The 72,089-nt window shown below is 40.8% G+C and overlaps 1 protein-coding gene and 1 pseudogene across 1 annotated transcript; one reads left to right on the forward strand and one right to left on the reverse strand.

Moving 5' to 3' along the window:
* Positions 1 to 12,441: 12,441 nt before the first annotated feature.
* Positions 12,442 to 41,623, forward strand: LOC109027583 (zinc finger protein 479). Its single transcript, XM_031013443.2, has 6 exons — positions 12,442 to 12,532; positions 12,749 to 12,951; positions 26,913 to 27,041; positions 32,588 to 32,714; positions 33,192 to 33,287; positions 38,152 to 41,623. The coding sequence occupies exons 1-6, from the start codon at positions 12,442 to 12,444 to the stop codon at positions 39,462 to 39,464; spliced, it is 1,959 nt and encodes a 652-aa protein (XP_030869303.2). The 3' UTR covers positions 39,465 to 41,623.
* A 25,752-nt stretch (positions 41,624 to 67,375) lies between these two features.
* LOC101147725 (gem-associated protein 7-like) lies at positions 67,376 to 67,773 on the reverse strand (annotated as a pseudogene).
* Positions 67,774 to 72,089: the final 4,316 nt, after the last annotated feature.

Genomic DNA, 72,089 nt, shown 5'->3' on the forward strand with positions numbered 1-72,089 from the left:
AGAATTTACCAGTGAAGCTATCTGAGCCTTTTTTCTGGGAAGGAATCTTGTCAATATCTTTACCTGTTATAAGTATATTAATATATTCTCTTTCTTCTTGGATTAATTTTGACAATTTGTGCTTTTCTGCAAATTTGTTTCTAATTTCTAGTACTTCATGCCTCTAGATTTTCATGGAGGTTAAGATGTAAGAATAAAAAGAATTGTTGAGAGAATACAGCTTTGGGTAATTCGTGAATGATCCAATGTCTGATGATCTTCTTTTGTAAGATGGGGAAGATTATTCTTCATGCAGTACTTAAAATTCATATTTATATTATAAAACAAATATAATATTCTATCTAAAGTGAGCTAAGAAGATATGTTAGTTAACTTTGTGTTTAATCCGGATGGAAGTCTGAGTCTACCTTCTCTCCCATGAATATGTAGTCAGGGCACAAACATAATTTGAATAAGGACAAACACAAAATGACGGTAAATGAAGAAGGGTATGACAGATTAAAATGTGATGAAACAGCCCTGAACACGTACATAGAATTCACGATGTGTTATGCACTATTCCAAGGCATTTGCACAGACAGTTTAAATAATACCTGTAAGACTAAAATAAACAACACAAACATTCATGTAAATGAGAAATTGAAACATTAAAAATAATATTAGGTGACATTAAACTGTCAAAAAATAAACTGTTTTTTATATACAACAAATAAAGACCAAGTTGAATAACTATTAACTGTATAATAACTACATAACATTTTCAGAGGGCTCTTCTTTCACCGCCTCAAGAAAACCCTTTACGTGCTCAAATTTCCTGCTTGACTTTGCTGCAGGATTTACAACACATACTTTAACCTTTCCCAGGCCTTTCTCAGTCCCTCAAAGATGTAAACCTTACCATGTATTTGAAATGTTAACATCCAGGTAATTAGCAAAACAGCATTGCAGCTGAAATCAAATTGAAAAAAAAATTGAAGGTTTTTAGACTCACCCTCAAAATTTTATTTCTCGGTTAGTACCTCTAGCTTAGGCAAGAAACATTTATAATGATGAATTTATTTGTTTTCTATCATTTGTATGACTCTCGGACTTTTGGAGTACACATTTGGAACCTTTTCTACCCCACAGAAATTTTTTGTTCTTCTGTTTTACCGACCATTGCTTTCCATCTTCTGACTGGCCTTCGTGGGTTGATGGTAAACTGAGAAGTTGAGACACTAGAATATGTGGCCTGAAAATGTAGATTGCACCCCATTTGCAGGAAGCTGTTTTTAATAGGTGTTTTAATCATGGAAAAGCTACACTTTTTGTGCTCTCTTTGGAGCTTTAGTTAAAGCCATGCATGACTTCTTGGATTTGGTCTCACACATGTTCATTTGTGTTGGTTTTGAGTCACTAGTTCAGGTACGCCTTTAATTTAAAATTTTGGTTCATATTTAGAGTGTGACAGAAATGTTTTGTTTTGTTTTTTTCATTTAACCTTCTCTCCTGACATAAATGAAACCACATACTGTGGTTTGGAAGATAGAAAACATTTACTAAAAATTTCCGAAGACAAACAGCTTTAAATAGTAATTACCCTAGACCTCCAGTAAACAGAAATGTCCCACCTCCAGAATTTCATCTTGATGTAAACTTTAGAAAGAAAAAAACAAGTAATGTTTGCTATTTACTTGGCTAAAATTTAATTTTAAAAAATTTAAGAGCTCTACAGTCAAAAGTCCACTTATAACTGATATTCAGGCTATTTATGTGTATATTAATTTGAGGCCTGTGGGTTTTTTTTATATAAGCTTCTCAGTCAACTCAATTCCTCTTTCCCTAAACTCATGCTAACTATGTGTGCTCCCTCTGTCTCTTCTCTTGCTGACGTGATTTTTGCCAAGGATAATGTAAAACTTTACTGGCTTTTTGGAAACCTAAATCTTCTCAAACGGCCTTTTCTAGAATTAACTCTTCTGTTTACTTCTATCTATCTCATCTTCCTTTTGCGACCTTTTGGTACCATGTGAGAGAACCTAAAGGAAACTTCTAGCAGCCTTGGACCCCTTGAAGAACACAGATAAAGCACCACAGGCTTCTCCATCTTTGGCAGGGTACCTCTATTTTTCCTCATGGAGCCCCAAGAGTTGTGGGTGGACAGGTTGCTCTCAGGTCTGAAGCTCTACTCTTTTACAATGAACTCCTGCATCTCTAGGGCTTTTAGATACATACATGTGTAAGCTATATTTTGTGTCTACATGTATGTATGTGTCTATCTACGTGTTTGTATATTATCTACATGATATCAAATTAACTTAAATGAGGCCGAGGTGGGTGGATCACCTGAGGTCAGGAGTTCGAGAGCAGCCTAGCCAACATCGTGAAACCCCGTCTCTACTGAAAATACAAAAATTGCCCAGGTGTGGTGGTGGGAACCTGTAATCCCAGCTGCTCAGGAGGCTGAGGCAGGCAAGTCGCTTGAACCCGGGAGGTGGAGGTTGCAGTGAGCAGAGATAGTGCCACTGCACTCCATCCTGGGTGACAGAGTGAGACTCCATCTCAAATTTATATATATAATCCGGGAGACGGAGGTTGCAGTGAGCCGAGATGGCGCACTGCACTCCATTCTGGGCGACAGAGTGAGAGTCTGTCTCTAAAAATAAAAAAAATAAAGTAAAAAAGAGAGATAAACTGAGTGGATATAAAAATTTGGAGAAAGAGAAGAGCAAAAGAGTTATAAAAGGTTTATAGAAATCTTATCTTGTATGGTCAAAGTTGATTGAGATTAGATACACCTATTTATAAAGTTTTCTTAAAGGTTTATTTCACAAAAACAAAAGATATTTAGATCTGTAAGTAAATACATCCTGTTCCACGTTAAAAGATGTTTCCTGCTGGGCGCAGTGGCTCACGGCTATAATCCCAGCACTTTGAGAGGCCAAAGCAGGCAGATCACTTAAGGTCAGGAGTTCAAAACTAGCCTGGCAAACATGGTGAAACCCCATCTCTACTAAAAATACGAAAAATTAGTTGGGCATGGTGGCACTCGCCTGTAATCCCAGCTACTCGGGAGGCTGAGGTAGGAGAATCACTTCAGCCCAAGAGGTGGAGGTTGCAGTGAGCCGAGATTTGCACCACTGCACTCGAGCCTGGGCAACAGAGCAAGACTCCATCTCAAAAAAAAAAAAAAAAAAAAAAAGATGTTTCCATTTAAAATCCTACGTTTCTAAAAACCATAAAATACGGACTCATAAATTGTTAGTATATGACTAATAGTTAAAATTGCTTACTTCTTAGAATTTCACTATGAGTTAAAATTACTAAGAATTAAAATTCTGGTTAAGATATAACTAAAACTATTGTTAAGAAGAGAAACAATTCTACATAGAGTGTACAAAGAAAATAAGATGTGTTTCTTGGTGAAAAAATTTATTTTAAAAAGGAGACATGAGGATGTGATTTTTTCTTAAAAGGCAATTTTGGTGAGTTTAGAGTTTATTTAAAGGTTTCATAAAATTGAAAGAATAAAAGCCAAAGAAAATGAGATAAACTCGACAGGGCACAGTGGCTCATGCCTGTAATCCTAGCATTTTGGGAGGCAGAGGCAGGTGGATCATGAGGCCAGGAGTTTGAGACCAGCTTGGCCACTATGGTAAAACCCCTTTTCTACTAAAAAAAAAATAATAATTAGCCGGGCGTGGTGGCACACGCCTGTAGTCCCAGCTACTCAGGAGGCTGAAGCAGAAGAATCGCTTGAATCCGGGAAGCAGAGGTTGCAGTGAGCTGAGATGGTGCACTGCACTCCATTCTGGACGACAGAGTGAGACTCTGTCTCAAAAAATAAAAAAGAGAGATAAACTAAATGGATATAAAAGTTGGAGAAAGAGAATGAAAAAAGAGAAAAGAGTTAAAAAGAGTTATAAAAGGTTTATAGAAGTCTTATCTTGTATTGTCAAAGTTGATTGAGATTAGATACACCTATTTATAAGGTTTTTCTTAAAATTAGTTTTAATACTAATCATACAAAAATACAATCATAAAATTTGAGTTTTTCTTTTAAACGAGATTTCTGTGAAGAAACAGATACCCTGCAAACCTGTTGGAAGGAACCATATTAGGTTTTCTTGGCCACTACCTGTGCTGCTAAGTTGAAGGGCAATGTCTTTTAGGATATTTGGTCACCCCTCTATTTATACACAGCTCTGAAGAAACCCAGCACTGGACAAATTCTCTCAAACTTTTCCCCAAGCTTGGCCACCAATCTGTTTTAGATGAAGACTCCATTTGGAGGAAATCTGCTAATTATCTGCCTGGCTTTCAGGAAAACAGCTTTATGCATTTTATTGGAAAAATGCTTTTGCCTTGGTGAGTTGTTCCCATGAACACATGACTTAAAATATTTTTATAACCTTGGAAAAAATTACAGATGAAACTGTTTTATTCATTGTAGCTCAACAAAAAAGCTACTGATTCACTGGCTAAGCTTGTACTAGACAATCATATTGCTTTAGGTTATATGCTAGCTGAGCAAAGAGGTGTATGCATAGTGGCAAATACTTCTTTATCATATATAGATAAATATTCCCTATGAAGTAGAAATTCATCTAGAAAAAAATGAGTTACCAACTGTCACAAGTTCTCCACCCTGCACAAGAGTGTAACTGGCGTTTTCATGAATGTTTGTAATTCACGTGTTAATCTGTAACACTTTCTTGTAGAAATGTATTTATTTTTATGCAGGCATAAAGACAGAGACATTTCCTCTATTTCTTTTCCAAGGTAGCATTCCCAAAACCAAGTCCTGCGACTCTGTCTGAAATCATGCTAAAACAGAACAGACCTCAGAATCTTACTACGCTCACTCTGCAAAACAAACGCAGTACATGAGAATTTTTAACCAATGGAATATGATTTTTTCTGAAATCTACCTATTTTTCTCTTAGAAAACATTTGTGTTTTTTATCTTTCAAGCTCTAATGATGAAATACAGTATATGGTTAATGAAAGGCGGAAGTTGAAATAAGTGAACAAATATATTCAAGGTGATGAACACCTGGAGAGGTGGTGCTGACTGGAACACAGACATTTTTTTTTTCATTATTATACTTTAAGTTCTAGGGTACATGTGCACAACATGAAGGTTTGTTACGTAGGTATATATGTGCCATGTTGGTTTGCTGCACCCATCGACTCATCATTTACATTAGGTATTTCTCCTAATGCTATCCCTCCCCCAGCCCCCCACCCCCTGACAGGCCCCAGTGTGTGATGTTCCCTGCCCTGTGTCCCAGTGTTCTCATTGTTCAACTCCCACCTGTCAGTGAGAACATGTGGTGTTTGGTTTTCTGTCCTTGTGATGGTTTGCTGAGAATGATGGTTTCCAGCTTCATCCATGTCCCTGCAAAGGACATGAACTCACCCTTTTTTATGGCTGCCTAGTACTCCGTGGTGTATATGTGCCACATTTTCTTTATCCAGTCTATCGTTGATGGACATTTGGTCCGGTTTCAAGTCTTTGCTGTTGTGAATAGTGCCACAATAAACATACATGTGCATGTGTCTTTAGAGTAGCATGATTTATAATCCTTTGTGTGTATATCCAGTAATGGGATTGTTGGGTCAAATGGTATTTCTAGTTCTAGATCCTTGAGGAATCACCACACTGGAACACAGACATATTGGATTCATGTATCAATCACTTGAGAGAATCTCCTCCCCACATCCTGCTCACTAAAGAACTTGATCACCACCCTCTCAGAAGACAATGCACTTGTCCCGTGTGTGTCTGATGTGTATTTGGCTTTGCAAGTTCATACACTACCTCACTAGGGTGGGTTTTACTTCTACTTTGGGATATTCTCCTTTCACAAGCGTGAGAGAAAAAAGAGGGAAAGATGCATTTGCGCCTTTTCCCCTCAATACCAGCACCTGATTGGCTGACCACCAATATGTCTGCGAGGAATAAAAGCTGGGTCTGAGGGAAAATTTTTTTTAATGTTTAAGCAGTTAGCTTTTTAGAGGAATGGTATATCAGGAAACTGCTCTCAGCATGAGGACATCCAGCTGCTTCTCTGAGAGGCTCCACCCAGCATCTCAGACTCTCCTCTGGAAGATGACAGAAGGACTGATATTTACTAGACACTCCAAAAGACATGGCTCTTGTGGGTATCTTGGGTCATCCCCAGACGGTTGTAATATTCAGAACCAGGAAAAGACAGGACAGTGGCTGAGGACACATCACCCTGCAAAGGTTCCAAAAAGAAACCTTGACCCAGAGATATTCTGGTAAGGTGTGTGTGCCTAGGGAAAATTAGACGCGCGAAGACTTGTCACAGCAGAGTGTCAGGTGATTACCCTTTGCTTCCCTGTCATGTGAAATGTTCACAAACAGACACATATTTTTAGAAGAGCCATCCACCATGCCGTGAAACAAAAATAAACAATTAAAATGCTGTGTCTGTTTTAAAACTAAATAAAAGACTAATAGTTGGTAATGTTGTGATTTGGAGAAGAACGGTTGGCATTTGGGAATGTGGGAAAGGAATTGGAAAGTTAGAATTTTCCACAGGGCCTAGAACAGTTAGGCTGGGAGAACAGTCATGGATTTGAGACCCTGCTTGCCATACATCTGAAAAATGCGAGGAAAACCAGGCCCTCTGTGGAGGGTTAAAATAATTGAATAGCTGGCACTTACACTGAAGTGGCCATGCTGCCCTGGGATTCTTCCCAAGGAAACCTAACTACATCAAAGGAATTTATTGTAAATTACTAACTTTGAGAAAAAAAAATTAGGCTTAACCAACCACAAGCTGCCAATAAAGCTCTCATTACACGACCAAGACATTTCCACCTGATGGGTGCAAATGCATTATATAACTGTAACCAATCAGATATTGAATTTGGTTTTCTTTCTGATGCCCTTTACAAAAACCTTTTTTACAAGACCCTCCTTGGAGCCTCCAAAGAAACCATAACTTGGTGCTCTCTGATTCATAAATTGCTGTTTGTGCAAATAAACTCTATTAATCCGTTCCTGAATTGCTATGAAGAAACACCTCAAACTCGGTAATTGATTAGAAAAGATGTTTAATTGGCTCACGGTTCTACAGGCTGTGCAGAAAGCAAAACACCAGCATCTACTTCTGGGGAGGCCTCAGGAAGCTTAAAATCATGGTGGAAGGGTAAGCAGGAGCTTGTAAAGCAGGCAACGGGGGTGCTATACACTTTTAAATGACAAGATCTCCTGAGAGCTCACTCACTATTGGGAGGACAGTACCAGGAGGGATGGTGCTAAACTATTCAGAAGAAATCCGCACCCACAATCCGATCACCTCCCCCCAGGCTCCACCACCAACATTGGGGATTACATTTCGATGTGAGATTTGGGCGGGGAAACTCATCCAAACTCTCATCCAAACTCTATCACTGCTTAACATTCTAAAGCTGTCTCAATTTAGGCCGGGTCGGTGGCTCAAACCTATAATCCCAGCACTTTGGGAGGCCGAGGTGGGTGGATAACTTGAGGTCAGGAGTTTGAGACCAGCCTGGCCAACATGGTGAAACCCCGTCTCTACTGAAAATACAAATATTAGTCTGGCGTGGTGGTGCACACCTGTAATCCCAGCTACTCAGGAGGCTGAGGCAGGAGAATCGCTTGAACCCGGGAGGCAGAGGTTGCAGTGAGCCGAGATCATGCCACCGCACTCCAGCCTGGGTGACAGAGCGAGACCCTGTCTCAAAAAAAAAAAAAAGAAAGAAAGAAAGAAAAGAAAAGAAAAAGAAACTTATATTTCCCAAGTCCCCATCTCATCTCTGTCACATTTGTTCACGTGATGACACCACTTGTAGCTAGCTATCCTAAGACCTCAGAGTGATTACAGAGAGCTCACTTCAATTTCTACCCCAAATTTCAAATGTGTCTGCTATATGTGTGTGTGTGTGTGTGTATATATATATATGTACACACACATATATTTGGAATAGGCCTCATCTACCTCTCTAAGAAGGACACCATCATCATGTTTAATCTGTCTCCACATCTGCCACAGTGCTGACTGCCTTATCTGATGCTCTGGACTATTGCATTATTTTTCTCTCACCTCAATTAAGTGATCAGAATGTGGTACTTAAAACCTATAATTGGATCCTGTTTGTCAATTTTGGCTTTTATTGCCATTGCTTTTGGTGTTTTAGACATGAAGGCTTTGCCAATGCCTATGTCCTGAATGGTAGCCAACCCAAATGTCCATCAGTGATAGACTGGATAAAGAAAATGTGGCACATACACACCATGAAATACCATGCAGCCATAAAAAAGGATGAGTTCATGTTCTTTGCAGGGACATGGATGAAGAACGTGCAGGTTTGTTGCATAGGTATACCCGTGCCATGGTGGTTTGCTGCACCCATCAACCCGTCATCTACATTAGGTATTTCTCCTAATGCTATCCCTCCCCTAGCCCCCCACCCACCTGACAGGCCCCAGTGTGTGATGTTCCCCTCCCTATGTCCATGTGTTCTTATTGTTCAGCTCCCACTTATGAGTGAGAACATGCAATGTTTCGTTTTCTGTTCTTGTGTTAGTTTACTGAGAATGATGGTTTCCAGCTTCATCCACGTTCCTGCAAAGGACATGAACTCATTCTTTTCTATGGCTGCATAGTATTCCATTGTGTATATATGCCACATTTTCTTCATCCAGTCTATCATTGATGGGCATTTGGGTTGGTTCCAAGTCTTTGCTATTGTGAACAGTGCCTCAATAAACATACATGTGCATGTGTCTTTATAGTAGAATGATTTATAATCCTTTGGGTTTACACCCAGTAATGGGATTGCTGGGTCAAATGGTATTTCTAGTTCTAGATCCTTGAGGAATTGCCACATTGCCTTCCACAATGGTTGAACTAATTTACACTCCCACCAACAGTGTAAAAGCATTCCTATTTCTCCACATCCTCTCCAGCATCTGCTGTTTCCTCACTTTTTAATGATCACCAGTCTAACTGGCATGAGATGGTATCTGATTGTGGTTTTGATTGCATTTATCTAATGGCCAGTAATGATGAGAAATTTTTCATATTTGTTGGCTGCATATATGACTTCTTTCAAGAAGTGTCTGTTCATATCCTTTGCCCACTTTTTGATGATAATTTTTTTTTTTTTTTTTTGGAGACAGAGTCGTGCTCTCTCACCCAGGCTGGAGTGCAGTGGTGTGATCTCGGCTCACTGCAAACTCTGCTGCGCGGGTTTAAGTGATTCTCCTTCCTCAGCCACCCAAGCAGCTGGGATTACAAGCACACCACCAGGCCCAGCTAATATTTTTTATCTTTAGTAGAGACAGGGTTTCACCATCTTGGCCAGGATGGTCTTGAGCTCCTGACCTCGTGATCCACCCACCTCGGCCTCCCAAAGTGCTGGGATTACAGGCATGAGCCACTGAGCCCAGCCAACATTCAGTAAATTTTTATAAATAATAATTTAAAATTCAGAAATTATGGCTTCCAATCACATTCCTATATCTTTTTTTGTTTGTTTGTTTGTTTGTTTGTTTTTGAGACAGAGTCTCACTTTGTCACCCAGGCTGGAGTGCAGTGGCATTATCTTGGCTCACTATAACCTCCGTCTCCCGGGTTGAAGTGATTCTTCTGCCTCAGCATCCCAAGTAGCTGGGACTACAGGTGTGCACCACCATGCCTGGCTAATTTTTGTATTTTTAGTACAGACAGGGTTTCACCATATTGGCCAGGCAGGTCTCGAACTCCTGACCTCTTGATCCACCTGCTTCGGCCTCCCAAAGTGCTGGGATTACAGGTGTGAGCCACTGCACCTGGCCAACCACATTCCTATATGATCTTTATCATAACTGGCATAATCTTCCTGTAGTTACCAAAAGGTTAAAAAAAATGAAATAAAACTTTTGACAACAATAGTCACCAAATTATTTAAGTTCTCTGAACAAATGATTACTAAATAAGTCATTTCACTGTGTTACTCAATAGTATATTGTTATCTTGATTAAAGAAAATAGTTTAACATTGGTGGCAGGATAACATTTCATTTATTGCACATCAGTGTCAAAACATTGAAAACCATTTAGTTTATTAATTAAAACTAAGTTCACACATAGTCTAAGTAAGGCATTCCAAAATCCACTATATTCTTCTTGGTGAAAATACAAACACTGAATAAGCATTATTTTTTCTCTGATGTAATTATCTTAGGTACTTCCTTTCTCCATTTTTAAAGACTAAGGTTAATTATTTAGGAAGCATTGATTTAAAACACATTAAAAACCTCTCATGGAGGTGTTGTCTTTACTTTTCTCTGGTATCTGTAATTTTTTAAAAAATTATCACACTGAATGATATTCAAGACTTTAAACTTTTACTATAATACACTGGTATTTTAATAGACTGGCCAGCTTTTTTATCCTTCAAGGAGAGATGATTGGTAAAATTATTTATTTCAGAAATTCAGGATTTTTCACTCTTGCTTTAATAGAGAAGAATAACTTCCAGAACACCTCCCTCATGCAGACTTTAAGTAAACCACAAAGAGGATCTCTCCTTAAATTTGTTTTTTCTTTTTTTTTTGAGACAGAGTTTCACTCCTGTTGCCCAGGCTGGAGTGCAATGATGCAATCTCTGCTCACTGTAACTTCCGCCTCCTGGGTTCAAGCGATTCTCCTGACTCAGCCTCCCAAGTAGCTGGGATTACAGGTGCCTGCCACCACGTCTGGCTAATTTTTTGTATTTTTAGTAGAGATGAGGTTTCACTATGTTGGCCAGGCTAATCTTGAACTCCTGGCCTCAGGTGATCCACCTGACTTGGCCTTCCAAAGTTCTGGGATTACAGGCATGAGCCACAGTGCCTGGCAGTTTTATTTTTATTTTTATTTCTTAATTTTACGTTTGCCATGAAGGTTCCATGGAGAAATTCATGTAGAATGGCCTCTCCCAGCTCTGATGCAGCAACAGTAGGTCACATGTTTTCATATAAACACTAGGAATGTAGGGACAGGGTCAACTGAATTGAAAATTGAATTACATCAATAATAGTTGTTTCTAAAAAAAAAAAAAGCAAATAATGACAATACAAAACGAGTATCCATTGATATATAATTATACCTGTCCACATACAAAGCCCTTGCTTCATTGAAACATACAAATAAATTATCTAATTGTTTTGACTTTAGATTAGTCTCTATATTAGATATTCTTGTTTAATGTAAAGTTTTAAAATTTTAGTGCCTTTGTACTTTCTCCTGGAAATTCTCCGATGTTTATTTAGACTTGATTTTTGAATACTTCCTCACATTTATTGCATCTGAAAAGTTTCCCTATGGAAGAATTCCATATGAATTCTGGTTATTTCTAAGGTTTATATTTTAAATCAAACTCTTTCTACATCCATTACGTGTATAGTGTTTCTCTAGCATGAATTATCGGATGTTGAGTAAAGTGTGAACAATAAAGGCTTTGCCACGTTTTTTACACTGTATTTAAAATAGCACATAGAAAGCAAATCTGCTTTATTCATCAAGATAAATTAATAATCTGTTTTCCATTTTAAAGAAAGTGTGACGGTCTTTTTTCCAGCTAGTCGCCATCAGTTATAGAGACAGATCAGGGTCCCTGAGTGCTGGAAAAGGGGTCCTGTGCCCACTCAGATATCTAAGAAGGTTCTGGTTGGGATTCATTCATTTAACACAGAAATATTAAGCACTTCATTTTGTGTGGTTACTTTTCTAGAACCTTGGCATAATTCAATGACTACAGCATACAGATCTCTGGGCCGCAATTCTGTTCAAGGAGTTAGACACTCCTTGGGGGGAATACAAAGACCATGGTTGGGAAGAGGCAGAAAGAACCCTGGGCCTCATGCGTCTTATGATTCCCATGAGAAGGCTGGAGTCTGGGTGTTCTGCAGAATAAAAGGAGTCAAAGAGAGCTGCGGATGGGCCTCAGGCCCCCTACCAAGGAGAGAGGAGGCTGGAGCTCCCAGCCAGCCCTTGACAGACCCATCTCCATTACAGTCACATCCCAGCTCTGCCTGTCCCCCTCTATCCCACGTCTAAGGGGCCCAGAACTGGAGTTATAATGAGCAGCCTGCTTCTCATAACCCTCCTTCTGCGGGTGCCATAGACGGGCCTGGGGGGCAGCATGCCTTCCGGTAGTGGAGGGCACCAGTTAAAGATGCTAAGATCCCCTCTCCGCCTTGGGCGTCTCAGCCTGCACCATTGTGCTCTGCCTGGCTGTGACCCCTGTGGCCAGCGCCTCCTCAAAGCTCCTGGAGAGCAGCAGGTGAAGAAAGACTCAGCCAGCACAAGGCAAAGGCCTGGGTTCAGCGGGTTGAGGCTTTGAGGAGGCGGAACGGGCGCCTGGGTGGAAAGTGGTTGCCAGGTGTGAGTGGCACTGTGGGGCCATTGCCCGGTTTTGCTGCCCCCGCTTCCTGAAGATGGCGGCTGGAGCCACCTGGGTGCAGCAGTTGATGTGGCACCTGCAGGGGCAGAACCGACACCCAACCGTGGGGACACTGCAGGAAGCCGGCACGGAGACGTCTATCTCCTCTGTCCCCAGGCCCTAGTTTCTGGCCAGCTTTGGCCAAAGCAAGAGGTTGGACTTTGGAGGGTGAGTGTGAGTGTGTGAGCTCATGTCCAGCCCCCCCCCCCCCAGTGCTCGGCACAACAAGGTGACACCCTCTAGTGTCACCACTGCCCCCACCCTGCTTTCCTACCTGGCGAGCTAATGGGTCTCCCCCCCAGGGGTGCTGAACGCAAGGAGGAGGGTAGCGGGCCAATGTCCCAGGGCTGTGGGGCCCCTGGCTGTCAAGGTCAGGTGGAATGTGGTGGGTCTTCGAGAAGGGTTTGTGGGGTCAGCCGGGGAAGGGTATGCCAACCCCAACCTGCAGGGGTACCATGGTACCCATAATGCAGTGCCTACAGTACGCGGCCGGGCTAAGCGCTCCGTGAGCCACCTGCTCCTCACATGCGCTCCAGGCTCCAGGCAGTAAACAGAGAGAAGTGGCCTGGTGGGCAGCTGCCGGGCACCTGCACCCTGGGGACAGCCAATTCCTAGGGGGACCGAGGCATCCTCATCCCTAGCCTGGCAGCTTTGCAGGAAGGCTGTTGCCTGATAAGTGAAAGGGGAGGGTCTGGGGAGGGGCAGTGGCCCAGTCAACTTGAGTGATTTCCAAGTGAATGAACTGGGGTCCCGCTGCCTCTGGCTCAGGCTTGTGGCGGAATCTGCCTGGACCTCAGGGGCTCCAGGCTGCCAGCTGCCTGTCCAGGCTCTAGGCGCCTCCTCCAGACCTCAGATTCCTCAGCTGTCTGAGAGGACTCATAGGGCATCATATGGCAGGGGTGTTTCAGGATTGGGCCAGATGATTCCCTGTAATCTCTTATTACCCCCTCCCTCCCCTCCACTTTCCTTCACCCCGCCTCCTTTTTTTTTTTTTTTGTTTGCCTATTCTGAGTTTGTCATGAGACTTTGTGGAATGTCTCTGGTGGGGAGGTAGGAAAGGTGAAACCCTTACCCTTGGCTTCAGGATTCCTCCCAGGCACCCCCTCCTCTTAGGCTTTTTTAAAGCACAGACCTAGCACCATGTCCTGTACCTCAGAGAGCTGCAGAGAACTTCATGTGTTTCCAAAACCAGAACACTTTGATGCTGACTCCAGAACCTTATCTCACCCCAAAACCCAAATGCCTTGGGGCAGCCAGCTTCAGACAGGAGTGAATTTGATGCTCATTCTCTGGGATTGACCCAAGGCTTATATAATGGAGCACATCTGCCCCCGTGTTTTGGGGGAGTCAACGGTAGTGACCCAGAACTGTGAACACCATTCCCCACACAGAGCACAGGGAACGCAGCCCTCTCCAGCAGGCTGGCCTGGCTGTGGCCTGATGCACATCAGTCCTGAGGCAAGAGACCCAAGGCAGGAAATGTCTCTTGTGCACCCCCTTTCACAATGCAGCCATTTAACTGGGGGTGGTGCCTCTGTGGGTCCTCCAGCCTTCAGAGTGGTATTGTTACCCTGGGCCACCAAGGGAAGCGGAAGCACAGGGCCAGTGGGTGGCAAAGTTAGAGACTCTGTGATTGGGAAATATCACCTTAGACCCAGCACGGCCCGTTCAGGACATAGCGCCTCTTGGGCTCCATCCATGGGCTGTTCTTTCCATGGGGCGCTTTGGTTGCAGTCAGCACCCTGTGGGGTGGGGGTGGAGCACCAGGAGGAGCAAGTGTTATGGGATCCATAGGGGGAAGGAGGGGATATTCCCCCTTTGCCCCACCCTGGGCACAAAAGCTTTGTTCTCTGATGTGTGTGGGCATCAGGGCCTGTGTGGGTATGGGTGGGGTTGCCTCTTTTCTTGACCAAGAAAGAACCATTTCTGGGTCTCCTGGGAGGCTTATGGGCACTACATGTACCTGGGAGCTGAGTGGAGTGTGTGAGAGCTCTGCAGGACTCTCCCCTGCTGCCTCCTCTCCAGTGGGAGCCAGGCCACGTGCTCTTAGTGCCGACTCACGCCCAGGCCCACGCTGCCCTTCACTCAGCAGGCCCCTCCCTGACTCCCCCAGCTCAGCTCCTTTTGGGTCTCCTGAGGACCTTGTGGGCCCTGGGATAGAGTTACGGAAGTTGACAGCTCTGCTGCCTGCCTCTGCCTGAAGTCAGAGTCCCTCGTGGGCAGGGTGGGTGGGCAGGTCAGGGCTCAGCTTTTGGCTGAGTACAGGGTCCTTTTTTCATGCCACACTGATGGAAACACTGGGCAGGGCTGGCCTGGGGGCTGCTCTGTGGCTCCCCTAGTCTGTCACTGGACCAGGTTGAAGGCAGTATTTGTGCAGATGGCTTCACCTGTTGTCACCATCCAGACACTAGAACCAACTGGCTGTTGCTCTTGGGCCAGGGTCTTCGGCTGAGGCTGTCATGACCAGCATGTTCTCTGCCATGTGGGGGCCTCGGGCAGCTCCCAGTGCTGAGTGGTCCCCCAAAGACATGATAGCCAGTACTGGAAGGCTGGAAGTCAGGACAGGAGTACATCTGACTCTGGGGCTTCCAGAAAGCTGGCCCTGAGCTGTGGCCCCTGCAAAAGACAGGCTCCTCTGAGATCATACCACTGCACTCCAGTGTGGGTGACAGAGCAAGACTCCGTCTCGATAAATAGATAAATAAAAAAGACAGGCTCTTGTGGATATTTCAGGGGAAAAAAGTGAGTCCTTCTGGCTGGCAGGATTCTTGTGATCACTGGGCAGGTAGGGCTGGCTTAGGTAGGTCAGGCACAATTGGGCCTGGCAGAGGAGCCAGGGAATGGTGTGGCCAGAATGGACAGCTGGACCTTTGAATCTAGGCCATACATAGGCAGAATAACAAGAGATGATGCAACCAGCTCAGGCAGGTCTAGGTCAGGGCACCTGCCAGGTAGGAACATGCACCCCTGCCCCAGACTCCAATCCCAGACCACCTGCCTGCACTGGGCATCGTCTGGTCTTGGCAGAAAGGCCTGGGGGTGATGATCAGGTGGTGTGTCCCTGGGTCTCAGGCCTCAGTGGCTCCCTAGGAACTGGGCAGTCACTGGGCACCGGCAGGGGCCCAGGGACCACTTGTGTGCATCTGCCCATGGGTTGTGTTCCCACCCCAGCTTCTCAGCCCTCACTGGGAGAGGCCAGGGCTCCCTGCCTGCTCTGTTTCCAGCTCTGACCCCTCACCTGCTGACTCTGATGACTTCCTCACTCCAGCCTGGGTCCTCCTCTGTTAGACACGGGTCCCAGGCTTCCCGCAGACAGAAACCAACCACCAGCCACACCTTGTGGGCCCACCTGGACCTCGTTACCCCACTGACCAGTGAGACCCAACTGGCCAGTACTGGTGTCCTATTTGTATACTGCCCTTTTACCCGGTGTGTTTTCTGTAATGACTGCTGTGTGGAGCATCCATATAAGTGCGGAATACAGCATGTCCTCTATCCCACAGAGCCCCCACCATGGTCCCCCTGGGGATGGTCATGCCTTGCTCAACTTGGTGTAAATGGCTGCTGTTGGCCGGGTGCAGTGGCTCACACCTGTAATCCTAGCACTTGGGAGGCCAAGGCGAGTGGATCACCTGTGGTCGGGAGTTCAAGACCAGCCTGGCCAACATGGCAAAACCTCATCTCTACTAAAAATATAAAAATTAGGCTGGGTGCAGTGGCTCATGCCTATAAACCCAGCACTTTGGGAGGCCAAAGCAGGCGGAGCACGAGGTCGGGAGTTTGAGACCAGTCTGGCCAATATGGTGAAACCCTGTCTCTCCTAAAATTACAAAATTAGCCAGGCATGGTGGTGCACCCCTGTAATCCCAGCTACTCAGGAGGCTGAGGCAGGAGAATTGCTTGAGCCCGGCAGGTGGAGGTTGCAATGAGCCGAGATCACACCACTGCACTCCAGCCTGGGCGACAGAGCAAGACTCTGTCTCAAAAAATAAAAAATAAATAAAAAATAAAAAACAATGGCTGTGGTAGCATGCACTGTTGAGCGCCATCCATCCACATGGCTGCCCAACCCTGCATCTCCTTCCTTTTCGTTGCTGAGGTCTTTTCTGTTCCCCTGCTCTTCACCTGAACTGCTCTTGAAGCCAAGATGAGGGATAAGTAGGGTGGTGCTGGCAGGGACCCCTCCTGGGGTAAATCTCAGCTGTGAGGGGGCTGGGCTCACCCCCTCCTGTCATCTCCTCCTCTGAGCTTCATTTCTGCCAGGGGTCATCAAAGTGCAGCCTGTCCCTGCCTGCTTTCCTGTCTCCCATGAGCCAAGGATGAATTTTACATTTCCAAATGGTCGAACAAACCAAAAGAAGAATCATACTTGATGTTTTGAAATTGGAGTTTTCAGTGCCTGTAAGGAAAGTTCTATGAGATCGCAGCCATGCACCTTCATTCACAGGTTGTCTGCGGGAGGCTGCTGTCACGCTGCAACTGCAGATTTGAGTCATTGCAATCGACATGGGTTGGCAAAGCTGCAAATACTGAACCCTAGCCATTTTGAGGAAGAGTTTTTAGACCCTGGTTTGAGAATTCTCTGGTGGGACTCCAGGCTCTGGGTCAGAGTCTTCCCCACTCAGGGCTGCTTTGACCTTCACTGGGGTGTCTGCCAAGTGGGGGTGCCATTTGCCTGTTGTGCAGGTGTTAAGCCCCAGAGCATCAAATATTGGGGTGCCTGCCTCATGCTCACCCACATCACCTGCAGAGGTCCTGGGATCTAATCCCAACCAGCAGGAGCAATTGGTCTTTGGTAACAGAGACACCATGGAGCTAAGTTGCCACCCACATCGAGGTTGTTCCCTGGGGCTCACTCTCTAGGTCAAGGATGGTACAGGGCTGATGTCCTGAATCACATTCTGGTGGAGCCTCAGACACTGCAGGTGCTGGATGAGCTGCTGGCCTGCTGGGATAGGGGCGGCCGCTGGCAGAAATGGTTGTAGCTGCAGGACATTAAGGCAGCTGTGAGGCTACCAGGAGTCACACCTCAGGTCTCCCTCCCGGTACCTGCCCAGCTGGAATATTTGTGCCCCAGAGGTCACTATGCAACAGGACCTGACACTGGCCAGGGAGCTATGGCCACAGGCTCTCTGTAGCCGGCCACAAAAAAGTCTTTTCCTCCCCTCTGCTAATTTACTGGGTCCTCTTCTCTCATTCTCACTTAACCACTTCATTGTCTGAAAGCAGACCCAAAATTGCTCCTTGGGCTGAAAATAGTCATTTTTTCCAGCCACCTGGAGTGGCTACATCTCCTGGAGAACTTTGATTTTCTAGACACAGAGGGAAGGACAGGATACTCACAGGGCCTGGGAGGAAGATGCTCAAGGGGCCTTGTGGGGAAGGGAGGGAGCAGGGGCCCAGCCTCTTGGGGCCTTTCTCTTAAGAGGCTCCTTCCTCTCCTCCAATCCCATGCCGCCCCAGTCTGTTCTCAGAGTTAGATACAAGCAGCCCTCCTCCAAAGATTGGTCCTCGATTTCCGTCCCCTATTCACACACTTTATTGAGATGTGTCTCCTCTTTCTCTGTGTGTCAAACCCTCCCAATATATCTAAAATGAAGAGAATGGAGCCAGGCAGTGTGCTGCCCAGGGAATCCTCTAACCCCTGGCCCGTGGATAAACCCCATCCCCACTCCCTCTCATGCTGCACTACCACCAGCGCCACCAGGGTCAGGTGTTGGTATCAGGATGATGCAGGCCTCACTAAATGAGTTAGGGACGAGTCCCTCTTTGTCAATTGTTTGGAATACTTTCAGAAGAGAAATGGTACCCGCTCCTCTTTGTACCTCTGGTAGAATTAGGCTGTGAAAACATCTGGTCCTGGGTTTTTCTGGTTCGCAGGCTATTTATTACTGCCTCAATTTTAGAACTTGTCATTGGCTTATTCAAAGATTCAACTTCTTTCAAAAAAAAAGTTCAACAACAACAGATAAATCTAGAATTTAATAACAGATGTACCATAGTTCTTAAAGTATAATTTTTTACTCTCCCCAGTCTGCCATTTTACTAAAGACAAATCATGGTATGACCAAGTTGCTTTATTATACTTGGCCTGATTATTTGTACGAAGTGCAGCAAGAATAATTATTTTTACATAGGTTTTAAAAATTGGCTTTGATGAAACTGTTCCATAAAATGAATCTCAGATAAGACTTTTTAAAGCTGAGCCAGCCATGAGTCTATACCCTCAAATATGAGTTGCATAAATTTCTTTTTTGATATCACGGGATAACTTGGGGCTCATGAACCTGTCAAAAAGTGACATTATTTACTTACCCCAGGTTAGGAACCCTGTATAGGGACTGTGTAGACAAGGCATAAAGCCAGTTTTCCCAAGGGGCTTTTATTGGCTCTATAAGTCAAGTTTGATTCCTTAAAGGAAAGCACGTCATTCCAGCCAAAGCCTTGGCAAAATAACTAATTTCTCCAACAGCGTCCTGTTGCAGAAGAAAACATTATTTTGCACTTATACAAATTATATTGCCATAAGTTAAGAATACTCACAAATAGTTTCCAAATTCTGGAGAAAACAGATAGAAACAAATGTGCTCCAAATTTTGTTTACAGAAATATATTTTACTCAATTGCTAAAAGCTGTAAATAGCTCAAAATAAAAGTTTCCAGGACTCTGAAAAACAAAACAATGGATCACCAATATTTTAAGCAAAGTCAAAAAGATTACTTTAGTCTTACATTAGTTCACTCCACGCAGTTATCTCCTGTTCTGCTTGATATTGATGAACATTTCAGCTCTCCATGAGAGTTCTGAAAGTTTTTTCTTTATTCTATTGCCAAAATTTCCAAAGTTATCAGAAACCTGCATTTAAGAGCACCTGTCAACGTCCTAAACCTGATTATAAATCACCTTTCAAAGAGAACTAAAACAAGACAACAATTGTGTGTGGATGACAAAGAAGTCTTAGGACAGCCACTATTAAAGCTACAATTGACAGATTTTGGTTACTTCTGTTGCATACAATGATTTTACATAACAATTATTACTATTAATAACATACACTAAGTTATATTGGAATTATGGGAGTTTTCCCTTTTTTTGAATCACATACCAATAACATATTTATACAAATACAGCCCAAGGAAAACCAAACACCATTTCATATTTGACAATATTTTCTTTCTTTCCTTTTTTTTTTTTTTTTGAGATAGAGTATCACTCTTGTTGCCCAGACTGGAGTGCAATGCTGCAATCTCTGCTTACTGCAACCTCCGTCTCCTGGGTTCAAGTGATTCTCCTGCCTCAGCCTCCCGAGTAGCTGGGATTACAGGTGCATGCCACCACGCCTGGCTAATTTTTTTGTATTTTTAGTAGAGACAGGGTTTCACCATGTTGCCCAGGCTGGTCTGTAACTCCTCATCTCAGGTGATCCACCCTCCTTGACCTCCCAAAGTGCTCGGATTACAGGTGTGAGCCACTGCACCCGGCCTGACAATGCTTTCTGACATTTCCTCCTGTTTGATTTTTATACGAAATAAGCCAAATGTCATTTTTGTATTTTAGAGGACCTAATATCTAAAAGATATTTAGGTAAGAAAAATACATAATTTATAATTTGATTTTTAAAGGTTTGTCAAATATCAAATCCCAGGTTATCATAAGTCACTCACTAACCAAAATGATAACTCAAAAATTTTAAAAAGACAAAAACCTTTACTCACTAATAGAGGGAAGACTTCACTTTCCACATAATCATTTTTTCCTTTCCTTTTGCTCCAGTTTATTCAAAAGGGCAGACAAAAATATTTCATTTTTAAAATATTACATGAAAATCTTGTTCATGAAAAAAAGCTAAATCTCACCCTTGCATTAATGTACTATTGATGTCAAACCTAATTCTTAATAAAACCTTATAGACAAATCTATCTAGTCTTAATCAGTTTGACAATAAGGTAAGATTCCTATAACCCTTTTACAATACTTTACAATTTTTGTGAAAGAGCAGAGTAGTGCTCTAAAGAAAACCAATTGTACTTTTATTCCAGTGTTCAATTTATAAAAAACTGAATACCCCTTTAACTTTAGCCAATATGTTAACACACAGAATTTCTTTTACCAGACGTAAATTTTTACGAACTGTTCACAACTTGGTTAATCCTTCAGCTCTGTTTTATCTAATTTAAAACAATCCTTTAACCCTTTAATTTAGGACAAAAGTAATCTACATTCCCATGACTTCTTGTAATCTTTTACCGAAAACACATTTGACTTTTTTTACATACCTAGCATGTAAAACTGTTTTTATTTCCCAATGATTACTAAAGTGATGTAAACTAAAATACACCATGGTTTCTATTTTTCTGATAAAATATTTGATTTGAGCTCTTACTATTTTTAAACCAATTAATCAAATCTCCTTCATATTACACACACAACACATATAAATACACAGCTGGAAGAAGATCAAGTACCTGTAAGATTTTTCATTTGTCAGTTTCTCAATTGGATTACCACCCTGGCTTCAAGATGGATCCGTAGGAGAAATAGGACCAGGAAAGCAAAAACTAAGCAATTTCTACAGCTTAATAAGTAAACACAGCTGGAAGGCAAAACAGATTCCCCCCCCCCCCAAATTAAGACTCCTATTTTCATACTAGAACCTGGATCCCAAAAAGAGGGAATCAGCCCATCTCCCATTGGCATCTTACCTGTCAGTGGGGGGCGGGGACATTTCCATGCCTTCTAGGTGGCCAAGAGCACACTTCTCTGATTCAAATATGCAAAAAGCCAAGTATCCCCCCATAGCTGCCATTAGCCATCCCTGAATGTGTATTTCCTACCTACTTATTACATATCTAAATTTTTTCATAACGTGAAGTAATTTCTGATACCCCAGAAAGTAAAAACCATCAGATAATGCAAAGCAAAAATGGAACAGAGCCTTAGACTTTGAGAGGGATATATCCACTTCCAATTCCTGGAGTTTCATGAAGAAAACAGATGTTTTTCCCAAAATGCTTATTGTGGCACCTCCTCTGTTTTTTCTAAGGACTTCTAGCTGTTGGAGCTTGAATATCTGCAATTAATTAAGCTGACTTTTGGGCCAGGTGTGGTGGCTCATGCCTGCAATCCCAGCACTTTGTGAGACCAAGGCAGGCAGATCAATTGAGGTCAGGAATTCAAGACCAGCCTGGCCAACATGGTGAAACCCCGTCTCTACTAAAAATACAAAAATTAGCCGTGTGTGGTGGTGGGTGTCTGTAATCCCTGCTACTCAGGAGGCTGAGGCAGGGGAATTGCTTGATCCCGGGAGGTGGAGGTTGCAGTGAGCCAAGATTGCACCATTGCACTCCAGCCTGAGTGACAGACCAAGACTCCATCTCAAAATAAATAAATAAAATAATAATAATAATTAAGCCAGCTTTTAGCCATGATGCTCTTTCTGAAAACATGTATTTAATTCTCTCATTGCTTGACTTTAGCCATGCCAAATTGCCAATATTTCTGGCTTTTGAACTTTACTAACATAACGTCACAGGTGAAACAAATAAGCCTTTTTTTGTTTTGTTTGTTTTGTTTTGTTTTGTGATGGAGTCTCCCACTGTCGCCCAGGCTGGAGTGCAGTGACCAAACCTGGCTCACTGAAACCTCCACCTCCTGAAACCAATAAGCTTTAACTAAGGTTAAGAACCTAACCACAAGTGTACAAGGTATTTTCAAAAAGGTGGCAAAGCAGTTTTTACAAAATCTAGAATCTTCAAAGGTAGCTCAGAGAAAGGAAAATCCAAAATGTTTCATGGAGGGGAAGAGAATCAACAAATGTTCACACAGATATCAAATCAGAAAGGACTCATCTCCTAAGCTAGAAATTGAACCCTGAACCCAGGCTGCCACTGTGAGACAGCAAAGCCCAGCTACTGAGCTACAGCACTGAGCAGTCTCCGTTGGAGTCTCCCAGAAGAAGCCTCCAGCAGCCAATTTTGAGCTTGCAAAGGTTTTTAACTGCTCAAGATCACTTTTAGAGTTAAGTATAACATAAATTTCAAAATTTATGTATGCCGGATGGTAGAAACCAAGAGAAAATACTGCCACATGGCTACAAAGTCAAGCTCCCAAGAACATAAAACAAGAGGGAAATTTCATCCATTGTTTTGTTGTTGTTGTTGTTGTTGTTGTTGTTTGTTTCAGGGACTTCTTTTTTGTTTCTTTGGGAGTATTTTTTTTTTTGAGACTGAGTCTTGCTCTGTGTCCCAGGCTGGAGTGCAGTAGCGTGAACTCAGCTCACTGCAACCTCTGCCTCCCAGGTTCAAGCAATTCTCCCTGCCTCAGCCTCCTGAGTAGCTGAAACTGCAAGCGTCTCCCACCACCCTGGCTAATTTTTGTACTTTTTGTAGAGACGAGGTTTTGCCATGTTGGCCAGGCTGGTCTTCAACTCCTGACCTCAGGTGATCCGCCCACCTCGGCCTCTCAAAGTGCTGAGATTACAGGCGTGAGTCACCATGCCTGGCCTGTTTCAGGGACTTCTGACCAGAAGTTTCAACATGTGATCTCTGCGCAAAATGGTGGCCTAGAGCAACAGAAAACATAGGAAAGGAAAGAGAGAGAGAGAGAGAGAGAGATTGCCTATGGCAGGGCAGGAAAGGTGAGGAGCTCAGGAAAGCCAGAGAAAGACCCAAGCATTGCACCGAATCAAAAGTTTAGGTGGCCGCTTGTTGGTTGTGAAAGAATCTTTTTTGCAGTCCCATCTGCTCTCAAGTTTCCCACTTTAGGGAGGAAAAATCTCCACATGTTCCATGATTCTGTACTCACCTAATTCTGTCAGCCACAGCCATTAGCAAAAAGTGCAAGGCAACTTAATACAAAGACAAGGCCTGGTTCGGTGGCTCATGCCTGTAATCCCAGCACTTTGGGAGGCTGAGGCAGGTGGATCAGCTGAGGTCAGGAGTTCGAGACCAGCCTGGCCAACATGGTGAAACCCTGTCTCTACTAAAAATACAAAAATTAGCCAGGTGTGGTGGTGGGCGCCTGTAATCCCAGCTATTTGGGAGGCTGAGGAAGGAGAATCACTTGATTCCGGGAGGTGGAGGTTGCAGTGAGCCAAGATCTCACCACTGCACTCCAGCCTGAGTGACAAGAGTGAGACTCTGTCTCAAAACAAACAAAAAAACAAACAAACACAAAGACAGCAATGGTTAATATTCCATAATGCCAAATCTAATCTTAACTGAGAGGGACTTTACTGAGAGGGGCCTCTAACCCCCTAAATCTTAGGAAAGACTCTAACCTTTCTAAGTTGCACCTCAAACACAAGTTTTTCAAGTGTTCTTGCCTTTTATTAAAAGGGACCTTTTATCTTATCTGTCTTAGGAGACACTCTAACTCCACTAAATTGGGCTACTAACCCGATCCCATTCTTTACCCGGGTGTGCCACCACTTACAAAAAGTTAGCCAATTGGTAATTCAGTCTATTTCCTTTGAGCTGCGGGTTTCCTTAGTATCATCCTTTTGTAATTCACTGAAAAGAAGCTTCCAGAAATGGCCCCAATTCAGAAACGAAGATTGGGTTCTTGGATCTCGTACAAGAAATAATTTAGAGCCAGGGGTAGTGGCTTATGCCTGTAATCCCGGCAATTTGGGAGGCAGAGGCGGGAGGATCACTTGAGGTCAGGAGTTCAAGACCAGCCTCGCAACATGGTGAAACCCAATCTCTACTAAAAATAAAAAAATTAGCCGGGCATGATGGCGCATGCCTGTAATCCCAGCTACTCCAGAGGCTGAGGCAGGAGAATCTCTTGAACTCAGGAGGCAGATGTTGTAGTGAGCCGAGATGGCACCACTGCACTCCAGCCTGGGTGACAGAGCAGGATGCTGTCTCAAAGACAAAAAAAAAAAAAAAAAAAAAGATAGAAGAAAGAGTTTTGGGTGAGTCTGAAGTGCAAAGCAAAAGCAAATTTATTGGGAAAGTAGAGGAATAAAAGAATAGCTACTCTCGGCCGGGCGCGGTGGCTCACGCCTGTAATCCCAGCACTTTGGGAGGCCGAGGCTGGCGGATCACGAGGTCAGGAGATCCAGACCATCCTGGCTAACATGGTGAAACCCCGTCTCTACTAAAAAAAATACAAAAAATTAGCCGGGCGTGGTGGCGGGCGCCTGTAGTCCCAGCTACTCCGGAGGCTGAGGCAGGAGAATGGCGTGAACCTGGGAGGCGGAGCTTGCAGTGAGCTGAGATTGCGCTACTGCACTCCAGCCTGGGCGACAGAGCCAGACTCCGTCTCAAAAAAAAAAAAAAAGAATAGCTACTCTCCAGGCAGAGCAGCAATGTGGGCCGCTCAACTAAGGATACTTAACAGTTACTTCTTGCTTATATGCTAACCAAGGGGTGGATTATTCATGAGTTTTACAAGAAAGACTTGGGCAATTCCTAGAACTGAGTGTTTCTCTTCTTTTTAGGCCATGTAAGGTAACTTTCTGATGTTGCCATGGCATTCGTTAACTGTCATGGCGCTGGTGGGAATGTCTTTCACATGCTAATGCATTATAATTAGCGTGTAGTGATTCCTGAGGACAGCCAGAGGTCCCTTTCATTCCCACCTTGGTTTTGGTGGATTTTTGTGGCTTCTTTACTGCAAACTGTTTTATCAGCAAGGTCTTTGTAAAATGGATCTTGTGCCAATCTTCTATTTATCCTGTGACTTACAAAGCCGGGCCTCATGGAAATGCAGTCCTGTAGGTCTCAGCCCCATTTTACCCAGCACCTATTCCAGATGCAGTTTCTCTGCTTCAGACGCCTCTGACATAGCTACAGGGTGCTGGAATGTGGCTAGTGTGAACTGCAATGTGCTAGAAAGGTAAAATACAAGATTACATTCAGAGATTTAGCTTCAAAAATGTATATGCTTTATTAACCATTACATAGTAATCACATATTAAAATAATAATATTTTGGATATATTGGGCTGATTAAGTTGTTGCAATCAATTCCACCTGTTATTCCACCTGTTTCTTTCTTTTTTATTTTGAGACAGAGTTTCTCTGTCGCCAGGCTGGGGTGCTGTGGTGTGATCTCGGCTCACTGCAACCTCTGCCTCTTGGGTTCAAGCGATTCTGCTGTCTCAGCCTCCCCAGTAGCTGGGATCACAAATGCCTGTCACCACACCCAGCTAATTTTCCTACTTTTGGTAGAGCAGGGGTTTCATCATGTAAGCCAGGCTGGTCTCGAACTCCTGACTTCAGGTGGTTCCCCACCTCGGCCTCTCAAAGTGCTGGGATTACAGGTGTGAGCCACTGCGCCCGGCCCCACCTTTTTTTTTTTTTATTTTTAACATTTGGCTACTAGAAAATTAAAAATTTACATGTGGCTCATATTTTACTGCAGAGGATTGCCTCCCTTCTGAAATCTCAGGCTGTCCGCATGTATTAGTCCATTTTCACACTGCTACAGACAAATAGCTCAAACCGCGTAATTTTTTTTTTTAAGTAAATTGAATCACAGTCCTACATGGCTGCAGAATCCTTGGGAAACTTAAATTCACGACCATGACAGAAGGTGAAGGGAAAGCAAGGCACATCTTACATGGTGGAAAAAGAGAGAGAACCGGGGAAGACGTGCCACATTTTTAAACCGTCAGGTTTCTTGAGAGCTCCCTTGCTACTACCAGAACAGCATGAGGATAATCCACACCAATGATCCAATCACCTCCTGCCTGGTCCCTGCCCTGACAAATGGGAATTACAATTTTTTTTTTTCTTTCAGAGGAAGTCTCTCTGTGTCACCCAGGCTGCAGTGCAATGGCGCCATCTCGGCTCACTGCAACCTCCACCCCCTGGGTTCAAGCAATTCTCCTGCCTCAGTCTCCCGAGTAGCCGGGACTAACAGGCGTGCTGCCACGCCTGGCTAATTTTTGTATTTTTAGTATTGACGGGGTTTCACCGTATTTGCCAGGCCTGTCTCGAACTCCTGAACTAGTGACCTGCCCGCCTCGGCCTCCCAAAGTGCTGGGATTATAGGTGTGAGCCACCGCACATGGACGGGAATTACAATTTGAGATTAGATTTGGGTGGAGCCAGAAAGTCACACCATATCACTGCAAAGGATCCGCAGCAAGGAAGGGCATAAAATCCTAAATTTTAAAATAATTGTCATTATTTCAATTTATGAATAAATATTATATATCATTTATAAATGCGTATGACATTATACACAAGGTTAAATGCAAATATCCTCTGAAGTTGGCCTGGCTCAGATCAAGGAAGAAGCCCTGCCTGTGAAGGCCGCAGCCTAGGCTGTAATTTTTGCTTCGCTCAGCCCAGTGTCTGATCAAATATTCCCTCACTCAGGGCATGAAGGGTGGGGCCTGAAACCTTATCCAATCAGGAGCCGTGGTCTAGAAACTGTCCAATCAGGCATGCAGCTGGAAAGAACAGGCTACTTCCGTAATTTTGCGGGTCCTTTGTGTTTTTCTGCGTCCAGAGCTGCAGTTCTTCTCTTCACTGCTCTGTGTCCTCTGCTCCTAGAGGCCAAGCCTATGTGTCCTTGTGTCCTGCAGGTATCTGCAGATTTATGGCTAAAAGACCGGGACCCCCTGGAAGCCGGGAAATGGTGAGTGCTGGGTCTGTCATCGTGAGAGAGAGGTGGGGGCTGGTTGGAACCGGCAGAAAGTGACTGTAGCAGGTCCCAGACTTTCTCGCAGTCAGCTCCAGAGCCTGATGACCCAAATCGTCTTTGGCCCAGCTCGGCTCTCGTCCCCTCCAGCCGCAAGATGGTGCCTGGGCCAGTGCCTGGGACCCTGGGATTTCTGTCGTTTTCCTCTGAAGTGGCTTTACCCTGGACTGGAGGCCTCTCTGGTTTGCTCTGCACTCCCAGCGCCTCATCTCACCCAGATTGTACAGGGATGGGAAAGTCATCAGGGGAGAATCCTGACTCAGGGTGCAAGATTCATGAGTGGAAAGAGCTGTGGTCCTGGGGTCCTTAGTTCCTCATTTTTCCTTTTAGAGATGTATGGGAGTCACTCTAAAAATGAGAATCTGATCAAAGTGTGACTCAAGAATCATAGAGGGCCCAGCTATGGTTTGTGGGTTGTGATCCATGGGAGAGACTTAAAGAAAAGTCTGTTATAAGTTTCATGACGAAGCAAACCAGATTCAATAATTGGTTTGGTACAGTTATGTAGTTTATTTGTGAGATCCAGGTAAAAATTTCTTGGTTATGTCATCAGAGATTAATTGGCAGTCTGTGGTTGCCTAGGCCTGAATATTTTCTTCAAATAGTAATTTCCAAGAAATGCTTTTTTTTTTTTTTTTGAGAGGGAGTCTCGTTCTGTCCTCCAGGCTGGAGTGCCGTGGTGCGATCTCACTTCATTACAACCTCCGCCTCCCAGGTTCAAGTAATTGTCCTGCCTTAGCCTCCCGAGTGGCTGGAATTACAGGTGTGTGCCACCAGGCCCAACTAATTTTTGTATTTGTAGTAGAGACGGGATTTCACCATGTTGGCCAGGTTGGTCTCCAACTTTTGGCCTCAGGTGATCTGCCTGCCTCAGCCTCCCAATGGGCTGGGGTTACAGGTGTGAGCCACCGCACCCAGCCGATTTTTTTTTTTTTTTTTTTTTTTACCTTTTATTTTAGGTTCAGGGGTACATGTGCAGGTTTGTTGTATAGGTAAAATCATATCATGAAGTTTTTGTGTACAGATTATTTTATCACTCAGGTACTAAGCATAGTACCCAACAGATTTGTTTTCTGATTTTCTTCATCCTCTGATCCTCTACCCTGAACTGAGCCTCAGTGTCTGTTGTTCTCTTATTTGTGTCCACGTGTTCTCATTATTTTGCTCCCACTTATAAGTGACAACATACAGTTTTTTATTTTCTGTTCCTGCACTAGTTTTCTAAAAATAACGGTCTGTAGTTCCATCGACGTTGCTGCAAAGGACATGATGTTGTTCTTTCTTATAGTTGCATCCTATTTCATGGTGTTTACATACCACATTTTCTTTATCCAGTCTACCATTGAAGACATACAGGATTATTTCTTGTTTTTGCTATTGTGAATCGTGCTGTAAGAAACATATGCGTGCATGTGTGTTCATGGTAGAAAAACTTACATTCACTGCGTATATTCCCAATTGCGGGATTGGGAATGGTAATTCTGTTTTCAGGTTTTTGAAAAAATGCCAAGCTGCTTTTCTCAATGGTTAAATAAATTTATACTTTCACCAGCAGCATATAAGCATTCAATTTCTCCACAACCTCACAAGCATCTGTTTTTGTTTTTGTTTTTGTTTTTACTTTTTATTCTAATTGTTTTTATTTGAATTATTTCTTTTTTTCCCATTAGTCTAGTGTTTTATCTATCTTATTATGTTTACACAGAATCAACTTCTGGTTCCTTTGAATTTTTTTTTTTAAGACAGAGTTTCACTCTTACACGCAGGCTGGAGTGCAGTGGTGCGGTCTCAGCTCACTGCAACCTCTGCCTTCCAGTTTCAAGCAATTCTCCTGCCTCAGCCTCCCGAGTAGTTGGGATTACAAGCATGTGCCACCACGGCCAGCTAATTTTTGTGTTTTTAGTAGAGACGGGCTTTCACCATGTTGGCTAGGCTGGTCTCAAACTCCTGAACTCGTGATCTTCCCGCCCTGGCCTCCCAAAGTGCTGGGATTACAGGAGCGAGCCACAGCACATGCGTGGCCCATTGAACTTTTTATAGTTATTTATGTCTCAAACTTCTTCATTTCGGCTCTGATTTTGGTTATTTCTTGACTTTTGTGAGCTCTGAGGTTGGTTTGCTCTTACTTTTGAAATTCTTTTAATTGTAACATTAGATTTTTAAATTGGGATCTTTCTAACTTTTTGATGTGGATGTTTAGTGATATGCATTTTATTCTTAACACTGCCTTAGCTCTAACCCTGAGATTCTGGTATGTTGTATTTCGGTTGTAATTAGTTTCAAAAATTTTATTTCTGCCTTAATTTCATCATTTCCAAAATAGCCATTTGGAAGCTGATTATTCCATTTTTATGTAATTGCATCCTTTCACATTTTTTTTGTATTGAATTATTCTATACATTTTCTTTTTAAAATTAATGAGAAAGATAAGAAGAAATAAAAATGCTGTGCTCTTAATCTAAATGCTAAAAATTATTCAGCACTTAGTACCAACTCCCAGGGTGCTATGAAAATTAAATCACAAAATGTGTTATTCCCAGCGCAGTGTTCTGTGACATGCTCCTGAGCACACAGTACCTGCTTAATAAACGTTTTATTAGTACATGTGTACAGGTTTCCCAGGTGCAGATTCACTCAGACGTTGCTGTCTTCTGTTGTCCCTGTAAACTTAAAAAAGCCAACAAAAATATAGCATTTCAGGGTGGAAATTGGTTGTTTTTATTTGTAGCAGAAGTATTAGTATTGTGACAAATGTGGTGTGTGTAAGGGACTCTGCTGTGCCTGCTTTCTCTTGCTAATGCTAATAATGTGTCTGGGAAAGCACAATCAGCATTTACAGGGGACTTGTTGTAAAAGCCCATTCCTGGACCCTTTTGGATCCTGCAGAATCACGTTGCATAGAGCGGGGCCAAGATTACCAAGTGATTTATAAACTTGAGGGGTTCAAGATACTTTCAGGATAGTTTAGTTCAACCTTTGCATCAAAGGAAGGCTGCACTGCCTGCCCTGTTTCAGTTTGATAGGAAGAGGTCAGTGCGGTTCATGTTCCCATTACTCTAAAGAAAATTGCTGATTTCTGATAGGGGAGGGCAGGGACAAAGAAACTTATATTTTAATAGCTGTGGAGAAGCTCATTGTTCTCTCATTGCTCTTAAATCTTTTCAGTTATAAACAACAAAAATGGGTGAATGTTTTCTGCAAGTCTCTGTCTTCCGCCCGTGGGTGTGTGTGGTGGTAGCAGGTGAATAGGTTGCACTTTAAAGTCATATTCTCAAGATGCAGGTTTGATATGTCCAGAGCATCTTATCTGAAAATACATTTCAGAGAAAGAGGAGGAAAAGAAAAAAATCACTTTTTCTCAGGTGAGCATGTCTCAGATCAACCGCAGTGTCCACTCCGCCTTTTGGAATGCCTTGTGTTCAGAACTTGCAAATTTTTACTTCTCTACTTGTGCTGTTGATCCCTAATGAGTTTGTTTCAACTATTTTTTGTGATTTTTATGATAGTCAAGGGGTTCTGAAAAAAATATTTGTTTTCTCTATGCCATAGCATTCTATACATTTCTCTTCATCTTGGATTCTTGTATATCATGCAGAATTCTTACCACAAATTTATGACCTACGATATATAAAATGTTCCCATTGTAGCTGTTGAACATTAGAAGGTGTGGATACTCAAGATTTCTATTGGGGAAACACCGTTGTCTTTGGAGATTAGTGAAAAGTGAAACATGTTATATTGAGGTTTCATCTGTGTGCTCTATTAGTTCCATGCAGAACAGCGTTTAGAAAATGCTCATTTAAACAGGGTGGCATTTATTATACAGAAAGTTCTGAAAAAACTGTTAGGAGATACTTGCTTTCCGGGGTGCTAAGGAAAGACTCCTTAAAATTACTAATAAAAATTACAGAACAGGGAAGTTATCTGCACCTTCAACTTTGCATAAAACTGATGTTTCTTTATGATTAAATTTAGGCCAGGCGCAATGGCTTTGGCTTGTAATGCCAGCACATTGGGAGGCCGAGGCAGGCAGATCACTTGAGGTCAGGAGTTCAAGGCCAGCCTGACCAACATGGTGGAACACCATCTCTACTAAAAAAAAATACAAAAATTAGCCAGGCATGGTGCATGTACCTGTAATCCCAGCTACTTGGGAGGTTGAGGCAGGAGAATTGCTTGAACTCAGGAAGTTGAGGTTGCAGTGAGATGAGATGGCACCACTGCACTCCAGCCTGGGTGACACAGCGAGACTCTGTCTCAAAAAAAAATATATATATATATAAAATAAAATCAAATGTAGATTATAATTTACTTTTCTGAGAGGGGAGAAATGCCACAGCAGTGATGTTGTGTCGTGTGTGCATCAGCACATAATAAAAATGTGTCCTAATAAAGTTGATAACAATTTTATTCACTTGGTTCAAGATCTCTATGACATTTTTTTCCACTCTAGAGTTAATTCTTATTCTCTTAATTATTAAGGACACTTAGGAGATTTACTAGCTGAAGTGCATAAACCGTTGCATTTAATCTGGAAGCTGTCCTTTCCTTTTAGATGACTTTTGCTTATATTTGTCTTTTAAAAATGAAGGCTCTTATCTTTATTTACAGGTGAGAGAAACTGGGAAAACCCCAAACTCTGCCATTTACTGGATATTTGACAAAATATTCTTCATAGGCTAGAAACATTGGTGAGCTTGCTAAAAATTCAGAAATTCAGACTTCCTCTGAAATCTCCTGAAACAAAATCTCACAAGATCTTTAGTTATTGCACATACTAAGACTTGAGAGGTATCTTCCAATTCATTATGACTCTTCTATCTGAGAAATATACACAACTTATTCTATATGATGTAAATATAGCACTCAAAAATAGACATGTCCGGCCAGGCGCAGTGGCTCATGCCTACCATTCCAGCACTTTGGGAGGCTGAGGTGGGTGGATCACCTGAGGTGAGGAGTGCAAGACCTGCCAGGTCCACATGGAGAAACCCCGTCTCTACTAAAAATACAAAAATTAGCCAGTCATGGTGGCTCATGCCTGTAGTCCCAGCTACTCAGGAGGCTGAGGCAGGAGAATGGATTGAACCCGGGAGGTGGAGGTTGCGCTGAGCCAAGATCATACCACTGCACTCCAGCCTGGGCAACAGAGTGAGACTCGGTCTCAAAAAAAAGAAGAAAAGAAAAACAGAAAAGAAAAAGACATGTCCATGTTGATGCCCTTAATTTTATAATGTATCATCCAGAAAAGTATCAAATCTACAGTGGTATTGTGGATCTTATGCTATCCTCTTTTCTCAGAGTTAGAGAATACTTCAGTGTTAAAAATTATCTTATTGAATAATTTTAATCACTCTTGTAAGTGAGAACCACTTCTTTTTACTCTCTTTTTTAACTTGAGTCAAATAAAAATCTCTGCCTATGGCCATGTGGTAAGTGCTTGTGTGTTCATGAGTGGTTTTGTTTGTTTGTTTGTTTTCCAGGGACTGTTGACATTCAGAGACATAGCTATAGAATTCTCTCTGGAGGAATGGCAATGCCTGGATTGTGCTCAGCGGAATTTATATAGAGATGTGATGTTAGAGAACTACAGAAACCTGGTCTCCCTGGGTGAGGATAACTTCAATACATAATTCCTGATATATTGCTTTTCTCTTTTCTAAGATGTTTTTGGTAATTTCTGCTTTGCATGAATGAATTTTAGATCTCCAATTTTAAGAAAATCTTGGGGATTCATTGCTGTAGAACAAATTCTTCAAGATGTTTTATCTTGACCAGAACTTTTGCCTTTCCTGAGCTTATGTATCTTTTGCTCTAGGTTAGTGGGAATTCCAAAAATGCCATGGCATAAAAGATCGTTGCCCACACATTAGAATTCGGTTGCTGCCACCAATTTTTGATTCAGTAGTACTGAGTAGTGAAATTAAGGACCTACAAATTTAAAATATTTTCTGAATATTTATAAAGTTCTATTATGAATCAATATTAATTTTCTAGAATTTTCTATTATATCCTCTAAGCATAATACTAATTTGGTAATTAAAGAATTCAGCATGATCTATGTTACTTTTTTTCTTAATAAAACAGGTATTGCTGTCTCTAAGCCAGACTTGATCACCTGTCTGGAGCAAAATAAAGAGTCCCAGAATATAAAGAGAAATGAGATGGTAGCCAAACACCCAGGTAGGTGAGAGCGAATGAAGCAGATGAGACAGATGAGAGGTACACAAATCAAGGAGGCAGCCAGTCCTTAAAATGTGGTCTGGGGAGCTGTGCTTTGATGAAAAGAGTTTCTGAGAAGCTCAAGTCATTTTTTTCTTTTGCTCTCACATAGGGATACCTCCTGCCTCATGCTGTTAAAGTCTCTAAGGATTCCACTTCTGCTTCAATAATCTTTCTTCAAGTTCGCAGTGTGAGCCAAAGTTTTCTTTAAAGGTTATCAGGGACTGCGCAAACTGACTGCTTTGCCATTGCTTTTGGGGACACACTAATATCTGCATATTTTTGAAAAACTCTAAACCATTAAAATTTTTTTTTTGCATCATGTCTAAAATGTGTGAGAACAGTAGTTTCTCTTTCATTGGTGGTCATCCATTTTTCTGCACATGCCATTCTGTTTTTATTACTATAGCCTTGAAATATATTTTAAAGTTTTTACAAATTTTTTACAAATTTTTTAATTTTTTATATGTATTTATTTATTTAGAGGCTTGGTTATCCCCCCACTTGCTGTGGGGGGATATGCAAGCAGCATACCTTTTATGCCTTCATTTTACTGTGTTGCATATTTTAGATATAGACTCATAAATGGTATTGCTGTATTATATAATAATTTCATTTTAGATTATTTAAAGAACGCTTATGATGTTTTTATGATGGCTGTATCTTTTCTCTCATAAAAAACAACTTACATAGGTTTCAATTTCTTTACATCATCAACAGTTGGTGTTTTAAAAAAATTTATAGTGGCCATCCTAATTGATGTAAGGTGATTTTGTTTTGTATTGTGATTATGTTTTGCATTTTTCTATAAATTATTAATTTTGTGCAACCTTTCAAATGCTTCTTCCCATTTGTATATCTTTTTTATTAAAATTTAGTTTAATCGTTTTTCCATTTCTTTCTTTTTTGAGATGGAGTTTCACTCTTGTTTCCCAGGCAACAAGAGCAATGGCGCGATTTCAGCTCACAGCAACCTCTGCCTCCTGGATTCAAATGATTCTCCTGCCTCAGCCTCCTGAGTAGCTGGGATCAGGGATGTGCCACCACACCCAGCTAATTTTGTATTTATAGTAGGGATGGGTTTCACCATGTTGGTCAGGCTGGTCTCGAATTCCTGACCTCAGGTGATCTGCCCACCTCAGGCTCCCAAAGTTCTGGGATCACACGTGTGAGCCACCGCACCTGGCTCATTTGTCCATTTCTAAATCAAGTAATTCAATTATTGTTGTCTAGTTCTAGGAGTAGTTTATGTATTCTCAATATTAAGTCTTATCACATGTGATTTTCAAATATTGTCACCGATTTCTTGGGAGACACTGTCACTCTATTAAATGTTTTATTTGATTGCAGAAATTTTGAAGTTTAGCCCAATTAAATTTTTCTGTTCTCCTCTTTGTTGCGCATGCATTTGATGGCATATCTAAGAAAATGTGCCAAGACCAATGTCAGGTCTTTGCACTATACTTTTTTTCTAAGAGTTTCATTAGGTTTTTCTTAGTCTAAGTACTTTGTTTAAAATATTTTTTGTATGTGATGCAATTAAACCATTCAACTTCATTTTTTCAATGTAGATGTCCAGTTTTCAACATTATCTGTTGAAGGGATTGTATTTTCTCCATTGTCTGCTCATGGCAACCTTGAGGCAGATTATTTGGTCATACACAGAAGAGTTCATTGCTGGGCTTTCTATTTTGTTCTATCATGTCTTTATCTGTCTTTTTGTGACTACCACAAAGTTATTGTTATTGCAGCTTTTTATTATGTTTTGAAATTATGAAGTATAGTGCCTCTGTGTTTTTCATGTGTGTTTCTCTAGATTTGGTTCATAATAAAATTTAAAAATTTTAAACAATATTTCAGGAATAAATATACTTTTGGAATTTTGACACAGATTATATTAAATTTGTTCACCACTGTGGGTCTTAACAAATTAAGTCATCACTTAAATATGTTGGCCCTTGAGAAAAAATATTAAATTAATTTAAATTATTTGACCCTGTGCAAGAATACAGTGAAGAGTGTGTTTATTTCCATGTATTTTTGATTTGCCAGTATTACTTTTTTTCTTTTTAGTTTTATTCAGTTTGGGTTAGAAGACATATACTGTATGATTTTGCTCTTCTTCTTCTTTTTTTGACTCAGAGTTTCTCACTCTCTTTCCCAGACTGTAGTGCAGTAGCACAATCTTGGCTCACTGCAGCCTCAACCTCTTGGACTCAAGTAATCCTTTCACCTTGACCTACTGAGCGGCTGGCATTAGAGGCATACCCCACAATGCTCAGCTAATTTTGAATTATTTGTAGAGACAGGGTCTCACTGTGTTCCCAAGGCTAGTATCAAACTTCTTGCCCCAAGTGATTCTTCCACCTTGGCCTCCCAAACTGCTGGGATTACACCTGTGAGCCACTGCACCTGGCTGATCTTTTGAAATTTACTAAGACTTATGTGTTCTAACAGAATGCACCAGGTGCAAATAAGAATATTGTGTATCCACTTGCTTTTGACTGGAGAGTTCTGTACATGTCTGTTTAGCCTATTTGGTTTGTGATATGGTGTAGATGCCCTCCAAATGGCATGTTGAAATGTAATCTCCACTGTTGGAGGTGGGGCCTAATGAGAGCTGTTTGCATCACGGAGACAAATCCCTCGTGAATGACTTGGTACAATCATGGAGTTCTCACGCTATTAATTCACATGAGAGCTGGTTGCTTAAAGGAACCTGGCTCCTCCACCTCACACTCATATCATCTTTCACCATGTGACATGTTTGGTTCTTCTTTGCCTTCCACTATTAATTGTAAGCTTCCTCATATCCTCACCAGAAGCAGATGCTGGCATATACTTCTTGTACAGTCTACTGAACTGTGAATCAAAAAATCTTTTTCTTTATGAATTACCCAGTCTGAGGTTATTTTCTATAGCAATGCAAAATAAATTCATACACAATATAATATTCTTCAGGTTTTCAGTTTTTTTAATTGATCTTTTATTTAAATTTTTTATTTATTATTGAAAAGGAGGTCAATGTTTATAATTTTGTGTTGCTATTTTATTTCTTGCTTCATTTCTGTCAATATTTGCTTTATATGTTTTGAAGCCCTGATGTTATATATGCATATACATATAGATAGACATAATAATTATAGATTCCTAGTAAATGGACTCATTTTACCATTATATAATATCAATCTTTGTCTCATGCTAGTAATTGACTCATTTGCTTTCGTGTGTCTATAGAGATTTTTTCTTTGTGCTACATTGGAGATTCTGTAAAACATCTTAAATGTTACAACAGTATATTTTAAACTGGTAAAAAAAATGACTTCAGTTGCATAGAAAAATTTGTCCTCATTATATCTACCCTATACTTCTTATTGATGTTGCTAATTATATCTTTTTATGTTTTATGATTTTTATGCTTATATTTTTCAAATTTTAAAGAATAACTAAAAGTATTTTCTGCACCATCACAATAATGCCACAGAATTTTACTTTTTGTATATGCATATGTTTTTCAGAAAGTTATGTATTTTCATATGATTACATATATTTTTCATCATGTTGTTTTAAGTGGAAAGACCTCTTTTCAGCATTTTATTTAGGGCACATACAATGATTATGTGCTTTTCCAGCATTTATTCATTCTGGAAGAGTTTTATTTTTCTTTATGTTGTAGTACATTTTTCTGGTTTTATTATCCTCACCATGAAAATTTTTTTCAGCCTTTGACCATTTTACACAGTTCTTTTCTGACCTGCAAGGTTTCTGTTTACAAATTCACTGGTTGTCTCAGAGGACTATGCTTATAAATAATACCTCACTTTTATCTTGCAGCTCCCAAGATTATCTTCTGGTTTGTGACTTTTGAAACTTTGCTTAAATTTGTGTTGCGGGTCTTTTTGTGTATATCCTAGTTTGTTTGTTTAGCTTCTTCATTTTTTACGTACTTTTTTCTTACTTTTAAATTTTTTCAGTTATTCTTTTTTACCTCCACCTTGTTTATTTTTATTATTGCAAGTTTTGTTGGTATTCTTATTTTTATTATTTTATTTAGGTGTCTGGTTTTCCATTTTTCTCATTGAGCATAATATGGATTATCTTAAATTTTAAAAATCAAGATCTACATCTTTATTTTTATAGTTGCTTTTTCAAAATTTTTGATTTTTTTGATTGGACCATGTTGTCCTCATGTTTTATATACATTGTAATCTTTGTTGGAGATTTAGACACTAACATAAAACTACCTTTCATGATCTTTATAATGCAGCTCCTTCCTGTCATAGCATGACACCAGTTGTCTTTGGTAGAGATTCTGGGATTCTCACAAACATGTTCTCAGGATGTGTTTTGTCTGCAATTTGTATTTATTTTTCCATTAAAAGACTTCTTCATATTTCTTCTTAGTGGTCAGTAACTACGTTCTACACCTATCTTCTACCCATCATACTGCAGTCTTTCTGCGGTTGTAACATTCACTTTTGCGCTCAGAAGACTTAAAGCTGTTATTAAAGGCACTATGTTCTTCTACTGGGCATGAGGAAGGGCTGTGTTGGGTAAATGTAGCAGACTTTTCTTTTCTCTCTATGTGGCTCTGGACATCGTGCTCACATGGTGCACACACTTACTTTATTTATAAATTTCCAACAAAGGTATTTTGATCACTATGATTTTGTTACATGTATACATCTATGAAGGAATTATGGCCTGTGGTATTTTGATATGGCATTTTGCTAATGTACCTTGTGTAATTTTATATATTTCATGTGTAGAATATATTTATATGAGTCCAGAAAGTGGAGTAACTTGTGCTTTTTGTGTCTTTCAGTTACGCGTTCCCATTTCACCCAAGACCTTCAGCCAGAGCAGGGCATCAAAGATTCACTCCAAAAAGTAATACCAAGAACATATGGAAAATGTGGACATGAGAAATTACAATTTAAAAAATGCTGTAAAAGTGTGGGTGAATGTGAGGTGCACAAAGGAGGTTATAGTGAAGTTAACCAATGTTTGTCCACTACCCAAAACAAAATATTTCAGACTCATAAATATGTCAAAGTCTTTGGTAAATTTTCAAATTCCGATAGAGATAAAACAAGATATACTGGGAAGAAACATTTCAAATGTAACAAATATGGCAAATCATTTTGCATGCTTTCACACCTAAATCAACATCAGGTAATTCATACTAGGGAGAAGTCCTACAAATGCAAAGAATGTGGCAAATCCTTTAACTGCTCCTCAAACCATACTACACATAAAATAATTCATACTGGAGAGAAACCATATAGATGTGAGGAATGTGGCAAAGCCTTTAGCTGGTCCGCGAACCTTACTAGACATAAGAGAACTCATACTGGAGAGAAATCCTACACATGTGAAGAATGTGGCCAAGCCTTTAGGCGCTCCTCAGCACTTACTAACCACAAGAGAATTCATACCGGAGAGAGACCCTACAAATGTGAAGAATGTGGCAAAGCCTTTAGCGTATCCTCAACCCTCACTGACCACAAGAGAATTCACACTGGAGAGAAACCCTGCAGGTGTGAGGAATGTGGCAAAGCCTTTAGCTGGTCCTCAAACCTTACTAGACATAAGAGAATTCATACTAGAGAGAAACCCTATGCATGTGAAGAATGTGGCCAAGCCTTTAGCTTATCCTCGAACCTTACTAGACATAAGAGAATTCATACTGGAGAGAAACCCTACACATGTGAAGAATGTGGCCAAGACTTTAGGCGCTCCTCAGCACTTACTATCCACAAGAGAATTCATACTGGAGAGAGACCCTACAAATGTGAAGAGTGTGGCAAAGTCTTTAGCTTATCCTCAACCCTCACTGACCACAAGAGAATTCACACTGGAGAGAGACCCTACACATGTGAAGAATGTGGCAAAGCCTTTAGCTTATCCTCAACCCTCACTGACCACAAGAGAATTCACACTGGAGAGAGACCCTACACATGTGAAGAATGTGGCAAAGCCTTTAATTGCTCCTCAACCCTTATGCAACATAAGAGAATTCATACTGGAGAGAAACCCTACAAATGTGAAGAATGTGACCAAGCTTTTAAGTGGCATTCAAGTCTTGCTAAACATAAGATAATTCACACTGGAGAGAAACCCTACAAATGTGAATAATGTGGCAAAGTCCACCCTCAGGCCTTATAATACATAAAATAATTTACACTGGGAAAAAAACACTACAAATGTAGAGAATGTGGCCAAGCCTTTAACCAGTTCCAAACCTTAATTGAACGTAAGAGAATTCATATTGGACAGGAATTTTATAAATGTAAAAAAATGTAACAAAGCCTTTAACCAACCCTCAAACCTTAATAAACCTAAGAGAATGTATTTTTTAAAAATTTTTTTGAGTTGGAGTCTCCCTGTGTCACCCAGGCTGGAGTGCAGTGGCATGATCTCAGCTCACTGTAACCTCTGCCTTCCGGGTTCAAGCGATTCTCCTGCCTCAGCCTCCTGAGTAGCTGGGATTACAGGCGTGTGCCACCACACTGGCTGATTTGTGTATTTTTAGTAGAGATAGAGTTTCACCATGTTGGCGAGGCTGGTCTTGAACTCCTGACCTCAGGTGATCCACCTTTGTCAGCCTCCCAAAGCCTAAGAGAACTTATATTACAGAGACCCTAGAAACATAAAAAAAGTGACACAACCTTTAAGCACATCTCAGGCCTTACATAATATCTGATCATTCATTCTAGAGAGAAACTCTACAAAAGCAAAGAATGTGGTAAAGCTGTTAACTAGTCTTGAACCCTTATTATACATAAGAGAATTAATACTGAAGTGAAACCCTGCAATAAGCAGTACGGTAATGTCTTTAAAAAGTCCTCAAACCTGAATAAATGTAAGATAATTGATATTGGAGAGAAACCCTGCAATTGTAGAAAAAAATGTGGCAAACCCTTTAACTGGTTCTCCATGCTTACTCACTAAAAAATTTTATACTGGAGAGAAACTCTGCTTACATAAAAATGTGACAGAGCATTTAAGCACACCTCAAACTTTTCTAAAAAAGAGAAATCATACTGGTGAGAAACTCTAGAAATGTGTTAAATGTGGCAAGGACTTTAAATGGTAGTCACACGTTATGGTAAGTAAGATAGTTTATACTGAAGAAGACTCCTACAAATATGAAGAATGTGGCAAAACTTTTAACAAATTCTCACACCTTATGGTACAGGAAAGCATTTATACTAGAGAAAAATTCTACAAATACAAAGAATGTGAAAAACCATTAATATCAGGTCACATCGTACTCAATATCAGAAAGTTTATACTTAATAAAGGGATTATAGGTCAGGTGTGTTGGCTCATGCCTATAATTCCAGCACTTTGGGAGGCCAAGGTCGGTGGATCATGAGGTCAGGAGTTCAAGACCAGCCTGGCCAACATGGTGAAACTCCATCTCTACTAAAAATAGAAAAACTAGCTGGGTGTGGTGGCGTGCACCTGTAATCCCAGCTACTCGGCAGGCAGAGGTAGGAGAATTGCTTGAACCTGGGAGGCAGAGGTTGCAGTGAGCTGAGATAGAGCCACTACACTACAGCCTGGGTGACAGAGCAAGACTCCGTCTCAAAAAAAAAATTATAAATGTGATTACTGTAAAAAGACCTTTTGGAAAATATAGGCCTTTAAAGACCAGTTATTCTGAAGACAAACATACAAACTTAAAGAGGATTGCTATACCTTCCATTACAGATTTTATTGTACACATTTTATATTAAAGGAAAAATTTAAAGATCTGAGAAGATGCTCAAACTTTGTTGAACATTAGAGAATTTATGTTAGAGAGAAAGTCTAAACATGTAATGAACGTGAAAAACATTTTTTCAAAACCTACAGCTTAGAAAACACCAGTTTGTACTAAATATTTTTGCAGAACCAGTAAATGGGGAAAACATTAAATCAAAAATTAAGTCTATATAAACATCTGAGGGGTCACAGTAGAAAGAATGAAGGCACTGAAACTTCATACATTACACTAAATCAGAGGGTTGAGTGTAAAAGAGATCCAAAGGTAACACCATATACATGTTAAAGAAGTAGTTTTTTTCGAGATTCATAATTACCTTCGAGGTATGCTTCTTTCTTCTATAAAAAAATAGTTTCTGAAAAGCAAATAATAATGTAACTCAAGTCTCAGATTCCGTCATGTTGACTCTTCCCATTGTTTGTGAAAGTATTTGATCAGTTGTTTCATCAGAGATAGGAGAGATTGTTTTTTATCAGTTGTACGTTTACGTAATAAAATGCAATAAATTTAAAAATTTTTTAAAGATTATGTGTCAACTTGATTTTTTCATTAAACAAAGTTGTTTTTAATGTGTTAAAACTATTGTGCTTTGAATGAAGTGTTAATTTGTCATCAGATTTAATGGGTCCCATTTTACTTAAGGTTCTAAGTAAAAGATGGCAACAATGTACTATTTGTTAATGTAGGGGAATGACATCTCTAGTAATCTCTTTTTTGCCAGTGTTGTTTGTTTGTTTGTTTGTTTTGAAATGGAGTCTTGCTCTGTTGCTTAGGCTGGAGTGCAGTGGCATGATGTCGGCTCACTGCAAACTTTACCTCCTGGGTCCAAGCGATTCTCCTGCCTTCAGTCTGCCAAGTAGCAGGGACTACATGCACATTCCACCATGCCTGGCTAATTTTTGTATTTTTAGTAGAGATGGGGTTTCACCATGTTGGCCAGGCTGGTCTTTAACTCCTGATCTCAGGTGATCCACCCGCCTCAGTGCCCCAAATCGGTGGGGTTACAAGCGTGGGTCACCATGCCTGTCCTGCCAGTGGTTTAAACTGCAAATAAGTAGAATAATTTTTTCTCATAGATCAAATTTGTATTCTTTTTTACCCTATTTAGATTTCTAAAAAAATTTTGTGGGTGGATAGTGTGCATACACACTTATGGCATATATGAGATATTTTAACACAGGCATACATTAGTTAATTATCACAGCAGCGTATATGAGGTATTCCTCAACTCGAGCACGTATTTATCCTTTGTATTACAAGCTCATTATACAGTTTTATTTTAATATGTACAATTGAATTATTACTAACCATAGGGTCATTTTATGGTCATAAAAATTGCATGAGTATAATTAATATACATTTCTGAGTTGATTAAATATTTTTAAAAAATTGTTTTGTATATTTTTTGTACATGTGGCCTCTCTGCTGACAAACAAAAACAGACTTTTAGTTTTGATTTACATAGAGTTATATATACAAATATATTACTCTAAAGATATATCAGCCAGGCACTGTGGCTCATGCCTGTAATCTCAGCACTTTGTGAGGCTGAGTGGGGCAGATAATTTGAGGTCAGGAGTTCAAGACCAGCCTGGCCAACATGGTGAAACCCCATCTCTACTAAAAATACAAAAAATTAGCTGGGCGTGGTGGTACATGCCTGTATTCCCAGCAACTAGGGAGGCTGGGGCAGGAGAATCGCTTGGTCCTGGGAGGCAGAGGTTGCAGTGAGCCAAGGTGGCAGACCTGCACTCCAGCCAGGATGATAGAGCGAGACACCATTAAAAAATAAATATATATATATATACACATATAAGAAAGTTATGTAGCAAGTGAGTGTGTTTGTGTGTGAGTTTGTATGCATTTTCAGAAGAACAATATTGAAACAAAAAAGATTGTTTTAATAAGGTGGATAATTAAAGAGAAACCTGGAAACCTCAGAGATTCTCAAAAAAATCTATATTCTGTGACTTGTATTGAATTCGTTACTGTAAAATTTTATCCCACCCAAATCTTATCTCAAATTGTAATCCCCATGTTTCAAGGGAGGGACTTGGTGGGAGGTGATTGGAATATGGGGGTAATTTTCCCCCATGCTGTTCTCATGATAGTAAGTGAGTTCTCAAAGGATCTGGTGGTTGTATAAGTGGTGTTTTTTTCTGCTCTGCCTCTCTCTTGCTGCCTAGTAAAGAAGGTACTTGCTTCTCCTTTGCCTTCCACCATAACTGTAGGTTTCCTGAGACCTCCCCAGCAATGCAGAATTGTGAGTAAATTAAACTTCCTTTCTGTATAAATTACCCATTCTCTGGTAGTAACTTTATAGTAGTGTGAAAACAGACTAATACAGAAAATTAATACAGGTAGTTTGGGGCACTGCTATAAAGACAGTTGAAAATGTGGAAGTGACTTTGGAACTGGGTAATAGGCAGAGGTTGAAACAGTTTAGAGAACTCAGAAAAAAATAGAAAAATATGGGAAAGTTTGGAACTTCCTAGAGACTTGTTCAATGCTTTTGACCCAAATGCTAATAGTGATGTAGATGATAAAGTCCAGGCTGAGGTTGTCTCAGATGGAGATAAGAAACTTAATTTTTAAATGGAAGCAGAACATAAAAGTTTGGAAAGTTTGCACCTGACCATGAGGTAGAATATAAAACCCCATTTTTTTGGAAAGAAAATCAAGCCACTGCAGAAATTTACAAAAGTAAAGAGGAGCTGAATGTTAATAGCCAAGACAATGGGGAAAATGTCTTCAGGTCATGTCAAAGATCTGAGACAGGTTCTTCTATCACAGGCCAGGAACTCTAGGAGGAAAAAATGGTTTCATGGTCGAGGCCCAGGGAGGGCCCCACTGCTTTATGAAGCCTTGGGGCTGGGTGCCCTGCATCCCAGCTGCTCCAGATCCAGCTGTGGCTAAAAGGGGCCAAAGTACAGCTTGGGTTGTTCCTTCAGAAAGTGCAATCCTCAAGCCTTGGTGGCTTCCATGTGGTATTGGCCATGCATGTGCACAGAAGACAAGAGTTGAGCTCTAGAAACCTCTGCCTAGATTTCAGAGGATGTATAAAAATGCCTGGGTGTTCAGGCAGAAGTCTACAGGGGCAGAGCCCTCAAGGATAACCTGTGCTGGGGCAATGCAGAAGGGAAATGTGGGGTTGGAGCCCTCGTGCAGAGTCCCCACTGAAGCTGCCTACTGGAGTTGTGAGAAGGCCACTATACTCCAGACCCCTAAATAACAGATTCACCATGAGCTTGCACCGTGCACCTAGAAAAGCCACAGGCACACAATTCCAGTCCATAAAGGAGCTTCCCAAGGCCATGAGGGCCCACCCATTGCATCAGCATGGCCCACATGTGAGACATGGAGTCAAATGAGAACATCTCAGAGCTTTAGGACTTAATGACTGCCCCATTGGAATTCAAACTTGCGTGAGGCCTGTAGCTCTTTGGTTTTGGCCAATTTCTCCCATTTGTAATGGGAGAATTTATCTAATGCCTGTACCTCCATTGTATCTTGGAAGTTACTAACTTGCTTTTGATTTACATGCTCACAGGTAGCAGGGATTTGCCTTGTCTCAGATGAGACTTTGGACTTAGACTTTTGGGTTAATGCTAACTTGAGTTAAGACTTGGGGGACTGTTGGGAAAGCATGTTTGGTTTTGAAATATAAAAAGGGCATGAGATTTGGAAGGGGCCAGAGGCAGAATGATACTCATGCTGTTCTCGTGATAGTGAGTGAGCTCTCATGAGTTTGGATGGTTTTATAAGTGGTAATTTTTCCTGCTCTCCGTCACCTAGTGAAAAGGATACCTGCTTCTCCTTCACCTTCTCCCATTATTGTAAGGTTCTTGAGGCCTCCCCAGCCATGCTGAGCTGTGAGTCAAATAAACCTCTTTCCTTTATAATTTACCTAGTCTTTGGTGTGTTCTTCAGCAGTGTGAGAATGGACTAATAGACAAAGTAACTTAATAACAAAGCTGTCACTATTATTTTCAGTTTACAAAAAAAAAAGAAAAGAGCCAGAGAGAAAAATAACTTGCTCACAATAGCAGAGCCAGTATTAAAACAGTATCAACTTTAACTCCAGAGATAATACTCTAGAATAAAACAATAAAAACACTTCAAACAGAAAAGAAGTTACCTTTAACATCCATTCTTAAAAATTTAACAAAAATGAAAATGGATACATTTGTATTGCTATATATTTGTATATATGTGAATGTATATTACAAATAAGAAATACTTCATATAAGCCATAAAAAGATAATTATTTTAATGAATACAATTGAAAAGCAGTTCAATTAATTATTATTTGCAGATGATATCTTTGTTTACTTAGAAAGACAGCAAAAGCAACTGAAAGGTGATTTTAGAAATCTATTCAGGTGGGTAGGGAAAATTCTCAGACGACCCTCAGGTTCCCACTTCAGTGCACACCTGCTGTGTAATGCTTTTCTCTTGAGCATCACAAAATGTGTGTGACTGTGGCAAAACAGTATTCATGTATTTATATTACTAATGTATTGGCTTCCTTTTTATCATACGAGAGATTATCTTGATTAGGCTAAACTTAATCAGAGGTGCTTTAAGAGAAAGAGCACATCATAGAAAAACATCCCTGCTTCCCTGAAATTAATCAAACTTCTTGGTAAGCAATGTCGTAAAGTGTTTATGGTGGCCACATGGCAAGGTATATATTTGTATATTGTCTCCATTTCTGCCTTCAACATATTGCTTTCAGTAAGGAGAATAGGAGGATCTCATTGCAGAGGAAAAAGAAGGGATCTCATTTATGCAAGAAATAATCACCCCTCATCTGGGACAGCTTAAGAAAAACAGAGACCAGAACATGACCTCATCAATGGGAAATAAAGACAACTTGGTTGAAAGGGCTCCCTGGCGTTATGGAGCAATGTCTACACAGCTGAAGTAAATGATCAGCCTCTGGGATACCAATAGTCTACCAACAAGGCCGTATTCATTTTCATTCTGATTGCATTAGCACTTCTGCACCATTCTGGTAACTCGGATTTACATAATTCATGACAAAGATACCTGCAGGGTGCGGTGGCTCATGCCTGTTATCCTAGAACTTTGGGAGGGCGAGGTGGGTGGATCACCTGAGATTGTGAGTTCAAGACCAGCCTGATCAACATGGAGAAACCCCGTCTCTACTAAAAATATAAAATTAGCCGGGCATGGTGGTGCATGCCTGTAATCCCAGCTACTCAAGAGGCTGAGGCAGGAGACTGGCTTGAACCCTGGAGGCGAAGGTTTCAGTGAGCCAAGATCATGCCATTGCACTCCAGCCTGGGCAACAGGAGCAAAACTCCATCCCCTCCTGCCAAAAAAAGGAAAAAAATACCATGCAGACCAGTGAGTACTATCCTAGAATTGAACTTATCATGAAAAAGCCTTGCCAATTCTTTAATTTCAACATTGGAAAATGTTGAAAAAAAATGAATTTATTAATAATAATCTGACTTTCTAATTTTAGACTATTCTACTATTCTATACTACAATATTGAACTTTGATCATCGTAACATGAACATTTCGTGAATGCATAAGTTGTTATGTAGATAGGTTCTCTTTTAGATCAACACAATAAGACAATTAGAGCAAACAATTAGAAAAAACATTTGGAATCAAATAAAAGTCATCAGATCCACATCTTTCAATGGCTTGGCATAATTGCCATGCTCTTTGAAAGAAGCAAAGACAAGATTTTGGCTTAGCCCAATTATTAAGTCCTTGACCTTTTGAAATCTAATATCCTGGCTAAAAAAAGCAGTAGGGAATATTTTTGGGGTGGCTGTCTAAAGTGTCCAAGGCAATATGAGAAGAATTTTAATAGTTAAGTAAGAAAATGTGTACCACATACACACATCACTCTTCTTTACTTTGCTCTAACATTGCAAGATTAGAAATTGCAAATCTAGTCCCTCAATTTCGGGTAAATTAGCAAAAGATTCATGTTTCAGCTGAGCAAATTGTTGTATGAAACTTATAGGTAACAGATGTCATTATCTGCAAAACACAAAATAGTATGATTAGATCCAGTAACTATCTAGCCATGCAAATGATAGACCAATTAGATTAAGATACTAACAGGTGCAGGTAGAAAGCATTTACGTGCAATGTTGTGACCCTTCCCCAAACACGTTTTTCTGACTCCTTACAGAGATACCAATTTTTCTGAATGACTCAGAGTGAATACTGGAAACTGAGAATGCTCAGTGTTCAGAGTTGATTACTGGGAACATAGTTAACACATTTCTTCTATATTATGAAGAAAGTTTATGAATCTTAAGAGAAAGCCTTTTTTTTTTTTTTTTGAGACGGAGTTTCACTCTTGTTGCCCATGCTGGAGTGCAATGGCGTGATCTCGGCTCAACTCAACCTCTGCCTCTCGGGTTCAAGTCAGTCTTCTGCCTCAGCCTTCCGAGTAGCTGGGATTACAGGCATGTGCCACCACGCCTGGCTAATTTTCTATTTTTAGTAGAGACGGGATTTCTCCACGTAGGTCAGGCTGGTCTCAAACTCCCGACCTCAGTTGATCTGCCCGCCTCGGCCTCCCAAAGTCCTGGGATTGCAGGCATGAGCCACTGCACCCAACCCAGAAAGGTTTTTAATAAAAGACTGTTCGTGTATAACACTCTATTTGGATTCATAGAAATTTTCAATATGCCATTTAAGTCAAAGACACTGAAATGTCAACCAAATTTCACAAAATGTATTTGAATGAGATCAAGTCTTCCTTAGCTGAGAATTGTATTTCATCAGTAAATTTAGAAGAAAATAATAAATGTGTTTACTTTAGACCATATAACAGTGTTTGCCACATGGGAACAATTCAGACAAGTGCTCTTCATCATTACTCTTAAAGTAGCACTAGCACCACATCCATTTCCTGGTACCAGCCAGCCTGTTTTTCACTGATATGAAGTGCAGAAGGCATTGAAACAGTGAAGAAGGGTGATATAAATGGAATACTTATATGAAGTACAATTGTTAATAAAAGGTAGCATTTGATATTATACGACTATAGGTAAGATGATTAGTATGAGATGAAAATATTTTTACTTTAATTGACAGAATATCTTAATCCACCTTATTTCTATTTCGAATAATTTTTTTTGCTCTATATTTGCTGCCTTTTTATTTGCTATTACCTGAGCTTAATAAGAATCAACAAAATGAATCTTTATTTTACCACAAGAATTTTATTCGTGCATATGCTTAATTTGCTGAAAACATGTTAGCTTTCCATGAAAGATTTATGCTTTTATTGTGTCAGTTTTTGCCAAGAAGTGGCTGTCCTGCCAGAAAACTGCTATTCTGAGCTCTGCTCACTTTGACTCTGCTCAGCATAGTGACTGGAAGTGATGTGTGGATAAAAAGCAAATGTGTCTTCTTTGCATCTTTTTTGATCTATTGGCTTTAGAAAGAGGAGAATGTGCATAGAAAATTTAGAAAAAAATCTAATCTCCAAATAATCATGAAGAAGTTTTTTTAACCAGAAGTAAACCAAAGGGGAAGGTGGTGTGTGCAGAAAACGTATTATTTTGCTAAGCCTTTGAAATTGTAGGGTTTATTAGTATGACAACCTGCATTGCTTTAACAAACATATTAGTCTTTTAGTTTTAATTCTTCTGGATATGATTCAATTTCCTGATGAATCTGAACTGAGAGGAGAATAACTTATTTGTTAAAATTAAAGACGCAGGAAAAAATATGTTGACTAAAATAAGATAGCCAAAAAGAGACAGACAAAACAGAAAGTAAAATGATGTTCTTCAGACACAGAAAAGAGAGAAGGAGAAGACAGTTTATTGAACATTAGATTGTACTTTTTAAAGATAAAATTATCTAGAGATCTGTTTCATATAATGTAAATATACTTAAAAGTACTAAACATATAGCTTAAGTATATAACTTTAAAATGTTTAAGATGATAATTTTATGTTTTTAATCACAAATATTTACAACTCTCAAAAAATAGTTGCATTTTTCAAAAATTACTTCAAATACCAAGTGTTTTTCTCACACAATAACATAGATTCAAACAATAAATAGACAGTAATTTTAGACTGCCTTTCTGACTACTCATCCAGACAATAGAACACTGACAACCACCTGAGAAAAGAAATAAACAAGATAACTAATAAAGAAAATGGATCAATATTTATACACGCAAATATCACATAAGTAACTTTTATAGGCAATAGAAATGTCTGACTTACGGGGCCGGGCGTGGTGGCTCACGCCTGTAATCCCAGCACTTTGGGAGATGGAGCCAGGTGGATGATGAGGTCAGGAGTTCAAGACCAGCCTGGCCAGCATGGTGAAATGCCATCTCTACTAAACATACAAAAAATTAGCCAGGCATGGTGGTGCGCACCTGTAGTCCCAGCTACTCAGGAGGCTGAGGCAGGAGAATTGCTTGAACCTGGAGGCAGAGGTGGCAGTGAGCCTGGATCCTGCCACTGCACTCCAGCCTGGGTGACAGAGCAAGACTCTGTATCCAAACAAACAAACAAAAATAAGAAATATCTGACTTATACTTGTTTTTTAAAATTTGCTCCAAGTGAAACCCAGGGATTTATATTTGAGTTAAACACCACATTTTTTTTTTTCTTAAGACGGAGATTCACTCTTGCTGCCCAGGCTGGAGTGCAATGGCATGATCTTGGCTCACTGCAACCTCCACCTCCCAGGTTCAAGCAATTCTCCTGCCTCAGCCTCCCGAGGAGCTGGGATTACAGGCATGCACCACCACGCCCAGCTAATTTTGTATTTTTAGTAGAGACGGGGTTTCTGCATGTTGGTCAGGCTGGTCTCAAACTCCCAACCTCAGGTGATCTGCCTGCCTCAGCCTCCCAAAGTGCTGGGGTTACAGGCGTGAGCCACCGTGCCTGGCCCTGTTAAACACTGCATTTTTATAAATAATACCGAATGAAAATTACCTTCCACATCATAAATGTAATGTTAAAAACAAAAATACAATTTAATCATCAAAAGAAACCTGTACGAAAAAAAATGCAGTATAATGGACTTAAAAACAAAAATAAAACATGTTGACCTATAAAATACGGAATATTAGCATAGATGTATCAGAAAATAATTCTTTAAATAACTACAGTTTTCAAATATGACTATGAACTTATGAAAATCTGGCATTTTTAATTATTGGCATGCAATGTATAGTAGTAAATTTCCACAAAAAAATACATTAGAAGAATTAGTAAAAGTCTAATGAAAATGGAACCTTTTAAAGTATTTAAAAGATACTAGGTAAAGTTATTTATGTTATTAATATATTATTGCTATTACACAAAATATAAGATCTACAATACAAGCATATGACCACAAGAAAATAATATTCCAAAGCAAAAACAATATAATTTTTTAGAATACTGTGAGATTATATATAAAATAAATATTGGAATTAAATTATATCATTATTTAGGTATAAGTGGAGAAAAATGAATAAAATACTAATGACACCCGTAATGGTGGTGCATGAATTACTTTTAGGGATAAAAGCTACAAGACAAAAGTATCCAAAATACATATAGCTTAAATAATTTATTATGAGATACACAATATAAAAAATGTAAAGTGTGATATAAATCGTGTATTGAAGAGAGTAAACCCTGTTGAGTCTTTCTATGCATCGAAGTAGAATTGTTATCGTAAGCTAGAGTGTTATATCTATGAGATGTGTTACGTAAATCTCTTGGTAACTAAATGAAAATTTGTACTATACACACAAAAGAAAAAGGAATCAAGCGGCCAGGCGCAGTGGCTTATTCCTGTAATCCCAGCACTTTGGGAGGTGGAGATGGACAGATCACCTGAGGCCGGGAGTTCGAGACCAGCCTGACCAACATGGAGAAAATCCGTCTCTACTAAAATACAGAATTAGTCAGATGTGGTGGCAAGTGCCTGTAATCCCAGCTATTCGGGAGGCTGAGGAAGGAGAATTGCTTGAACTTGGGAGATGGAGGTTGAGTTGGTGCCATTGCACTCTAGCCTGGAAAATGAGAGTGAAACTCTAGCTCAAAAAAAAAAAAAAACAAAAAAAAGAAAACAAAAGAAAGAAAAGAAATGGGAATCAAAGCATATAATAACAAAAGCAAAAAAAAAAACAAAACAAAACAAGAAAACACAAGAAAAGAGAGCATGAAAAGAAAACCAAAGACATTATTTTGTTGGTGCAAAAGTAATTGCGGTTTTTGCCATTAAAAGTCATGGCAAATCAATTATTTTTAAAATATCAAATAATTTAATTATCTAATAAAAACACATCGCTACGGTTTGAATGCCCCCTTCAAAATTCATGCTGAAATTTAACTGTCATCGTTATAAAATTATAAATTAGACCTTTAAGAAGATATCAGGTTTTGAGGGATCTACTCTCATGAATGAATTAATGTCATTGTTTCCAGAGTGGGTTAGCTGGCAGGAAATTGGGTCTATTATAAAAGTAAGCTCTCTTATGTTCACCTTCTGTCATCCTCATGCCTTTGGCCATTTTGTGATGTGGAAATCTGATTCTCATCAGATGTCAATGGCGTGCTCTTGGACTTCCATAATCTAAAATTGTGAGCTATGTAAACTTCTATTCTTTATAAAATACCAACTCTAAGGCTGAGCGCGGTGGATCACACTTGTAATCCCAGCACTTTGGGAGGCTGAGGCGGCTGGATCACCTGAGATCAGGAGTTCGAGACCAGCCTGGCCAACATGGTGAAACCCCTTCTCTACTAAAAATACAAAATTTAGCTGGGTGTCATGGCAGGTGCCTATAATCCCAGCTACTCAAGAGGCTGAGGTGGGAGAATAGCTTGAACCCGGGAGGGTGAGGTTTCTGTGAACTGAGATGGTGCCACTGCACTCCCGCCTGGGCAACAAGAGCAAAACTCTATCTCAAGAAAAAAACAATTTACCTCTACATGATGAGCCACATCTCTACTCAGTGTGTGAAAAATAAATTCTTTTTTTTTTTCTGCCACCCCAGACTTCTGGGAAAGGAGCCTGGAGCTGTGCCCAAGCATCCCAGCCTTTGCCCTCAATTGCAAACAGAGTGGAGTGTCTCTTAGCTCAGGAGTTTGTGCTACTCAAGAGTTTGCACAAACACAAAGCTGAGAAATACTGCTTGCTGAAAGGGGTGTAAAAGGCAAAGGACAAACCAGTTGTCCTCTGAAGTGGAGACACTTCTATTCTATGTTGGCTACGATCTTGGAGAATGCAGGCAGGGAACGAGTTTTGCCCATTTTCCAATGAGAGACCCCTTGTGGTAAGAGAGGCTCTTCTCTCTCTACCTGCTGAGTTACTTCATCTCTTTGGTACCCAATTTCCTCATGTTTAACATTAGGGAGTGAAACCACACATCCCCTAAGATTCTTTCCTCTTAGCCGTTCTATGAGTTAATTAATGAGATTTGTTTTCCCAGTAGCATACATCCAAAAAGGTACTCAAGGTAGATTTTCCATGTTTCCTCGAATCATGTAACTGCCCAAGATGAAGTGGTAGTGTTTGGAGGAGAAGCCCTTCCTTGCTTCCTTTATTTCCATTTTAGAGACAAAATCTCTCCCTGTCACTCATGCTGGGGAGCAGTGGTGCAATCCTGTCTCATTGCAACCTCAAACTTCTGGCCTCAAGCAATCCTCCCATCCCAGCCTCTAGAGTAGCTGGGACAATAGGCATATACCACCATGTCCAGCTAATTTTAAAAATTATTTTGGGCTGGGGGCAGTGGCTTGTGCCTGTAATCCCAGTACTTTGGGAGGCCGAGGCAGGCAGATCACCTGAGATCAGGAGATCGAAACCAGCCTGGCTAACACGGTGAAACCCAGCTCTACTAAAAATACAAAAAATTAGCCAGGTGTGGTGGTGCACGCCTATAATCCCAGCTGCTCTGCAGGCTGAGGCAGGAGAATCACTTGAACCCAGGAGGTGGAGGTTTCAGTGAGCTAAGATCACACCACTGCACTCCAGCCTGGGCAACAAGAGTGAAACTCCATCTCAACAAAACAAAACAAAACAAACAAACAAAAACCAAAAATAAAAACTAAAATAAATAAAATTATTTTGTAGAGACAGGGTCTTACTATGTTGCCCAGGCTGGTCTCAAACTCCTGGCCTCAATTGATCCTTCTGCTGCCTCAGCCTCCCAAAGTGCTGGGATTGCAGGCTTGAGACATTGTGCCTGGCCCTTCATTGCTTTTTAATAAACTTAATTACCTTCATTGGAATACCTTTAGAACTACATTGGTTTTGTATTTCGAGGCTAGAGTTGATTTCCATAAATAGTCATTTTGAGCCAGGTCTTTTGAATAAAGTGAGTGGTCAGAGATGATGCCACAACTTTGGCTAAAACAGTTTCCCAGAGAGCACGCTGTGAACTCTAAAATACTGTGTGCTGGTCACCATACCACAGTTCACTCTTCTTGCAAACTCAGTATTGCAAATTAATAAAACTTTTTAATTCAATTTATTTTATTTTTTTTAGACAGAGTCTCACTCTGTCACACAGGCTGGAGTGCAGCAGTGTGATCTTGGCTCACTGCAACTTCCGCCTCCTGGGTTCAAGCAATTCTCCTGCCTAAGCCTCCCATCTAGCTGGGATTACAGACATGTGCCACCACGTCTGGCTAATTTTTGTATTTTTTTTTGAGATGGAGTCTTGCTCTGTTGCCCAGGCTGGAGTACAGTGGTGCGATCTCGGCTCACTGCCACCACTGTCTCCCAGGTTCAAGCGATTCTTATGCCTCAGCCTCCCGAGTAGCTGGGATTACAGTTGTGTGCCACCATGCCCAGCTAATTTTTGTATTTTTAGTAGAGATGGGGTTTCACCATTTGGCCAGGCTGGTCTTGCACTCCTGGTCTCACGTGATCCTCCAACCTCGGCCTCCCAAAGTGCTGCTATCACAGGCGTGAGCCACCGTGCCTGGCCAATACCCTCCTCTTACGTCTGGATTAGACCTGCTGGCTTGCTTCTTTTTTTGTGTGAGATAAGGTCTTGCTTTGTCCTCCAGGCTGGAGTGCAGTAATGCAATAGTTCACTGCAGCCTCCTGAGCTCAAGAGATCCTCCTGCCTCAGCCTCCTGAGTAACTGAGACCACAGACACATGCCACCACTCTCACCTAATTTTCTGTAGAGGCAGGGTCTCACTATGTTGCCTAGGCTGGTCTTGAACTTCTGGCCTCAAGTAATCTTCTCACTTCAGCCTTCCAAAGGGCTGGGATTACAGGTGTGAGCCACTGTGCCCAGCAAGAAATAAGAAGGTTTAATTTATTGGTGTGAGCTGTCTGGTTGGCTGTGCAGAGAGCCGCTGATGTGAGTGGATTCAGGGCCAGGGTGAGAAGCCATGATCCTTATGAGCTTCTCTGCACCTCCACCTTTTGAAAAAGGGCAGGGTCCCCACAGTCAGACTCCCCACCAGCTCTTGGTAGGCCCTGACTCAACAACCTTCTGATTCGTTGTCACTGTGGTTCCTGGCATGTGGCACTAAGCACTATTTTTTTTTTTTTTGAGTCAGGGTCTCACTCTGTTGCCCGGACTGGAGTGCAGTTGTGCAGTCTCAGCTCACTGCAACCTTGACCTTCCAGGCTCAAGCAATCCTTCTGCCTCAGCCTCCAAAGTAGCTGGGATCACAGACACCTGCCACTATACCTGGCTAATTTTTGTATTATTATTATTATTTTTAGAGATACTGGGTATCCCTATGTTGCCCAGGCTGTCTTGAACTCCCGGGCGATCCTCCCACCTCAGCCTCCCAAAGTGCTGAAGTTACAAATGTGAGTCATCACAACCTGGACAGAGTTTTTTAAAAACCAACTTGAGATTTTATTTCAAAATTTAAACAAGATTTTAAAATGTTTAAATTAGGCTGAGTGCAGTGGCTCATGCCTATAATCCTAGCAATTTGAGAGGACAAGGCAGGAGGATTACCTGAGGTCAGGAGTTCGAGATCAACCTGGCCAACATGGTGAAACTCTGTCTCTACTAAAACTACAGAAATGATCCGGGTGTTGTGGCACACGCCTGTAATCCCAGCTACTCGGGAGGCTGAGGCAGGAGAATCGCTTGAACCCAGGAGACAGAAGTTGCTGTGAGCTAAGATTGTGCCACTGCACTCCAGCCTGGATGACAGAGAGGGACTCTGTGTAAAAAACAAACAAACAAACAAAACAACAACTAATAATAAATAAACAAACTAATTAAATGTTTAAATTATTTTCTTAGCTGGGCATAGTGGTGTGCACCTGTGGTTCTGGCTACTTGGGGCACTGAGGTAGGAGGATGGCTTGAGCCTGGGAGATAGAGGCTGCAGTGAGCTATGATCATCCCACTACACTCCAGCCTGGGTGACAGAGCAAGACCTTGTCTCAAGAAAAATTATTTTCTTCTGAGTCTCAGGTATTCTAACAAGGCTTGGCAGCCCCCATTTTGTGGCAAGGGCCTGGCAAACAGGTTCCGTGTGTATCATTGAGGTCGTTGTGGAGTAACATTTCCTCGGGCTGCATCAGCCTGTGGGTGAAAGTAAAGTTGGGTGCAGTGGCTCTCCCCTGGATTCCTTGATGCTTTTAATACCCTGAGTCCTCCACCCCACTCTGAGCCACATTGACACTTGTGCACCAAGGTGCGTGGTGTGGCCCCAGTGCCCACAGGATCACTTGTGAGAACTGCTCCTTCAGCCCCACCTGTGGCCTCTCCTTCTCCAGGGTGAAGTCTGGTTCCTGATGTTCACTCCATGCCCCTTCTCACCAGGGTGCATGGGCATCACTGCCTCCAAAACACCTGATTGAAACCTGTTCCTGGTGGGGCCACCTCACCTGTCCAGGATGGCTTTCTCTGAAGCCAGTTCTCCCACCACAGAGGGAAGTAAAGAAAATTATGAAAACTAACAGGGCACAGTGGCTCACGCCTGTAACCCCAGCACATTGGAAGGCTGAGGGGGGCAGATCACTCAAGATCAGGAGTTCGAGACCAGCCTGGCCAACATGGCAAAACCCAATCTCTACTAAAAATACAAAATATTAGCCGGGCATAGTGGTGTGCGCCTGTAGTCCCAGCTACTCAGGAGGCTGAGGCAGGAGAATGGCGAGAACCTGGCAGGTGGGTTCTGAGCAGCCATGAAGAGTAGGAAGATAACTCCACCTACCTCTCGCTGGGTCTATGGGGAAAACATTGATTAAAGCAGACCAGGTCTTCAGAGAGAGACTAGGTTTGATGAGTAAGAGATTCAAAAAGCTAGAAGGAAAGGAGGATGTTTAAGTTACTCTTACTGCATAATATATAACCCCAAAATTTTAGGCGCTTAAAATAGCAATCTTGCTGGGCGCAGTGGCTCACACCTGTAATCTCAGCACTTTGGGAGGCCGAGGCAGGTGGATCACCTGAGGTCGAGAGTTCGAGACCAGCCTGACCAACATGAAGAAATCCTGTCTCTATTAAAAATACAAAATTAGCCGGGCGTGGTGGCAGACGCCTGTAATTGCAGCTACTCAGGAGGCTGAGGCAGGAGAATCACTTGAACCTTGGAGGCAGAGATTGCCATGAGCCGAGATCACACCATTGCACCCCAGCCTGGACAACAAGAGTGAAACTCCTTTTTTTTTTTTTTTTTTTAAAAAAAAAAGGCCAGGCACGGTGGCTCACGCCTGTAATCCCAGCACTTTGGGAGGGCGAGGCAGGCAGATCACGAGGTCAGATCAAAACCATCCTGGCTAACACGGTGAAACCCTGTCTCTACTAAAACTACAAAAAATTAGCTGGGTGGCGGTCGGCTCCTGTAGTCCCAGCTACTCAGGAGGCTGAGGCAGGAGAATGGCAAGAACCTGGGAGGTGGAGCTTGCAGTGAGCCCAGATTGCGCCACTGCACTCCAGCCTGGGGGACAGAGAAAGACTCCCTCCCAAAAAAAAAAAAAAACGTTTTTTTTTTATGGTTCTGGGAGTTGATGGGTTCAGGTAGGTGATTGTCAGTAGGGGTCTCTCATGCTGTTGTAGTGGCTGGGCTGGAGTCTTCACAAAGCCTTCTTCAGTCCCATGTCTGGAAACTGATGTTGGCTGTCATCTGAAACCTGTGCTGGGACTGTTGATTGGAACATCAAAATGTGGCCTCTCCCTGTGATCTGGGCTTCCTCGCAGCATGGTGGCTGGGTTCAAAGAGCAAGCATCCCAGGAGGACCACGGAGAAATGGTGTCCCCTTTCATGACCTACCTTGAATCACTTCTGCCAGTCACAGACCTTCTTGAATTCAAGGGGAGGGAGCACAGACCCGACCTCACCATGGGAGCCATGTTAAGGTCATGCTGCAGAACAGCATGTGCTATTATTATTATTATTATTATTATTAGGGAGTCTTGCTCTGTCATGCAGGCTGGAGTGTAGTGGTGCAATGTCGACTCATTGCAACTTCTGCCTCCTGGGTTCAAGTGATTCTTCTGCCTCAGCCTCCTGAGTAGCTGGGATTACAGGCGCCTGCTACCACACCCAGCTAAATTTTGTACTTTTAGTAGAGACGGAGTTTCACCATGTTGGCCAGGCTGGTCTCAAACTCCTGACCTCAAGTGATCCACCTGCCTCGGCCTCCCAAAGTGCAGGGATTACAGGTGTGAGCCACCGCACCCAGCACATGCTATTAGTAAAAAGTCAGAAAACAGTCAGGCGTGGTGATTTGCACCTATAATTCTGCACTTTGGGAGGCCGAGGTGGGCAGATCACTTGAGGTCAGGAGTTCGAGACCCGCCTAGGCAACATCAGACCCGCATATCTATACAAATAAAAAATAAATATAAAATTAAAAGTCAGAAAACCAAAGATACTGATGAGGATGCAGAGAAAAGGGAATGCTTATACACTGTTGGTGGGAATGTAAATTATTACAACCCTTACAGAAAACATTATAGAGATTTCTCAAAGAAATAAAAACAGAACTGCCGTTCAAACAGCAATCTCACTACTGGATATCTTCCCAAAGGTGGCTCACGCCTGTAATCCCAGCACTTTGGGAGGCTGAGTTGGGCAGATCATGAGGTCAGGAGTTCGAGACCAGCCTGGCCAACATAGTGAAACACCATTTCTACGAAAAATACAAAAAAATTAGCTGGGCGTGATGGTGGTAGGTGCCTGTAATCCCAGCCACTCGGGAGGCTGAGGTAGGAGACTCTGTTGAACCTGGGAAGCAAAGGTTGCAGTGAGCCGAGATCGTGCCATTGCACTCCAGCCTGGGCGACAAGAGCAAAACTCCATCTCAAGAAAAAAAAAAATTGAGTAAATGGGTTATTTCCCCAAGATTGCCTTTTTAAAGAAAACCAGTTTTATAAACCTGTTTTCTAGAAAATCAGTTCTGTAAACCAACATTCATCAGGCTTATCATATGGCTTTTTAGATTTTGAATTATTTTTTTGTGAGGATTTTTATTAGTATGTTTCCTAATAATGGGCCATGTTTAAATTTTTTTTGTTCTATTTTTGAAGTATGCCTTACTTGATCATGTTGTGATATAATTATAACATATGCTGCTTTCTCTTTGCTTGGATTTTAACATTTTGCAGTTAAAATTATTTTCTTTTTTGTGTGCTTTGTCAGATTTTCACATCAGTGTTACACTAGTATTTTAATGGCCTATTTTATTCTATTCTTTTATTTTCAAATTTTCTATATCCTTAAGCTTAAAAATGTCTCTTTTAAACAGTATATAATTGAGGTTTTTTTATTATTAGGTTTTATAATTTTTGTATTTTAATTGGAGCATTTAGTTTGTATAATATAGTTAATATACTCTTTGCTTTCTATTTTCGTCAAAAATTTGAATAGAATAAAAGGCCGACCTCCCCCAAGCAAGAGGGAATTCTCTGGCAGATTGCCTTTGGGCTTGAATTACAACTCTTTCCTGAATCTTCAGCCTGCCAGCCTCTTCTATTATGAGTCAATTCCTTAAAATAAATCTGTATGATATATATTTAATATAATTAATATATAATGTGGCTGCTACCTAGTAGAATTAATATATACTTAATATGACATATAATATAGTTACAGTAGTGCCTCCTTATCTGGGGGAAGGATTATGTTCCAAGACCCTCAGTGGATGCCTGAAACCACAGATGTATTTTTCTCTATACATACATAGCTGCGATAAAGTTTAATATATAAATTAGGCACAGTAAAAAATTAACAGGAATAACAAATACAATAATTATAATAATATGCCAGCATGTTTTTTTTTCTCTTTTTTCTTGCCTTTTGGATTGATAGACTTTTTTACCATCCTAGCTTTTTCCTCTCTTGCCAAGTTATAGATCCTGTTCTTTTAACGGTTACCCTACAGATTACAACACATAGCTTTCATATATTTTGGGTGTTAAAACAGCTGGTGATCCCAGAAGGTGGAAGAACTTGGAGATAATTGGGACATGAAATGATCTACAGCAGTTGGTATTCTAATCTCTCTTCTCTTCATAGTTCTTCTTTCCTTGCTTCCATTTTTCACATCTTGAATTTTTCTCTTCAAGGAAATGATATATTTCTTTTCAGTGCAAACCCAGTGTTTGCTCTTGATTTTGAGCTTTCTTTTGTCTCTCAAGACGTACAAAGCAGCTGCCAACTATTCCATGGTTTCCCAGCTGAAGGAGCCCTGCCCTGCACCCTTGCAGCAGCCCTGAAGCAGACACCCCAGGGAGCAACCGCTGGGGCACCCCCGGCTGGCACCAGCATACAAAGTGGTCAGAAATGTGCTGTTAGCCCTCAATGGGGCTGCTTAATAAATCACAGTTATACTTCCCTCTTTGGTCCAAAAGTTTTGAGAGAGAGAGAGAGAGAGAGAGCACGAGCATATGTGTGTGTCCTTCACAGGACACCATATGAAAGTAAAAAGACAACCCATAAAATGGGAGAAAATATTTGCAAATTACATTTCTGATAAGACATATCTGTTAAACTCTTACAAGTTAATAATTTTATTTAAAAAATGACCCAAGTAAAACAGTTAGCAAAGGGTCTGAATGAACATTTTGCCAAGGCAGATAAACATACGGCCAATAAGCACATGAAACGATGCTCAGCACCATTTGCCATCAGGGACATGAAAATCAAAACCACAATGAGATACCATGCCACACCTACCAGAGTGGCTGAAATTTAAAAAGACAGCCAGAACAAGTGTTGGCAAAGATGTGGAAAAATCTTTGGTGGTGGTGGAAAAGAGATTTATTTTGCTGGTAGAAACTGCTAATGGAAAAGGTTAAGCATAGAGTTGCAAATTTTTTTGGGGGGGGGCACAGGGTCTGGCTCTGTCACCTAGGCTGGAGCACAGTGGCATGATCTCAGCTCACAGCAACCTCTGCCACCCACACTCAAACAATCCTCCCACCAGAGCCTCCCACCTCACCGTTACCCTTGCAATGGAAAGAAAAAGCCTTATCAGATATGCCTTATCAGATACATAATTTGCAAATATTTTCTACAGTAGCTATTTCTAGAGTGGCTGGGACTATAGGTGCCACCATGCCCAGCTAATTTTTGTATATTTTTTAGAGACACGGTTTCACTTTATTGCACAGGCTGGTCTGGGTATCCTGAGCTGAAACAATCTACCTGCCTCGGCCTCCCAAAGTGCTAGGATTAAAGATGTGAGCCACCTTACCCAGAGAGGTAAGGATAGTCATGCTTGTCAGACCTACAGAAATTTTTCTCTTGGTTTTGAATATACTCAAGATTGATTGGATAGGTGTACTGAAGTAAAAATGATATCACATTAGTTAATTTTAATTAGTTAGATGTTGGGACAGAAATGTGAAGGCCACATAGTCTGTCAACATTAAATTTTAAAAGAACTGAGCACTGAATGGAAGACAAGGACATCAAGGGAATACATGTTAATGCAACTTCTTTACAGGTGGAAATGTAATTCTCACGTAGGAGACTCATTTATTATGTAGTTTTCATCTTGGCAAGGAAGACTGCTCTTTCTTTATCCACAATGGGTAATTTCTAAATCTTTCCTAGCCTAGGGCATGGAGGCCAAATACTACTGTGGGTCAAGTGGGTCCATCTTTTTCTTAGGTGACTGTATCACATATGCCTGAAATATAATTTTAAATATGAGATAATAATATCACCTCCTGCCTACCTATGACTACAGGCAGTCTAGCACCAAAGGAGGTCAGAAGTTCCCTCTTTATATTTAGTCCATCTTTCTGTTCAACGCATTTGTAGATTGAGTGGTTTTTGTATTACGAATCAGGTTTATTCTCTCCCAAGGCAGGAAGTTTTCAATTATTACATTTTTTTATACACAGCAGGTGGATTTTGTCTGAAAGGTAGTTTTATGCCAGGATATCGTTATTTGTTTCACTATTGAGCTACAGAACCTTAGAATTATTTTAAAGACTGGGAAGGTATAACCTGTCTCCCATGAAAGACCTTTGTAGTGGTAAATTTGCCAACCTTGATAATTTTACTCAAACTTTTTTTCTTTTTTTTTTTTTTTTTTGAGATGGAGTCTCACTCTTTTCACCCAGGTTGGAGTGCAATGGCATGATCTCAGCTCGCTGCAACCTCCACCTCCCAGGTTCAAGCAATTCTCCTGCCTCAGCCTCCCAAGTAGCTGGGACTACAGGCGCCCACCACCACGTCCGGCTAATTTTTGTATTTTTAGTAGAGACAGGGTTTCACCACATTGGCCAGGCTGCTCTCGAACTCCTGACCTCAGGTGATCCACCTGCTTCGGCCTCCCAAAGTGCTGGGATTACAGGCGTGAGCCACCACGCCCGGCCCAAACTTTGTGAAGAAAAAAAAAAAAACCACCCACATTTTAAGTAATAATTTTTATGTATTTATATCTAGGTCTTGGGGTTTTTTTTTTGGTCTATTTTATTATATAGGAGTGAGAATTTAAAGCAATGGCTAGGGTTCTGAAGTCTGTGGATCAAATTTTTAGCAGGGAAGGGGGGTGTTGAATGGGTTCACTGACTTGCCAAACTTTCTGAAATATAATTGAGATTTTTATCATGTCTTTATATTCTGGAGACAGATTACATATTTAGAATCTCAAAGAGGTTATCTACCTAAAATATTGAAAATTGTAGGTACAAAGTACTTTATATAATTAAAAGTGTGCATCATCATTTATAGTGATTACTGTGCTGAAAATAATGTGTTAATTTTAAATGTTGAAACAATTCTAAACAAAAGTTACAAGTACAGTATATAACTTTTTTAAAGATATTTGAGACGGATGCTTCTCTTTTGTCCCTCTAAATACCTTAGTATATTTCTCTTCTTTAAGGATATTCTCCTATATAGCCATAATATACCATCAATATCAGAAAGTAACAAATGTATGTTATACACACACAGACACACACATTTATATATATATGTCTGTGTGTGTGTGTGTGTGTGTATTGAAAAATATGTGTACACTTCAATCCCCAATTTCAGTTCATCATTAGAGGGGCCCTAATTTTCATCCCTCCCATATTTGTATTGTCTTTCTGATGGTGAGATACCATTATCCTCCATATGTGTACTTACTTTATCAATTCTCGAGTAATTAATCCATCACCTCCTTTAGGTTCTTCCCTTTCTTCTCTGAAAAATATCAGGGAAGAACCTGAGGGAGGTGATGGATTAGTTAATTGCAGGTGGATTAGTGTAATTAAGGGGGAGGCAGTGGCCCTGCTTACCTCTCTTGTGCTGTGATGTCTCATGCCAGGCCATTGTTCTCATATGGATGCCCCCTCATCCTTTTTAACTCAGACATCTCATGCTAGTCCATTCTTCTCACGCTCTATTAGAAACGTTTCCTCATTCTGCAGGCTGTAATACCCTGTTCTGGGCCACTGTTGTTTTCTCTCCAGCATGGACACCTACCTTTCTCAGTCTCACGTAATGACTTTTGGACTGAATTTTTAGGAAGAAATGTGGAAAAGAAAGAGCCGAAGTAATTTTGAAGTGTTTAAAACCCAATATTTAACTGTACCATAGAATTAATTGATATGTGAATAGAATAGTTTTTTTGATGCCTAGAAATGGAGAAACATTAGTAAAGTTGTAATTTTGGACTGCCATAGAAAAAAAGTAATGGAGATCAAAAGCTCTGGAAAAACTTAGCTTGGAAATTAAAATTATCTGCCTATGCGTACAAGTGTTACAGAGTTTTCATTGATAATATTTATATATATTTTGATAAACTAAGTAGGATGTCCCCCAAATTTACTAACAGTTGAAACAAATAGGCTGATATTTAGAAGGAAGAAAGTTTTAGACTTTGGGGCTTCTGTTTCTTGCACTGCCCAGAATTCTTTAAGTAAGCAGATGATAAACACAAGCTAATTGTGCATATCAAAGAATCAAATGTGAAGATTTGTAGTTCATTCTTAACTAACTCAAGTTTTTAATGATAGAATGCTATAAATTGTTTATTATGTTACAGATGGAAATAATTACAACCATAACATAAAGGATGAGCTCTTCCATAGCATGCTTGTCCTGGTTCAGAGGATACATTTTAATTGAATGATTAGTAATTAACTTTATGTACATCAGCAGTGTAAGTGCTAAGAATTACTGATCAAGCAGATGACATGAAAATGAAAATGATTACTTCTACCCTCAAAGGAATTTCCAGGAAAATGCACACTACTAATTATGTTTAATTGCATAAATGCTGTAGTAATGTACATTTAAAGTGCCATGTAAATAGTCAGGAGTTTTTATTTGGATTTATGTGCTAACTTTATTAGTCTGATAGGATTGATTAGAATCTTGAAACCAGTAACTCACTATTGTGTATAAATTTGGAATTTACAGTTTATTTTGGCAATTTTGTAAAAGAACTTATTTTATTCATGTTTTTGACTTATGTTTTTGTCACACCATGAAAATAAGCCTTCTGTATTTAAACTAACTTTATATCTACTGTATAATACTCAGTGCCGCAGCTGTCACACTGAAAAGAATATCATACTTAGTCTAGTTTAAAACTTCAATTTCTATCACAAACAAGCTGTATGACCCTGGACAGATCACTTTGAATCTCACTTTCCTTTTCTTTTTTTTTCTTTTTTGGAGATGGAGTCTGTCTGTGTCGCCCAGGCTGGAGTGCAGTGGCGTGATCTCCGCTCACTGCAAGCTCCGCCTCCCAAGTTCAGGGCATTCTCTTGCCTCCGCCTCCCAAGTAGCTGGGACTATAGGCGCCCGCCACTACGCCCGCCTAATTTTATTTTATTTTTTTTTGTATTTTTAGTACAGATGGGGTTTCACCGTGTTAGCCAGGATAGTCTCCTTCTCCTGACCTCGTGATCCGCCCGTCTCGCCCTCCCAAAGTGCTGGGATTACAGGCATGAGCCACCGCGCCTGGCCGAATCTCTTTCCTTTTCTCAACAAATATTTACCTAGCCTTTTTTTTTTTTTTTTTTTTTTTTGAGATGGAGTCTCGGTTTGTTGCCCAGGCTAGAGGGCAATGGCATGATCTCGGCTCACTGCAACCTCCGCCCCCCTAGGTTCAAGCGATTCTCCTGCCTCAGCCTCTCAAGTAGCTGGGACTACAGGCGTGCACCACCACAACAGGCTAATTTTTGTATTTATAGTAGACACAGGGTTTCGCCATGTTGGCCAGGCTGATCTTGAACTCCTGACTTCAAGTGATCCGCCCACCTTGGCTGGGATTACAAGCATGAGCCATCGCTCCGAGCCTTACCTAGTCTTTTCTAAGCCAAACACTGCACTTTGATTACAAAAAAGTAAAAGAAGGCCAGGCTCATTCATGTATGTAATTCCAGCACTTTGGAAGGCCCAGGTAGGAGGATTGCTTGAGCCTAGGAGTTCGAGATGAGCCTTGGCAACAGAGTGAGACCCCATTTCTAAAAAAATATTAAAAATAAAAATAAAACACTTTGGGAGGCCGAGGCAGGCAGATCACGAGGTCAGGAGATGGAGACTATCCTGGCTAACAAAGTGAAACCCCGTCTCTACTAAAATTACAAAAAAATTTGCCGGGCGTCGTGGCGGGCACCTGTAGTCCCAGCTACTCGAGAGGTTGAGGCAGGAGAATGGCGTGAACCCGACAGGCGGAGCTTGCATTGAGCAGAGATCCGCCGCTGCACTCCAGCCTGGGCGGCAGAGCGAGACTCCGTCTCATAAATAAATAAATACATAAAAAAGAGCTGTGGTAGGGTTCCCTAAGAACCTGTGGGTGTGGGAAGGTGGTAGAGTGGAGATACTTACACAGGAATGCTGTGCACTATGAGTGACTACCCCTGCCTCACAGAGGGCTTGAGATAATTGTGTATATGAATGTACTTAGTATATATATTACATATGTAAAATACCTAGTAAATCTGTAAATTGTATAAATGTTAATTTTAAACATATTTTTATTTGTGCATTTTCATGACTTAGTTTTAAGATCCAAAACGAGGAATGCAGAAAAGGGAAAGCAGGGATGGTAGTCAATGATGTACAATTAATAAGCTAAATATTTCATTAATCCTTACTTTGGACTTCTGTTTTGGTTGAACTCTTTTGGTTACAAACATTTGGGGCAAATGTGTGCTCTTTGTAATTCAGTACAGATTGCTGGGCAAAGCTCTTTTCTTCTGAGAGTCAGATTTAAAAGATGGTTGATAACTTATTCTTTTCCTTTTTAAAACATGGTTTAGATGTGTAGCTTGGGTTCTTAAATTCTGTGCAGGTAAATATTGTGCTCAAGTTTTTTATGTCACATGACTATTTAGTCTGAAGGGTGCACTTGCTTTGTAGTTGCTGAATATTAATGCTACTCCTTGCAAACCTTTTGAGTATATTGCTTTCCCTTGACTGTGTCAGGTATTTAATATCAGTGATAGAAAGAATCTTAGGGATTGCTTTTATTAAAAGTTAATAAACTTTAAAAAAAGTTTTAGTTTGAAATTTTGAGCCTGATTTTTTATATGTGGACGTTTGCCTTTCTTGTTGAATCAACATGAATTATATATTTGTTTGAAATGTAGTTGGATATTTAGATAACTCCTGTTTTTTGATATAACAGATATTCAGATTTATGGCTTGAAATTTTCTTCCTATAAAAACTAGGACTTGTTACAAAATGTTTTTTGATTAGAAAAGTAATATGAGGCCAGGCACGGTGGTTCATGCCTGTAATCCCAGCACTTTGGGGGGCTGAGGCGGGCGGATCACGAGGTCAGGAGATCGAGGCCATCCTGGCTAACACGGTGAAACCCCGTCTCTACTAAAAATACAAAAAATTAGCCAGGCGAGATGGCGAGCGCCTGTAGTCCCAGCTACTCGGGAGGCTGAGGCAGCAGAATGGCATGAACCCCGGGGGGCAGAGCCTGCAGTAAGCCAAGATCGCGCCACTGCACTCCAGAGTGGGTGACAGCGAGACTCCATCTCAAAAAAAAAAAAGGAATATGAAGGAGTATATGGCATTTTAAGAGCACATCACCATCATTAAATTTTGTTATATTTTCTGCATCTTAGGCATAGTTGTAATAGCATATTCATTTTGTATACTTTCTTCATCTAATGCTATGGCAAGCATTTCTGTGTGTCAGAACTTTAAAAACTAATTTTCAATGGCTGAATAATATTTTTATAGGTGTATCATCATAAGCTTAGCCTACCTCCCATTGTTGCACCTGGAAAGTCTCCCCCTGCCACCACACACACACTTCTTTATTGTTAAAATATTACTGCAGTGTTTTTCTCTGTGTGTTTCATTCCTAGAAGTAGATGGCATGGTAAAGGATGTTAACTGAAAATGTCATACCAACTAATACAGTTTCTATAGTGTGTGAATGCCCACATGTATCTCATCCTTGCCAGTATTGAGTGGAAATCTCTTTTATTTTCCTGGAGAAGTTGGTTCTTTAGGAGGAGAGAAGCATTGGGGAGTATCTTCAGGGTGGCTGAACTTTGCAACCTCTTCAATAAATAACTTCCCGCTCTGTAATTTGCCCACCTGTATTACCCCACCCCCAAGCCTCAGACTTTAGGAAATGGCATCAGGCCTATACGTCTGGAGAGTTCAGAGTTCTTTGAGGTAAATCATTCCTTCCAATGGGACCTAGAATTCCTTGAGTTGCAGAATTTTACTGACTAGACCCAGGAGGTCTCAGGAGTCCAGAGTTGATTGGAGCTTGGCTCCGAATTACATGGGGGCCCATAACTCCATGAGGCCCAGATTTCCTGGCTCAGGAAAATTGGGAGGCCTGGGATACTGTGGCTTAGACCCAAGCCGAAAGATGAACACAGATCTTTATGGCTTGAAGGTGTATGAAATTATGTCACTACATTAGAGCAGCACCTCTACTCACCTATGGGAATCTGCAGCTGAGCTGTGACACGTAGAAGCTGGCCATGTCCAGATTGGTGGTTCTGAAATGGGCAGCCCTGTGCACATAGTTGTACAATGTGAATGAAGCTCACTTGTTGATACTCCATGGCCAGCATGCTGTGGAGGTAACGTTCCCGAAGGGCAGCTCGAGCCCACTGCTCCTGGGATTCCTGCGATTCTTGAGTATGGGACACTCTTGGATTTCAGGAACCTCTGGCTTCAACTGCCCCACCATCCATCGGGGCAAAGCCAAGGCTGAGGCCATCAGGGCCCCAGGGTAACTGGAGCATGGGCACAGGAATAGTCAGTGGAGTCTGCATTGTCTTGGCAAGGTCCGCAGCTGCTCAGAAATCTCTTTTAAATGTCAAATTTGGTATTTACTAATTCAGTATTAGACAAAGATATTACATTTTAATTTATGTGCCTTTGATTACTTATTTGAAATTTTTAAAAAAGTACTGTTCTTTATTCTGAAATTTTGTACTTGCAACTTTTTTAGTGTCAGAAGTCTTCTTTTCAAAACTTTTTTTGCCTAGCTTTTTATTAAGTATAGTCACAACACTAATGACAGTTTCATTGTTATATTTCTTGTGAATGTTGTAACTTAAAAATAAATGAGTGAAGTACTCATTTATTTTTAAAGAAATATCAGTGAGATGCTACCTGACTTCAAACTATACTACAAGGCTACAGTAAACAAAACAGCATGGTACTGGTACCAAAACAGAGATATAGACCAATGGAACAGAACAGAGCCCTCAGAAATAATGCTGCATATCTACAACCCTCTGATCTTTGACAAACCTGACAAAAACAAGAAATGGGGAAAGGATTCCCTGTTTAATAAATGGTGCTGGGAAAACTGGCTAGCCATAGGTAGAAAGCTGAAACTGGATCCCTTCCTTAAACCTTATACAAAAATTAATTCAAGATGGATTAAAGACTTAAATGTTAGACCTAAAACCATAAAAACCCTAGAAGAAAACCTAGGCAATACCATTCAGGACATAGGCATGGGCAAGGACTTCATGTCTAAAACACCAAAAGCAATGGCAACAAAAGCCAAAATTGACAAATGGGATCTAATTAAACTAAAGAGCTTCTGCACAGCAAAAGAAACTAGCATCAGAGTGAACAGGCAACCTACAGAACGGGAGAAAACTTTTGCAATCTACTCATCTGACAAAGGGCTAATATCCAGAATCTACAATGAACTCAAACAAATTTACAAGAAAAAACCATACAACCCCATCAACAAGTGGGTGAAGGATATGAACAGACACTTCTGAAAAGAAGATATTTATGCAGCCAACAGACACATGAAAAAATGTTCGTCATCACTGGCCATCAGAGAAATGCAAATCAAAACCACAATGAGATACCACCTCACACCAGTTAGAATGGCAGTCATTAAAAAGTCAGGAAACAACAGGTGCTAGAGAGGATGTGGAGAAACAGGAACACTTTTACACTGTTGGTAGGACTGTAAACTAGTTCAACCATTGTGGAAGTCAGTGTGACGATTCCTCAGGGATCTAGAACTAGAAATACCATTTGACCCCGCCATCCCATTACTGGGTATATACCCAAAGGATTATAAATCATGCTGCTATAAAGACACATGCACACGTATGTTTATTGCAGCACTATTCACAATAACAAAGACTTGGAACCAAGCCAAATGTCCAACAATGATAGACAGGATTAAGAAAATGTGACACATATACACCATGGAATACTATGCAGCCATAAAAAATGATGAGTTCATGCCCTTTGTAGTGACATGGATGAAGCTTCAAACCATCATTCTCAGCAAACTATTGCAAGGACAAAAAACCAAACACCGCATATTCTCACTCATAGGTGGGAATTGAACAATGAGAACACATGGACACAGGAAGGGGAACATCACACACCAGGGCCTGTTGTGGGGTCGGGGGAGGGATAGCATTAGGAGATATACCTAATGTTAATGACGAGTTAATGGGTGCAGCACACCAACATGGCACATGTATACATATGTAACTAACCTGCACGTTGTGCACATGTACCCTAAAACTTAAAGCATAATAATAATAAAAAAAGAAATATCAGTGAGATATAATTCACATAATCACTGGCATGATTCATATAGTTCACCCCTGGTCCTTAGGGGATATATTTTGGTATATGAGATTTATAGAAAGTAAGAACTTAAAAGAATCTGTAGGTTATCTAATTCAAACAGTTAAAACCTACCCACTTCTGCTTTGAAAGCCACTTCTTAGAACCACTCTATAGAACATGCTACCTGATCAAGAATAAATCAACACCTTGCTTCCCCTCTTCTATCCATTAGATATCCAGGTAAAATAATATCTCTTTTCCTGATATTTCTCCTTTACTTATGCTCTAGCGTGCCCTATGGCCAGCTGTAAGTTGCCCTCTACTTTTAGAGAGCCCTTTGCTATGTTTCTGCAAAATCTACTTTTTCTGATTCATGTAATTCAAGACTAGCCCTATTTTCTTCCAAATTAAAACTCTTTCTTTCTTAATTAATGCTGGCCCAAAATAGAAATTAGAGGGAAAGTCTTATTCCAGGATCTGAAAGACTAACAGTATTCACAAAAATACTTGATTTTTAAGGGAGAATGTGTATTGAATGATCAATTAGAATTTCAGGTAATGGGAAGAATTTCGAGGAACATTGAGGGACAGCTCAGAGACAGTATCTAAACTGTCAATTTGAACTCTTTTCAGTTTAGCAAAAGAACTTACAGAAACTTGGTATATATCTTATGAAACGCTGCAGACCCTAACCTAGGTCAGGCAATACCTTTTACTACAAAATTGGGATAATCATTTTCTTAATCATGAAGAAAATGTTCTGAGTAGGCTGCAAGGATTTCTCTGGTAACATGATGATTTAAAAACGAAGCTGTCCCCTTGAACTGGGTTGTATAAGGAATGCTTTGATTTCTGAGTATAGCAAGAAAGATCATAACATACCTCTTAGCGCTTCCCAGCCTCCGACATGTAGCAAGTGAAAGCTGTTTGAATTGGCAAATGAGGTAATTATTGAGCCGCTGGTTGGAATGTTTGCTACTAGCTACACAGCACAATTGTTACTTAGTTCTTAGTGCTGGTGCAATTACAGTAATTAGAATAAGTAAACTTCTTTTAAGATAATTGCAGGGCCAGGTTATATAGAGCCTATTTAGCTTGCCTTTTAGTGTTAGCATGTACATCAGTGTGTATGTTAAAGGATATACTAATAGATTTTGAGGAGATGAAATTGTCTTATAGCAAACTCCAGATCAATATATGTATGGGATGCCTTGAAAATGATTGGTATCTAATGTAGTCTAGACTAGCGGCTCCCAGTTTTTTGGCACCAGGGACTGGTTTTATGGAAGACAATTTTTCTGCCAGGGTGTGTGTGGGTGTGTGTGTGGGGGCGGGGGATGGGTGATGGATGGTTTCAGGATGAAACTGATCATGAGGCATTAGATTCTTATAAGGAGGACGCAACTTAGATCCCTCACATGCGCAGTGCACAGCTGGGTTTGCATTCCTTTGAGAGTCTGATGCTGCCGCTGATCTGACAGGAGGCGGAGCTCCAGCAGTAAAGCTCACCACCACTCACCTCCTACTGTGTGGCCCGGTTCCTAACAGGCCACGGACTGAGGGTTGGGGACGCCTGATCTGGATTGTTCTTCACAGATTAAATCTTCACCAGATTAAGTTTATTAAAAAGTAAAACAAAGAATAGCGCCCTCCCTTGGCAAAACATCTTGGTGTGGTATCTTTTCGTCATTTTATAGCCAGATGCAAAGAAAAAATAAACCTCTACTTTTAAATTTCCCATCCAGTACTTAATTTATCACCATTTGGCTTCTCCCCTTAATGCAAAACTACTTTTATTAAAGGTCAGTAAAAGGCATTCTGATTGTATTTTTCTTTAACTTATTTGGCATTATTGACCATTTTTCCTTGAAACTCTTCCTCACTTTTTGCGCTTCTGCCTCCTGGTTTGCCTGGTTGTGTTGAAGCTGCTTTATTAGGATCCTTTCCTATGGGCCACCTTTAAATGTTGATGTAATCTGGCATATTGCCCTATGTCATCCTTTATTTACTAGAATTTCTTAATTTTCTTTTTATGGAGAGGACAACATGAACATAAGAATTTCTTAATTTTATCTACCTTTCAAATCATTTTGGGAAGCTTCTTCAAAGTATTCCTGGAAACACTTGCCTAGATATTCTGGGCTTTGGGTCAAGGATGGAATATTCATCTATTTTGAAGTAGCTCCTGGGATGACACTAATATGTATTTTAGTTAAGAACCGTAGTTTGCTGCTGTCTCACCTCTTAATAATAGGTTTCATTTGAGGTGCTTTTTAAAATGTCAAGCCCTGTGCATTTAATTAATAGAGTAAGTATCTTGATCAAGGTCACATACTTGTATGTGATTGAACTAGGATTTGAATTTGAACAAAATTGATTTCAAAACCCAGGAGAAAAATGAAGGAAGGAGTTAGAGGAAGAAGATAGAAAAGCTCCACAATGTTATCACCAGCTCCTCTGAGGCTTTCCTCTTGCCTCAACCCTAACATGGTAAAACATTCTGAAAGGACTTAAAGATTCTGTTTCTAAA

Source organism: Gorilla gorilla, chromosome 6 (genome assembly GCF_029281585.2).
Source record: "Gorilla gorilla gorilla isolate KB3781 chromosome 6, NHGRI_mGorGor1-v2.1_pri, whole genome shotgun sequence".
NCBI classification, from domain to species: domain Eukaryota; kingdom Metazoa; phylum Chordata; class Mammalia; order Primates; family Hominidae; genus Gorilla; species Gorilla gorilla.

What these genes read in the sequence shown, in the direction of transcription:
- LOC109027583 (XM_031013443.2), top strand. Translation starts at nt 12,442, where the DNA reads ATGGCGGCTGGAGCCACCTGGGTGCAGCAGTTGATGTGGCACCTGCAG. An exon ending in GGGGACACTGCAGGAAGCCG is followed by an intron (nt 12,533 to 12,748) that starts GCACGGAGACGT and finishes TCTCCCCCCCAG; the next exon opens with GGGTGCTGAACGCAAGGAGG. An exon ending in CAGAAACCTGGTCTCCCTGG is followed by an intron (nt 32,715 to 33,191) that starts GTGAGGATAACT and finishes TTAATAAAACAG; the next exon opens with GTATTGCTGTCTCTAAGCCA.